At 45.5% G+C, this 68819-nt stretch overlaps 3 protein-coding genes across 9 annotated transcripts; 2 read left to right on the forward strand and 1 right to left on the reverse strand.

The window, feature by feature from the left end:
* The first annotated feature begins 916 nt into the window (after positions 1–916).
* KHNYN (KH and NYN domain containing) lies at positions 917–24409 on the forward strand. 2 transcript variants are annotated; one of them, XM_072976959.2, is made up of 8 exons: positions 917–1216; positions 3864–4156; positions 6561–8380; positions 10930–11060; positions 12350–12446; positions 18775–18882; positions 19879–19980; positions 22927–24409. In XM_072976959.2, the coding sequence occupies exons 2-8, from the start codon at positions 3938–3940 to the stop codon at positions 23240–23242; spliced, it is 2793 nt and encodes a 930-aa protein (XP_072833060.2). In that variant the 5' UTR covers positions 917–1216; positions 3864–3937; the 3' UTR covers positions 23243–24409. The 2 variants fall into 2 exon arrangements, with proteins under 2 accessions (XP_072833060.2, XP_078234560.1); XM_078378434.1 differs by lacking the exons at positions 917–1216; positions 3864–4156 and adding an exon at positions 4203–4364.
* Positions 24410–27169: 2760 nt separating this feature from the next.
* Positions 27170–37117, reverse strand: LOC110091392 (uncharacterized). 6 transcript variants are annotated; one of them, XM_072976961.2, is made up of 3 exons: positions 33954–34462; positions 30615–30792; positions 27170–28280 (listed from the first exon to the last, which is right to left on the reverse strand). In XM_072976961.2, exon 3 carries the CDS (start codon positions 28272–28274, stop codon positions 27258–27260), a length of 1017 nt encoding a protein of 338 aa, XP_072833062.2. In that variant the 5' UTR covers positions 28275–28280; positions 30615–30792; positions 33954–34462; the 3' UTR covers positions 27170–27257. The 6 variants fall into 6 exon arrangements, 5 of the variants coding, with proteins under 5 accessions (XP_072833062.2, XP_072833063.2, XP_072833061.2 ...); XM_072976962.2 differs by having other exon boundaries at positions 30602–30792; XR_013537695.1 differs by lacking the exon at positions 33954–34462 and adding an exon at positions 35187–37117 and having other exon boundaries at positions 28137–28280.
* An 11732-nt stretch (positions 37118–48849) lies between these two features.
* Positions 48850–63354, forward strand: LOC144583852 (vomeronasal type-2 receptor 26-like). Its single transcript, XM_078378777.1, has 6 exons — positions 48850–48923; positions 50555–50846; positions 51363–51779; positions 53047–53274; positions 61877–62003; positions 62450–63354. Exons 1-6 carry the CDS (start codon positions 48850–48852, stop codon positions 63352–63354), a joined length of 2043 nt encoding a protein of 680 aa, XP_078234903.1.
* Positions 63355–68819: the final 5465 nt, after the last annotated feature.

Below are 68819 nucleotides of genomic sequence, written 5' to 3' on the forward strand. Positions count from 1 at the left end.
TTAGTGGATAGAAACAGGAGACCCGAGTTCAAATCCTTGCATAATTGTGGAAACATGTCTGTGTGTCGGTGCCCATGTTAAAACCACTCCTTAAAATCGCTCTCATACTTTAAAAATCCCATTGTGGTCACCACAAACTGGGTGTTACCTGATGACACATAACAACAAAAGTCCAGAACACAAATCTGCACGCTGGTAGCAAAAATGAGCCAGTGTGGTGTAGAGTGGGCTGTGTATAACAACTATAATATTAGACCAGACTAGAATAACAATACAGTAATAGTCTTAGAACTGCAGAGCAGGAAGGGACCTGGTGGATCAGTGAATCCAGGCCCTGTCATGGAGGCATAGTGGGAAATCCAGTGCCCAACCTCCACTGACTAGAGACCTGGGTTCGAATTCTTACTCGGCCATGGAAACCCACTGTGGTGGCAGCTGTGGTAAACCACATAAAACTTGACATCCCTCATAGGGTCACCATAAAGGTTTTATGATGGCACACAACATGCTCGAAATAGAAATGTGGTGCCAATTTTGCCCCCCCAGGCCTATTTTGTCTGTTATAAACAAAACTCTCTGGTGAAATACTGGGGAATCCTAGACAACCATTCCCATTGGACAGGCCTCGTTTAGTGTGGATTTGGCCCCCAAATGAGGGAGGAGGTGGTGAGGAGAAAAGCAAGTCCTCCTTTGGGACATGGAAGTGAAGGCACACCAGGATGCTTCCCTCCCCCCGCCTTTTAAGGCTGCTTTTTGCAGGCCCAGGGCGCGCCGCACTCTGCCCATGCTCAGGCGCCCCCGCGCCTAGTGGAAACCAAAAGCAGACCCTAACAGAATTGAGCCTGAAAGGGGTCCTCCTCTCTCTCTCCCCCCCCCCCCCAATATCCCCACTCTGCCTCTCGGGCTGGTGGGGGGGAAAGGGGGTGGGGAGGAAATTCAACCGGTAGAGGAAGCAGCAAAGCGAAAGCCGCCGGGCCTGGCTCGCCCTCCCCCTCAGCGCCGCCCAAGCTGGGAAACTCCGCGAGGGAGGGCGCGTCGGGCGCGGGAGGGGCCCGCCATGGAAGAAGAAGAAGCGGCGGCGGCGGGGCTGGAGGGCCAGGGCTCGCGGCCGGTGGCGGGGCGAGGGTGACGCCGGAGCCCCGCCGGGAGCGCAGCCCGGCAGCAGGAAGGAAGGGCCCCCCCTTTTCTCGGGGCGCCGGCGGGAGGACACCCCGAGGTAGGAGGGAGGGAGGGAGAGAGGGGCCGGGGTGGCAGGAGATTTTGGGGAAGGAGGGGGGGAGTTGCTTCCGGGAAAGTCCTTCCTTTCCCCCCCCCCCAAATCCGTGGGTGCTTTTATGGGGGGGAAGGACGGCGAGGGGGGGGAAGCTGGTGGGGGAGGCTCCCTCAGAGCGTGGCCGTGGCCCTCGCTCTTTGTGGACTACAATGCCCAGAACGGTGGCTGGGGGATTATGGGCGTTGTAGTCCTGTGTGCGTGTGTGTGTCTGTCCGCGGACGCGTCCCATGCCATCCCGTCTCTCTCTCTCTCTCTCTCTCTCTCTCTCTCTCTCTCTCTCTCTCTCTCTCTCTCTCTCTCTCTCTCTCTCTGTGGGTCTGTATAGCTAATTTTCCAACGTCTTTTTAATGGAGAGAGGTTGTTTTTATTTTAAGTCGTGTGTGTGTTTGTGTGTGGGGGTGGAGGATGGTTCTCTCTCTTTTGTACTACAACTCCCAGAATCCCCCAGCCAGCTCTCTCTCTCTCTCTCTCTCTCTCTCTCTCTCTCTCTCTCTGTGTGTGTGTGTGTGTGTATGTATGTATGTATGTATGTATGTATGTATGTATGTATGTATGTATGTATGGCTCTCTGTCGTCTATAATCCCATCACCCCATGTGTGTGTGTGTGTGTGTGTGTGTGTGAGAGAGAGAGAGAGAGAGAGAGAGAGAGAGAGAGAGAGAGAGAGAGAGGCAAATTTTCCAATTTCTTCTTTAGGGGGCTATTTTTGCCTAATTCTTTTTTTTGGGGGGGGTGGAGAGGGCAGATGGTGGTGATTTCAAAATTTATTGGGATTATGTGGCGGGAGAGAGTTTCATGGGCAGCTGGGCGGATGGGGGAAAAGAGAGAGATGGGACACACACACACGGGACACGGACCCACATACATAGAATGACAACTCCTAGCATCCCCCAGTCTGTATTCTGGGAGTTGGAAGTCCAAAAAGAGAAACAGCCATTTCCACGCAAGCGCCCTATCTACCTTCCCAGGCTGCCCTCTTCCTCCCCATAAGCTTATCTTTATACTTCAAGGGTGAGCCTTTGACAGACACGTACGCAAACACAATTTTACAAGGGCCAAACAGTCAGATGAGATTGTCCGGCGTCTTTAGGGCAGCAGGCAATTCCCCGTCCTGTGCAATTCTGACTTCCCGGAAGCCCTGCTTGTGACTTGTCTTAGGTGATGCTTTTTTTTTTCTTTTTTCTTTTCCTGGTTTCATCTGCTTTCGGCAACCTCTTAAGATCAAAGTGTTCAAGATGACCGTGAGGTCTTCTGCCACCCACCTCAAACTTCCCTGTTGCTTCTCCTGTTTCCCGATCCTGGAAGTTAATTTTCCCAACAACGTTTGTGATGTGTTGAGCCCTTCCAGCAGCTTTCCAAGTTCTCTTCTGTGGGTTGGCATTATGGTGCTCGGGGAGAGGTAGCATTTCCAAATGCACTGCTGGTATCATTCCTTCCAAGGATCCATGCATTTTCCAATTGGTTTTACGTTAATATAAGATTTGGTTACCCCCCCTTTTTTTAAAGCTTAACAAAAAGGAGATAAGAGGAAAAGAAAGTCTTACAAGGTTTTGAGACTAGCAGCTTTCATTTCTTTCTTTTTTTAACTAATTTGTATGCTGTGCCATTTAATGACAGCCACTACTCAGGGTGGTTTACAAAACACCAGCAAAACCCCACTGGCGCCACTCCCAGATACCACCCACATATAACCCCAAACAATATGGCAATGACCAATTATTTTTTAAAAATCTGAAAACTGAACATTCACAGCAGCAGGAGATATATTCTTCAAGGCTGCTTTACACAGTTCGGTGGTTATCAGTTTCCTAAAAGTCAGGAGGAACTGAGCCTAGTGTACCTCAGATGGAGTTTTATTCCACAGAGTAGGGGCCACCACCGAGAAGGCCTGATTTATTTCAAGATCAGCATCTGTGCATTGCAGTTTACATCTTTAGAATGAATGGGGCACCCTGTTGAAGTCCTAGTTATATCTGCACAGTGCTCTTAACTGTGTCAGTGGGATCAGAGTAAAATGGGACATAAAAAATGACAGCTCTGTTTTAATATTGGCATGAAGTATTAGGTTTGTTGTTTAGTTGTTTAGTCATGTCTGATTCTTCGTGACCCCATGGACCAGAGCACGACAGGCCCTCCTGTCTTCCACTGCCTCCCGGAGTTGAGTCAAATTCATGTTGGTCGCTTCAGTGACACCATCCAACCATCTCGTCCTCTGTCGTCCCCTTCTCCTCTTGCCTTCACACTTTCCTAACATCAGGGGCTTTTCCAGGGAGTCTCCTCTTCTCATGAGATGGCCAAAGGATTGGAGCCTCAGCTTCAGGATCTGTCCTTCCAGTGAGCACTTGGGGTTGATTTCCTTCAGAACAGATAGGGGTTTGTTCTCCTTGCAGTCCAGGGGACTCTCAAGAGTCTCCTCCAGCACCACAATTCAAAAGCACCACAATTTGGCAGTCAGCCTTCTTTATGGTCCAGCTCTCACTTCCATACATCGCTACTGGAAAAACCATAGCTTTGACTATTAGGTAGTATTAGGTAGCTTGATGTAAATCTCCAGACAAGAAGTTTTAATAATAACTTATTTTCTTGCACAGGTTGTTCACTGTTTAACAATCTACGCTGACCACGGGAACAAAGAATGACACCATAACAGCCGGCCGTCGCAATCATGCCGAACAGCAGCAGGACCCTGGATGATTTTACTGTTCCGGAGGAAGTGCGGGAGATGGTGACGCAGCACCGTCCGCGCATTGAGCACCTCTTTGGAGTAGAGCTGAACATCCTGGGGGTGCCGGGGTCAGTACAGAGCCCCAACAGAGACCCCCAGGGGGCAAGGAAGATCTGGTTGCAGCTTCAGGGACACAGAGACAGCCTGCAGAGGGCAAAGGTAGCCGAATCTACAAAGGGCAAGACTGGGAGGGAGGGGGAAATAATGCCGGTCTCTACGGACAATATTCTGCAACTTGGGTTAAATGTATTTATCAATGATTTTTTCTGTTCCATCTGATTCACTTGGAGAGATGTCTGTGGCTCTTCCTCCTGCAATACTACACTTTATCCTCCCAGTCACCCTGGTCACCCATTGAGTCTCGTGGGTAAGTGGAAGCTTGAACCCACATCTCCTGGGACGTCGCAAGCCCCGGGAGAGCACCCTAACCGCTAGACCACACTGGCTGAATTTCACATAGCAGCTGCCATCACCTCGGCTTCTTACTTTCATTTCTTAGGATTTTGCATCAATAGCATGATGCGTATTTATGGAAAGTGTTCATAACTGGAGGATAACATGGTTGCGAGTTACTAATTTTTAGCATGTCCACAGAGTTATATGTTCATTTGTGTGTGTGTTTGTGTGTAGCCAGGGTGGTTTTGATTTATATCAAATTGATTTAAATGGTCATTTAAATTCTAATTTCAGTTTTTCAAAAGACTTTTTTTTAATGTTTTAAAGAAAGAAATTATTTTTAAAAAAGTGCTATTTAAATTTTAAAAAAATTAATCATTGATTTTTATCCATCCTGGGTGTAGCTTTGATTGCACAACAGGAGTAATGTCAATCACAGTGACAGATTGTGGCTAGAGATGGACACAAACTGCCAATTGGATGTTTTTTCCTGGTTCAGCCAATAGCTGACAGGTGTTCCACAGTTCCCGCCCCATCCGGCAGGCATCCACTCAGAAGCTGCTCCCCATCGTCCCTGCCCCGCCTCCTCTGAGTGCTGCTTCTGAATGGCCACCCACCTGAGGGGGCGGGACACAGAACCAAAGAAGAACACCTGTTCAGGCTTTCTCTAATTGGGAAAGAGCTAAGGGGATATGCAACTTTCCGGCATTATGTATGAGTTGCATGTAAACCCCCTCCTCTTTTTTAATGGAACTTCTTAATTATCAGTCCTATTGCACAGGCAGAGCTACACAACAGGATCTTGGATATTGCATTCTAGTCACCTGGGGAACAATACGTTAACTGCAACTTTGAAGTGGCGCTGTTTAGTTTTTATTATATCATTATATTCCTGTGCTTAGTTTCAGGACAGAAGCAGAGTATCTACGGGATTTTTTGGTAGCCGGCTCTTTTTGCCTATGAGGGCGACAAGAATGCTCCGAGGGCTGGAAACCAAGCCCTAGGATGAAAGACTGAAAGAACTGGGTCTCTTTAGCCTTGAGAAAAGAAGACTGAGATAGGATAGCACTTTTCAGATACAGTGGTGCCTCGCTTAACGAGCGCCCCATTTAACAATGAATCCGCATAGCGATGGAGTTTTTGCGATTGTTTTTACGATCACATTGTGATGTTTTAATAGGGTAAACATCACATTGCGATGATCGTGGGGAAGCACTTCCTCACGATCATCCCAAAGGCCCCGCCGATCAGCTGTGTTGTGAGGGGTGGAGAGAGAGAGCCAGCTCGAAGCACAGCTGATGGGCGGGGGTTTGTGAAGATCGCGGGGAAGCCAGCTTTGCAAACCCCCACCGACTTCGGCTCTCTCTCTCTCTCTCTCTCTCTCTCTCTCTCTCTCTCTCTCTCTCCCCTCGCAACTCCAGCCTGGGCAGGGAGACTGAGGCACCGCGCCACCACCCTGGCCCTGGTGGTGCGGTGCCTCAGTCTCCCTGCCCAGGCTGGACCTGCAAGGGGTGGAGAGAGAGAGAGCGCACCGAAGCACAGCTGATCGGCGGTTCCAAAATGGCCACCCGCTGTGTTGCCTCGCTTTAGAGGCACCGAAAATGGCGGCCAGATGGAGGATTTTCACTTAAAGGTGAGTTTTTCCCCATAGGAATGCATTAAACGTGTTTTAATGCGTTCCTATGGGGTTTTTAGTCCCACATAGCGGCGAATCCATATAGTGACGATTTTTTCGGAACGGATTATCGTCGCTATGCGGGGCACCACTGTACTTGAAAAGGAGTGCTATGGGGGTGGAGGGATGGAATCTGTTCTCAATCCTCCCGGAGTGCAGGACTCATAATAAAGGGCTCAAGCTACAGGAAGTCAGATTTAGACTGAATATCGGAAAGAATGTCCTTATGTGTTAGAGCAGTACGACAACAGAACCAATGACCTCAAGAGGTGGTCAGCACGCCCGTGCTGGAGGCATTCAAGAGAAAATTGGACCACCCTATGTCAAAACTGCTTTGACTTGGATTCCTGCATTGAGCAAGGAGTTGGACTGCGATGGCCTTTTAGGCCTCTTCCGACTCAATTATTCTGTGATTCTCTGAAAAATATTCTGCTCTTTATTTCTATGAAAGATGTTCTACAACATCACATCTTGCTTTGCTGTATTTTCCAGGAATATATCAAAGGTCTCTGTGCCCCAGAGCTGAGTGAAGAGGTCCATTACTCCAAAGACATGCAGTGCATATTTTCAGGAGCCCAAGGCTTGTTCCTGGACTGTCTCACCCAAGGGACTTCTGCTCACCTTACCGAGGTTCGCCCGGGGGCCCTGTTGATCTCAGGCTTGGCTGAAGCTTTCGTCATGGCCCAGAGCCGGATCCAGGAATTCGTGGAAAAACACCAAAAGAACCCCAAGCTGCCCGAGGAGCGCGAAGTGCAGGTCAAGCGAACCTTCCGGGATTTGGTGGAGAACTACGACGACAAGCACGCGATGGACCTCTTGATCTTGCCCACTGCAGTCAAGGAAGAGTTGCTTAACTTGGTGAAGGAGATTCAAGAAGCGTCCCCTAGCTTTGGAGAAAACTCTTCACGGGAGTCGGAAACGGGGATTCTGGCTACTGGGGGCAGTGGGCTTGAGCCACAAAAAAGGCTTCAGAATACTCTTGGTACACCCGCGGGACTCTGCAGAATCCAAGATCCGATCAGAACGAACAGTTCAGGCGTTGATATGCCTGCGGGCTTTCCTAGCCCTCCAGAATCTCCTCAGAAATCCCAAGGTCAAACACAACCACACGGCTCTGCTAGGTTTCGAGATGTTAGGACTAGCTTGCCCCCCATGGCGGATAGGCCTCAAGAACAATCTTTTCCTCAGGCGTCGAGGATTGGCTTCCCCCAAGGCTTGGCTGAGTCCGAATGGCACGCTAGGCCTCAGGACTTCATGTCCAGTTTAAACGGCCCTCAGGCTTGGCCCGAGACCACGGCCGCGCTGAGACCAGCGCTTCCTAGGAGTTCTCCTAAACCCATCCTAGGTGCAAAGACTCCTCCTAAGGCTCCGTTTTTTCCAGGTCTAGTAGAGTCTCGGGAAGAGAACCTAAACCAAAGGAGAGATAGTCTCTCTAGGAGGGAGTCGAGCCCAGCTAGCTTGCCAGAGAGGAGTGAGGAGGAGCCATCGTTGAATGTCCAGCTGTCATCCTGGACTGAGAAGGAGTTCAGAATGAGGCTCAACTTCTTCAAAACCATGGGCTACGAAGAGCAGGTGGTCAGGAAGGTCTTGTTGGAAGGTGGGGTCCGGGAAGCTCCTTCGACCATCCTGGACAGGGTCCAGATGGCCGAAGCAAGCCTATCCCAGCAAGAAAACATGGGCCTCCCTCGGCTGGAGCTGGGAGGAAAAGGGCCTTCTCCCTCTCCCCCAGAACAAAAACAGGACGAGAACGAATACGTCCGGGAACTCATCAAGGCCGCCGTGGCCAACTGTGGCCACTCGCCGAGTGAGATCCCCACAGAGATCCAGACCGGAGCCCCACTGGCCGATCTGCTGAGGCGGCTGCACGAGAAGGGGGAGCAAGAGAATGAAACGGAGGGTGCCGCGGAGACTTCAGCTGCAAAACTGGAACCAGAAGAGCCGTTTGGAATCCGGAGCGCCTCCACCTCGGATCAAAGGGAGTCTCATCAGCAGAGACCTGGCTGGGAAGGAAGCCGTGGGTCCCCTTTCCGTGAGGGTACCTGGGTATCCCCAGTTCACCCAGAGGTGGCCGCTTCCCCTCCGGGCTCTTCCCCCGCTGCTCACCCCACGTTTGCCCCATCAGAGGCTATGGGGAATTTCCCCACCCAGAGCCCCAGCTTAGGGCCTTCCCTGAAAAGTTCTGTTCCCACGGTAACTGGAGCTCAGCGCTTCGAGGAGGCTCTCCAGACTGAGTTCCAGCTCAGGCTGCTCGATGTCCCAGGCAAGAAGAACCTACGGGGGGTCATCATTGATGGCAGCAACGTCGCCATGATGTGAGTACAGGCTGGAGGGAGGCTGGCTAGGTCTTCCAACTCTTTCTACTCATACGGTCCTCAGGATATGAGGTTGTTTTATCCAAAATATTATCCCAAAGCAAGTGCCCTGTCATTGCACGTATTGTACTTGAACGTCGTTTTGTGTGTGTGCCTAGAAAAAATAATGTTTTCCAGACAAGAGTGCCACATGAGTCCCAACTTTATACCGTTGTTGTCACTGTAAATCTGTGTTTGGCAAGTGCCATTGGACATCCTTTCCGGAGTGGTTCCCAAACCTTGGATCTCCGGATGTTCTTGGACTTCAACTCCCAGAAATTCTGGCCAGCTCAGCGAGCGCTGAAGGCTTCTGGGAGTTTTAGTCCAAGAACATCTGGGGACCCAAGGTTGGGAACCACGTTCTTTATGGCATTCTTGTATTACCTTGGCTACTCTCCCCCTTACTTCAAAGTAGACCTTTCTTCTCAGCTCCCACGTGTCTTCTGTGGAAAAGCTCTTCCCTACGCTCTAACATTTTCAAACTTTTCAAAGAAAGGTCCCCCTCTCCAGAATGGAGGAGTTGTGAGGGTGGCAGAACCGGTGCAGACATAATTCTAGTTCTGTGCCATCCATTCTTTGGAGGTGGAGAACCAGCTTCATCAGGTGTGTATGACTTGTCACTGTGCTTCTCCTTCCATCAAAATTTCCCTTTCCCTCCCTTTGTTTACTGATACTAATACAGTGGGGTCTTGACTTGAGAACTTAATCCGTATTGGAAGGCGGTTCTCAAGTCAAAAAGTTCTCAGGTCAAATCTGCATTTCCCATAGGAATGCATTGAAAACCATTTGATCCGTATCTGCTCTTTTCCGTCCATAGAAACTAATGGGAAGCTGCTATTCTGCCTTCGACCACTAGAGGGGGATATTTTGTTTCTTTTTTTCTTAGGTCAAGAAAGGTTCAGGGAAGGCAGGGAAAATACAGTCCGGGCAGTCCAGTACCAGGCAGTCCGAAGACTGTCTCCCAATCCACTCTCTAAACGCTGGGAGGAGTGAGGAAGCAGACAGGCACCCTTTTCACTGGCCAACAGTTAACTGAACGTTCACATTTTGCACTTTCCCTGCCTCCCATGTGGTTTTTTTTCAGTTCTTAACTCAAATCTAAGTATGTAAGTCAAGTCAATATTTTCCTATGAGAGTGGTTCTTAAGTCAAAATGTTCTTAACTCAAGCCGTTCTTAAGTCAAGACCCCACTGTAGCAGTTTAGAATTAGAGGTGCATAGTGTTAACTGTGGTTAACACTACCCATTTGCCCCTCACAATCTTGGTTTAATAGATGGCTTCATTGTTACCTTAAATAAGGGATATTGTGGTTAACACTGACCACGGTTAGCACAGTTAATTCTAAGCCACAATTAATGTCAGTGAGAAGAAATGGCCAATTTACTTTGAAGGTTGGAGGGAAATGAAACATGCATACTTGAAAGAAGCTTCTAATTGGGAAACCAAGACAACGTTACATCAAACCTGGACATAAATTTCAAATCAGGCTTTCCAAGAACACAGTTGGGGTGCGTGTCATTTGGAGGATGCCAGTAGCTCAAACCATTCACTAAAGGCCAGAGAATCTATTCCAAACCTAACAAGAGTGGGCAAAGTATGGCCTTCTCTATATTGTTGGACTACAACTCCCATGAGCCTTATTAGTCAGTGTAGCCAACAGGGCGAAATGCTGGGAGTTGCAAACCAGCAGCATCTGGAAGGCTGTGCGTTTCCCATGCCTGTTGTAAATCATAGTATGGCTGAAATCCTCTTGCATAGCTACACAAATGGTGTAACGTATGGAAGCAAATTGCCAGAAGTTAAGAAGTCTCCCTAAACATTATCAGTTGCATGCAGAGTCATATAACTCACTATGCAATTGATAATATTTATGGTGATTTATTAACTTGGTGCAATTCACCTCCAAACATTACACTGTTTATATCAGACCAGTATAATAAGATAAGAGGATTTAGGCTTCTGGGTAATCTGGAAATTCTGCTAAATGATAGGTCATGGGGTTGTCGGCTCCCTACAAACTCATGGGAGCACTGACCTCCTTAACAAGTACTTCCTGTTGTGTGTCCTATTTTCCAGTAATCTTCTTTGTGTATGGTCCATAGCATGCAATGTATGTTTAAAAAGCCCACCTTTCTTCCAGCGAACTCAGACTGGTGTACATGATTCTTACCCTTCCAACTTTCTCCTCTCAGTAACAATAATTTTAGAACTGCAGAGTTTGAAGGAACCCCCTATGGATCATTGAGTCTAGCCACTTTTATCGCACCCCCACCGGCTGCGGATCCATTTCCGGCCACAATTCAAAGTGCTGTTTTTAACCTATAAAGCCCTAAACATCTTTAGTCCAAGCCATCTCAAGGACCGTGTCTCCCGTTACAAACCTGCTCAGGTGTTAAGATCACTGGGAGAGGCCTTGCTCTCAATCCCACGACCCTTGCAAGTGATTGTTCCTAGACTTGAGCGGGCATGGCTCATCTCAATATTTAAGTGCCCCTTTCTTTTCCCTACAGGCATGGGCTCAAGCAGTTCTTCTCTTGCCGGGGGATTGCGCTAGCGGTACAATATTTTTGGGATCGTGGGCATCGCGAAGTGAGCGTGTTGGTACCTGAGCATCGAATGGAAGAATGTCCCAACGTGAGAGGTGAGAAAGATGGATGATTCCCACCGAGATGAAAGAGATTGTGGCCACACAGCTTTGATTGGCTAAATCTGGACTACTTGTGGACAATACCAAGGAAATGATCTTTTTAGATGACAAATAAATAGGGAGAATCGTAGAGGAAGCATTTCTTCCTATGTAAGAGGCAGGGACAAATACCGTATTTTTCGCACCATAAGACGCACTTTTTTTCAAAAAAAAAATTGGGGAAAAAGTGTATGCGTCTTATGGAGCGAAATTCCCAGATTATTTTTTCCTGTTTTCTTCGCCTAAAAATTTGCTGCGTCTTATGGAGAGGTGTGTCTTATGGAGCAAAAAATACGGTACCTTTTCTAAGAAGTTGTCACATTCTGTCTTCTGGAGTGCTTTTTGGGGGTGGGTGGTGGGAGGTGGAGGGAGGGTAGGTGAATGTGTAAGTATTTGTAGAACTCCCGATTTCTGCCACCAGATAACCCCAGTTGCTGAATTGTCCAGCCAACTGATTAGACAAAAACCCTTGGTTATTTCTATATTTTATTGCTGCTATAATTCGCCTTCTCTCTGTAAAGCGCAAGGTGGTATTGTTATACCAGAGGTTTCTGATGTTAACCTCATGTAAAGGTAAAGGTTCCACTTGACATTTATTCCAGTCGTGTCCGGCTCTAGGACGCAGTGCTCATCCCCGTTTCCAAGCCTTAGAGCCGGCGTTTGTCCATAGACAGTTTTCGTGGTCACATGGCCAGCGCGACTAGACACGGAACATAGTTACCTTCCCATTGTGGTGGTACCTATTTATCTACTCACATTTTTGCATGCTTTCGAATGGCTAGGTTGGCAGGAGCTTGGACAAGTGATGGGAGCTCACTCCGTCGCGTGGATTCAATCTTACGACTGCTGGTCTTCTGACTTTGCAGCACAGAGGCTTTTGCGGTCTAACCTGCAGCACCACCACTGTACGAATGTAGTCCCTTACAGTTAGCCGTTTTGGCTGGAAATGTTGGGAGTCGTCGTTCAAGATCTCCAAACGGCAGAAACATGCCTAGCTGGGCTATGACCACTGTGCTGGAACCATCTAAATGTGCAATTCTCCATGCAGTTACTTAGGAAAATCTTAAGAGCTCATTGGGATTCGCTGCCGTGTTAAAAGCAGTGCAGTTGGGCAGCATCTGGTCCCATTTGATAAGAGATGGGGGATCCACGAGTGTGACCTTGATCTCTTGGCTTTGACAACCCAACTTTAATGATGCTTCTCCATTCTTTTCTTCTTTTCCTGCCCACTTCCCCGTCTGCAGAGAAACACTATATGGACGAGCTAATAAAACTGAACATCCTCTCTCTCACACCATCACGTAAAATAGATGGGAAAGGTGTTGTGCCGTACGATGACAGGTCAGTCCAGCTCTCTGTCCGCCATGTGTAAAAGCGACGAATGTCTCCCATGTTTGTCAATACCTGCTCTTGCCTGCTTTTGAACCACTTTTCCTCTTCGTTTCCTGTCAGTTCTTTATTCCCTGTCCCTGGCTTGGCTTTTGTGAGGCCACAGAATGTTCACAGGGAGGGTTGGTCGTGGAACGCTGAAGCTCAGCATAGGCACTGTAGAGAAAATGGTGAAAAATAAGAAACTGAGACAAGGTCTTATCTTAGGAAGATTTTTGTGCCAGGGAAAAACTATTTGAACTACAAATACAGTGGTGCCTCGCATAGCGATGTTAATCGTCGCTATCCGGAAACATCGCAAAACGGAACTAAAACTTCGTTTAATGCGTTCCTATGGGGCCCAAACTCACCGTTATGTGAAGATCCTCCATAGCGCTGCCATTTTCGCGCCCTTGGAAAGCGAGGAAACCGCGCGAAAATGGTTGCGCAGGCCATTTTGGAACCGCCGATCAGCTGTTTTAGAAACATCGCAATGCGAAGATCGGTAAGCGAAACGCTTACTGATCATCGCAATGTGATGTTTTGCCCATTAAAACATTGCAATGCGATCGCATTAGCGATCTAAAAAAATAGATCGCTATGCAGATTTGTCGTTAAACGGTGCGCTCGTTATGCGAGGTACCACTGTAATATTCAAAATGTATCTTATTAAGGAGTTTGATTGGGGAGTTTCGTGGTCAAGTGGGAGGCCCCTAAAAATTTTGTTTTTGTTTTCTAATAATTTAAAAAAATAAAATTAGTTTCTGTTTATAATGATAGATTAGTGGACTTTCAGCAGCCTTTAAGATAGACAAAACAGATAGGAAGATAGGAATGGTACTCATAGACAAATGGAAGAAAGCTGGAAGATGATGGGGATTATGGACAGAAGAGTACACTTAAGTGGTGGTGGCCTATAAAGTTTGTGCAACGTTTGTGGATTCCTGCCTTGAGCAGTGGGTTGGACTCTGTGGCCTTATAAGCCCCCCTCCGAATCCATTGTTCGAGGCTTCTAAAAATTGTTCCGAATTAGGCACCAGAAAAAGATGGATTCTGTTGGCGTATATGCAGCAGGCTTCGGGGAAGAGAGGCAGAAGCAGTCATGAAGTATCCATAAATTTCATGTGAGATTTCCGGTAGAGCTTTTTATTTTATTTTTTATTTGTTTGGGCCGCCTGGTGAGAGGACCCAAGGGGGTCGGTGGTTCTCAGGGTTAAAACAAGTCATACTAAAAACACAATGCACGGCAGATTCAAAAGCAATTAAGCGACAAGTCGGGATTAAAAGTTTAAAGAATGGAAAACATTTAAAACTTTAAAAGCAAACTTAGAAAGCAAACAAAGAAGCCAAAGAAAAACGACATAAAACGCAACAACACCCAATATCCGGGGATGCAAAGGTAGCTGTTCAAAGCCTGCCTGAAGAAGTGGGTTTTCAGCTGCTGGCAGGAGGATAAAAGGGTGGGGTTGATCTAACCTCCCGGGGGAGGACTTTCCACCATCTGGGAGCAGCCGCAGAGAAGGCCCTGCCTGGCTCAGTCGGTGGCTTAAGAAACTGGCTGTGGTGCCAGAGGTTGGGAGTTCAGTTCCGTACTGTACCCCCATGACCGGGGCAGGAGTTGATGATCGATAGAGTCCCTTCCTGCTCTGCAGTTCTGAGATGATGATGATGATGATGATAGATATGTTAATCTGCTGCATCAAAAGTGACAAGAGTTTTGAGGCACTTTTAATTTGGCCTAAACTTTTGAGGACTGTAATTCGTCCCATGCATTTGAGGAACTGGAGGGCTAGAGTCCATGAAGGCTTCTGTCAAATAAAAAGATGTGCAATTCTGTACCATCAAGTCAGAACCAACTTACAGCGACCTTAACAGGGCTTTCAAGGTGAGTGAGATATTTAAGGAGTGGTTTTTCCCAGTTCCCCTCCCCCAGACTGTTTCCATGGCCAAGTCAGAATTCGAACCCAGGCCTCCTGAATCCTAGTCTATCAGTCTATCCACTACGCCACACTAGTGGATCTGCCAAATAAAATTATTAGTCTTTTAACATTTGGCAAGATTCTTTGATGTATTTTGTTATACCACTGCTCCCATTCAAATTTATCTTCTTGGTCCTTTAGAACAAAGCTTGAGGACTCCAGTTTTTTCCTCTTTTTTGGTGCAGAATTTGGAGTCCCTGGGTGTGTAGTGTAACATGTTAGTGCTGTAAAATCCTGTGATTCTCTGAATGTTAGGATTTCCATGCTTCTGAAGTGTGTGTGTTCAATGTCATGGACAAACCACCTTAAGATATATTTGAAACCAAGTCTTCATTTGCTAACAGAAATAAATAGGGCCAGGAACGATTCCCAATTTACAAAACCCCACTCTTTGCTTAAAAGAAAGATCCATTTCATCAAAATCTCTTTTCATCCGGACTTTCGTGTGACACCTTCCCAATTTTTTCGGCAACGAAGAGAGCAAACATGTATTTGTTCACTCAAGTACAAGCCCCATTACTGCTAGGTAAATATGTATAGGAATCATAGTTCAAGATACCAGAGTGGCTAAGATTTTTTAAAAATGCAATGCATGTTTGCTCAAAAGTAGATTGCATTGAGTCAGTCGGCCTTAGTATGTTTGCATAGATTCTTACCTGTTTATCATATGAGCTGTACTGAAGTTGCAGTAATACAATAATGCCTATTTAGCACTGTTTCATTATAGGGTACTTTTCATCACCCTCAAAGTGAGCAAGTCAGTCATTCTTTGGCTGGGGCAAAGCATCCCTCTTTCCTCCTCCCTCCCCTCTTGCCCTCCCCTCTCTCTTTTCTTTCCTTTCTTCCCCCCCTCTTTCCCCCCCCCACATAACACAGAAGACAAAGGGGAGATATGATCACATTTTGCAAATACAGTTGTGGCCCTGCATTACGATGAATCCGCTTTACGACAGTGTTTTTGCGATAGCAAAACGATGTTTTTGCTTAACAGCGATTTTCTTGGAACGGATTATCGTTGTTAAGCAAGGCACCACTGTATTTGAATGATAGTCAGAGAGTGGAAGAGCAGGATCTGTTCTCGATCATCCCAGAGCGCAGGACTGTAACAGTGGGCTCAAGCTACAGGAAGCCAGACTTTGGCTGAATATCAGGAAAAAAATTAGCAACTGTTAGAGCAGCAGGACAACGGAACCAATTACTACAGGAGGTGGTACTAAAGGCATTCAAGAGAAAACTAGACAACCACCTGTGAGATATACTTTGATTTGGATCCCTGCACTGAACCAGGATGTTGGATTCAGAGGCCTTTTGGCTCCCTTCCAAATCCACTGTTCTACGATTCTGTACCTGTTATAGTTACCTTATTTTTCTGTTTAGAAAATGACACATTTTCCCTAAAATAATTAGAGGAAATGGTTGTTGTGGGTTTTTGAGGCTCTTTGGCTGTGTTCTGAAGTTTGTTCTTCCTAACGTTTTACCAATCTCTGTGGCCAGCATCTTCATAGGACAGGAATAGCACTCTGTGCTCTGGTACAGTTTGTTTGCAAGCTGAATATTTATAGCTGTGGGATCAGCTTTTGTCCTTCTCAGGAGATGGGTGATTATGGTGATCAGTGTGTTTTTGTTGTGGATGTATACAATACCATAATCACCCATCTCCTGAAAAGGACAAAAGCTGATCCCATAGCTATAAATACTCAACTATCCAAGCAAACTGCACCAGAGTACAGAGTTCTGACTCCTGTCCTCTGATGAGGCCAGCCACAGAGAGACTGGCGAAACGTTAGGAAGAACAACCTTCAGAACATGGCCAAAGAGCCCGAAAAACCCACAACAACCATTAGATCTCAGCCGTGAAAGCCTTTGCGAAATTAGAGGAAAAATTGAGGATCATTTTATACATGGTAATGAGGAGGCGAGGAGGAATCAAAGCACTTTTCCCCTCCATGTTTTGCAAAGAAAGTGGAGGGGGAAAGTGATTCCTGCTTTCCCCCTCTACTTTCTTGTGAGAAAGTGCTTTCCCCCTCCACTTTCTTTGCAAAAAGCACTTTTCCCCACAAGAAAGTGGAGGGGGAAAGCAGGAATCAAATGGCTTTGATCCCTGCCTTCCTCCTCCACTTTCTTGCAAAGAAAGAAATTTGGGGTTAGAAAAGTGCGGCGTCTTATACCTGGAAAAATACCGTAACAGCCTAATTATTTATGGCCAGATTCCAAGTGAATAGCTATTCCTTGGAGCAGTGAATAGCTGCTAATTATTGAGTTCCCAAATGATTTTCTAGCTGCGTACCAGCAGTGCAACTCAGAACGTGGCTAAGTATTCAAGCGGGAACTCATTAATTAGCGGCTGTTCGTCAAAGCAAAGTAAAAGCAAGGTGCTCTGTTTTTATCTCACCCCATAGTGCTTAAAGCATTCTCTGGCTGTGGTTTACAATTTAATTACGCAGGTTACACATTGCTTATGCCAGTGTATACTTACTCCAGTGTAAATATATGCTGGTTTTCTGGTTGCTATTACTATCTTTGCAGGGTGCGGCATGCATGTTGGAAGGGAGAGTTTAAGAATTAATATTCAGTTGTCAAGTGACTGACAGTCAGTTTTAGCTTTATTTTGTAGAAGCTGATTGCACTCACGGTGGGCTCTTGTAGAAATAATTCTGTAATTTTGATATTACTTTCTGCCTGAACTTGGACATTCCCTAGGTTTTTCCCCAGGTCGGGTTTTCCAGATTGCAAGGTACCAGATACCCTGGTGTTTTGACGTGAAGTCACCTTAGCCACAGCTCGACAGCCGAGCAGGAAATGAGTCTGCCGGCAGATGGGGACCAGTGGAGGTGGGGAGGGCTACATGCAAACCTTTTGAGTCACAGTGTCTTATGGGTAAAAAAAAAAAAGCAAGTCTTGTATAAAAGAGCAGAAGTCCATCATGGCTCAGGAGGGACAGAAGGAGAAAACATCCTTTCCATTTAAATAGCCAGATACTTATGTACATGTGGCTTTTACCCTGCTGTTACTCAGCTAGGAGATTCTGTTCACAGCAGTGTTTCCCAACCTGGGGGATCATGACCCCCTAGAGGGTTGCAAGTCGCCTTGTACGTGTTGTAGCCCTTGTTCAATAATTTCTCGCTTGACTTTTCAAGCAGAATATTCAAGTGAGCGTGTCTGTATGTATGAGAAATAGACTCTTTAGGGGAGAAAGAAGCCTTTGCTTCATGAGAACGGATGGCTTTGCCCCATTAAAAAGGATTCCCCCCCCCCTGCAAACATGGTGGAGATCGTGGTTATTTGGCTGTTATAAAAGGGAGTCCAAGAGTTTGGGAACTACTGGTGTAAAGACGAAAATCCCAGATCCCAGATTTCCAGACATTTGAAGTTTCCACAAATTACAAATGTCTAGTAAAACACAGTTTAAAAACCCATATACTTATGCTTTGGGAAACCCATAAAGTGCTATTTATTTCCCGCAGAATCATAGAAATAAATACGCTTTTAACTGCTTTCTGGTGGCAAAGTGGTTAAACTGCAGCACTGCAGCCAAAACTCTAGTCATGACCCAGGTTCAGTCCAAGGTGTTGTTGTTGATTAGTTGTGTCCGACTCCTTGTGACTCTTCAGTCCCAGGTAGCTGGCTCAAAGTTCACTCAATTGTCTGGCCATTAAACCCAGAGCCTGAGATCTTGTGAGTGTGTATAGGAGTCCTCCAAAGGCTGTTAGACTACAGCTATCATCAACCTTCACCGACAAAGCGAGGAGGATCATGGGTGTTGTAGTCCAAACAGAGTCTGGAAGGCTGCACGTTCCCTGTGCTTGATTGAGCTGCTGTTCCACACTGGCGTGGAAGAGATAATATTGTCACAGGGACAGGAATCATCCAGTGTGTGTGGACTTTGTTCAAGTTCGTGGAAAATTAGTAGGTAATTATTAATGGGAGTTTCGGCCCTTCTTTGCAAATGTCTCGTGGCTTTTTCTGTGCGGAAGAGGGTCCCTCGTGGGAAACGAGTTTCCCTGAAACTCATGAGCACCTCTGTTTGCTTTATGACTTCTTGCGAGATACAACTGCAGGGGGGAGAACTGGATATGTCCCAAAGAGCACGCTCAGTTCAATCAGGGGTCCACAAGTGAGACCCAGGGGAAATTATGGACGTCACCCGACCCAGAATCCTTTGCAGCACGACAGGGATCTATGGCTTGACATGCGGAGTGTGTCTCCACGTGGAGCATTTGGGAAATGTCTAAGCCAGAGAAGGTATAATATTCCCCTTGAAGGTCTTAACGGGTTCTTTTCTTTCTATGTTTCTTCCACTCCCCGCTCCTGCTCCCACCCAGGTTGATGCTCAGGCTTGCGGAACAAACTAACGGTGTCATCGTCACCAACGACCAATTCAGGGATCTTGCGAAAGAGTCCAAGAAGTGGGCCAGGATCATCAAGGAAAGGTGAAGCGGGGACCGCCGAGCCCTTTTCTTGGCCTCAGGAGGGGGCAAGGGAAAAAGTGGAATGGAATATAATAGGAGCCAACAGTGTGATGTGGCTGCAAAAGAAGCAAATGCTATTTTAGGCTGCATTGTCTCTAAATCCAGCGAGGTACTAGCCTCCCTGTATTCAGCCCTCGTTAGGCCTCCTCTATAGAGTACTGTGTCCAGTTCTGGGCACCACACTTTGAGAAGAATGCCAATAAACTGGAGCAAGTCCAGAGCAGGGCAACAAGGAGGATCAGGGGACTGGAAGCCAAGCCCGATGAGAACGGAGTGGGCCTGTTTAGCCTTGAGGGGGAACAAAAGATTAAGGGGAGGTGTGATCTCACTCTTCAAATACTTGAAAAGTAGAGTCATACAGAGCAGGGGCAGGATCTGTTCTCAGTCATCCCAGAGTGCAGGACACGTAATCATGGGCTCAAGCTACAGGAAGCCAGATCTAGACTCAATATCAAGAAAATATGTCGTTGGACCAGTAAAACTATGGAGCCAATGACCGTGGGAGGTGTTGAGTGCTCCAATACTGGTAGCATTCAAGAGAAAATTGGACAACCATCCGTCAGATCTGCTTTGATCTGGATTCCTGCCTTGAACAGTAGGTTTGGAGTCAATGGCCTTATAAGCCCCGTCCAACTCCATGATTCAATGATTCTATGGTATGATTCTACAAACCTTGTATTTGGGAAGAACAGAGATGGCCACAGTGCATTTTTCGACCACTGCTTCCAGAATGCCCCAGCCAACAGAATTACCACAAAGCATGTGCTTTGAAAGTGAAGAGCTGCAGGCTTGGTGGGGGTTTTTGTTTTGTATCATCCGGTGAGGACCCCGGTGGGCTTTGAGGGGGGGCCTGCAACAGCGCCCACTCCCTGATGTTTAGAAATACCTCACCCTTTGTGGCCAGACCTGTGCGACCCCCCCCCCCCTTGCTGACTCTCTTGTTATTCTCTGACCCAGCCTTCTCCAGTACATCTTCGTGGGGAACATCTTCATGGTTCCAGATGATCCCTTGGGCCGTGAGGGACCCACCTTAGCAGAATTCCTGAAGAAAAGCCCCGGGTATGTATCCACGCTTGGAACCCGAGAGTGAAACATGTACCTTCTTGCCTTTGTCTTCAAGTGAGCTTGAGGCTGTGCACGTTGCTGTCCCACATGTTTTTATCTCCAAAAAAAGAGTAACTTGAGACACTGATGGGCCCAAGGTCAACCTTCTGAGGTTCATAGGTTGAGATGGGATAGGCTGGGGAAGGAGGAACTAGAACCCAGATCTCCTAAGTTGAGGTCCCAAGAGTGTTGACCTTGGGCTCTACCAGAGACCATTGTGCTGCAAATCTTATCAGTTCTAGCCAGGATACCTAACAGTGAATAGATGGGTTCCCAGTTATACACTCTTGGCTGGGTTTCGGAGGCCGCATTTAAGTTTAAAAGAGCTCAATCTTCATGGTTTGGTGGAAGTATCCTGAAAGATAGGGCTGGAAACAAGAGCAGGTGGGTTGGGGAGGAAATCCCTTTAAATCTGAGGACCTTTCAACTTTTGGAGCTGGCTGGATAGCTCTGTGGTTTACGTTTCTGATTGCGGAGCCAGAGGTTGGGAGTTCAGTTCCCAGCTCTGACTCCTAGCCAGCCTGTGTAGCCATGGGCAAGCTGCACCGTTCCGGAGCTTCTCCCAGAAGAAGGGACTGGTAAATCACTTCTGAGTATTCCTTACCTAGTTGAGCTGGATAAACACATTGGCAAAACAGCTACCATGGTTCTCAAGGCTCACAAAGAGAGTATACTGTGGTTCATTAAGAAGCTGACGACATATACAAGATCCAGGTCCATAGAGCCTATGTCCTGAGCACACTCCTGTATTGCAGTGAGTCCTGTACCCCTTGTGCATGGCAGGAGAGGAAGCTGAACACGTTCCATATGCGTTGTCTCTAATGCATTTTTGGTATCACCTGGCAGGACACTAGAATGAGCTGGAATTTTTAACATATATACATTACTGAAAGAGCAACGTCTACGTCGGCTTGGGCATGTCGTGAGAATGTCAGATTCCAAAAGATCTCCTGTATGGTGAATTAGTGCAGGGAAATCACCCCAGAGGGAGGCCACAGCTGCGATACAAGGATATCTGCACGCGGGATCTGAAGGCCTTAGGAATGGACCTCAGCAGATGAGAAACCCTGACATCTGAGTGCTCAGCCTGGACGCAGGCGGTGCATCACGGCCTCTCCCAATTTGAAGAGTCCCTTGTCCAGCAGGCCGAGGCAAAGTCCCGAAAGCAACAAAATCAGGGAGCTGGACAGGGGACAGATTGCATTTGTCTTCAGTATGGAAGGGATGGTCACTCTCGAATTGGCCTTCTCAGCCACACGAGACACTGTTCCAAGTCCTCCATACAGAGCACGACACCATAGTCTCTTGAGACTGAAGGATGCCTAATCAAAGTCAGAATTGACTTGATGGCACACAACTATTATGTCAGCTTTTCATGCGGCACCCCCTGGTGGCCAGAGCTGCAAAGTGCATGGACGTTATTGCTATAATGGAACCATGGCACTGGAAACAAACTTGTCGTAGTTCAATGTGCTTTCATTGACCTTAATGGCAGAAGGACAAAGGATTCCACAAAAGATCTTAACTAGCCTCCCTGAAACATATCTATATTGATCATTTCTAGCTATGTAGTAGTTTGTGGAAAGTGGGAAAACATATCTTCCAGTTGACCAGGTCAGCCGCAGGAAGAGCAGCTATTTTGAAGCTAATGGATCTCAGCCTAACTCAGTTATAGCTGGCTTGCGTTTAGTGCAGGTATGGCCAATGTCTGGCCCTCCAGATTTAAACCCTTCCCGTGAGTCCTAGCCAGTAGTTAGAGATGATGGGAGCTGTCATTTAAAAATATGTGGAAGCTCAACGTGGCCCACCTCAATTTTTCTTATTTTTTTAAAAAGAGAATTCTGAACAAGGAACTACAAATAAAAATTATGGAATCTGCTTTTTAAAAGGTAGCAACGCATGTGAGGGATTTTGTTTTTCCTTGGAAACTGCTTTTTGAGAGGGAAGAGAAAGATTTAAAACAAAATTTAAGGTTCAAATTTTGAAGGTTCACTGTGTTCCCTTTTAATCTGGATGCTGCTGGAGTTTTGCCCTAACGGCTTAAAAGATGCGTCTTGTAAGCCATTAGGATGAACTTTTACATACCTCAAGATACGTAAAAGAAGAAGCTGGAAGTTCGAGAGAGAGAGGGAGGGAAACAGACAGAGATGCAAAAGTGCATTTAATATTGCATTTAATATTGTGGCATCATGTCCAGCTTGGATGGTTCCTCTGATTGAGGAAGATCTGGGGTGACAGCCTCTAGATGGCAGTGGACTTCAGCCAGGCTGATGTCATGAGGTCTCCGGTCTCACCTCCCCCTCTGAGACATACAGGAGGAAGGGCCAGTATTTGGGAGGGAAGGAGGTCATTCTGCTTTGGCAGGGGTTGGACTTGATGACCTTGGTGTTTCCCCTTCCAATTTTCCGATTCGAAGATCCAAGCTGCCGTTGGTGTCATGTTCTTCAACCAAAAGAGCAATCAGAACTGTGTTGCCTCATCGTTAGAGATGGGGGTATTCGTATACGAATACGAATTTCCCTGTGCAGCTGGAATCAATGAAGATCCCCCTGAATCCGAACTGTCCACTAATGGGTCTGGCAGCGGTGGCCTCGCTCATCCTTCCAATCCCTCCCAAAGCCCCCCTCTCTTCCCACTCCAGGCAAGGGGAGGGAGGACCCTGGTTAACTCCAGCTGCACAGGGAAATTCGTATTCATATATGAATACGAAATTTGTATTCATATACTAATACGAAATTCGTATTCATATACGAATACCCCAATCTCTACTCATCATCAAGCCTCACTAAGTTCCTTATATTCACTTAAGTATTTCCTCTGTCTCAACAACTTACTCATTCTTGAGCCTTACAGAGTCTGAGACTGAATTTCCCTTTTTTTAACCCCCTCACCTCCCCGCAGGACCAAGGCTATGAACTGTCACTCCTTCAGCGGCCGTTCGGTGCCCACCCCTGTGCCGATGCGGCCTGCCTCGCAGACGGAAGTCCTTCAGCTGAGAGACAGGAGGCCACCGGGTGGGTTGTCCGGCAGTCCAAAGAGAGGCGCCACCCCAGAGAAGGAGAGGCTTCGGCCTAAAGCAGAGACCGAACGGCTGAGGAAGGAGCTTCTGGAGATCTTTGTGGATCAGGACAAGAAAGTGGATTTTGTTCTTATGCGGGAGCCTTCCTGCCAAGACCTCAACAAGCTTTCAGAAGCAATTCTCAACCTGACGTTTTGAACTAACAAATTTCTAATACCCTAACCTGGACACGCACATGGGGGGGGGGAGCCTTCATGGCAGCTCTAAACAAGATGGTTTTGGACTATCCGTGCGAGTCCTTTGGGACCCCACCTGCTGATGAGAGAACTGTGGAAGATATCTTTGCCGTCTTAACACTGTGATAAGATGACGTTGCCCTTTTTTGTACCAAAATTATGGAGTCCTTGGCTGACAGATCACTTCCCTTTTACTAGCTGGGAGCAAAATCTCTTAGTTTCAGAAAGAAGTGGTCTTTAGAGTCACACCGAAGTAACTCAGGGTTAAGTTACTCTACACAATATGGCCATTGTATGGCTCGCCAAAAGTATGCAGAGCAATAGCGAACCCTGTAGCACAGCTTCCTTCTTTCATAGAAGGAAGTTCTACTGTGAATACTTAACATTCCATGGATCATTCCCGCCCTAAAATAACATCAGGAATTGCTCTACGAGAGGCGTTCGAAGTAGGATTCCAGATGGTACATGAGGGTTGGGCAGCTGGTAGCTGTCTTAGGTGCCGGACCCTTAACTCCCATCAGTTGTAGGCATTTATGAAGGATTATGGGAGTGATAGTCCAGTCATCTTGGAGGGCCACGTGTTGTCCATCTTTGGTCTACGCAGCAATACAGTGGGTACAGTTTCTGGGATTAAAGCCATGACTCCCAGTACAGTTTTAAATAAGGCAGGTAGGTATTGTGGTAGCTTACTTTAGGTCAGCTCAGTTCCTTAAAAAGTTGTTGTTGACTATTCGAATTTCAAAATATGGTCCTCTAAACATAACTGAGCATATTCTCCAGATTTGAAAGATATGTGACAGTTATTTTTACCGCGGAGATTTTATAAAAGTCCCTTCTGAAATTAAGGTCATAATGATTTTTAAGTGCCAAATTATTCAAAACAGATACCCATCCCACAAAAAAACATTGAAAGGAACCTTCAATATCCTGTTTATTTTAGAGAGAGGGGAAAAAGGAAATTGTGCATTGTTTTTCACATTCTCAATCAAAGGCAGTGAGAGAGAAAGAGCTTTTGCTTTCTTCATAGAAACTTGAATAATTTTTGAAAGCTAGCTAGGAATTTGTGATTTCTGACCAAATAATATTTCTCGTGATCAATTATAATGAATTTTGAAATTGTACAGCAAAAGGTGTATAATACCATTCGGGAGGAATGATTCCCAGCTTGGAAAATTTGCTTTTCTGGACAGTGATTTCTAGACTCTTTGCAGCCTCTGTTCTGGAGTTGATAGTCAAGCAAGATAACATTTCCAAATTCTTGGGGGAGGGGACCAGCACTGAAACGTTAGTGCTGTGTTTCTCAATGCAGACCCTGATGTTCTTGAATGACAGCACCCAGAAGTCCGACCCAGTACAGAAAATGGTCAGCATTTTTGAGGACTCTTGTTCACCCAGTGGCCACCATGGCATTCCACCAGGCACAGCGAAGTGGGCAGAGGCGCAGGGTTTCCCAAAGACACAGGAAGTGATATGGGCCCCACAGAATGCTAAGCAAAAGTTCTAGAGGTTGTTTTGGGTTTTTTGGGCTCTTTGGCCATGTTCTGAAGTTCTAGAACTACAAAAGGTTCTAGATTTCTTCAGGGCCCAAATGGTGAACTATTTAGCCCTACATCTGTAGCCTCTCACCAGTGGGGTTGGGTGGATGGAGGAAGTAAAAGTTATTTGTTCTACAAAATCCTTCATTTCTTTTTTTTAAATCATTACTTTGTAGAATTCACCAGTAACGACGAATAGAAGCAAATGCATTTATTAAGTGCTGTGAGCAGGTTTGAAGAATAGTCGAAAATTATTCTTGTATCCTTAAACAGGACTTAGGCCAGCACCCAAATTAGTTGTTACTCTCGCTGTTATGAAAGCTGCATTCTTTTAGGTGACGATCTCTAGTTCTAGCAATTTGTAAAGGGGTATGTGTAAAAGAAAACCCCCAAACCTACTAAGGCCAAACCAATATCATGTTATAAAATTCGTATTTTAACAGTTCAGGTGATATCAAAACCAAAATATGCGATGTACTGCTGGTTCCAAGCAGAGTGGATTCACTGATGTAGCAGGATTTATTATTTAGCAAATGATCCAGTGTGGGTCTACTGTTAACTGGAATTACCGATAGGATGCTTTTACTGTGACTGTCTTAACCCACTGTTTCCATCTGTCAGATCTGCTTTGACTTGGATTCCTGCATTGAGCAGGGGGTTGGACTCAATGGCATTAATAGGCACCTTTGAACTCCATTACAGTGGTACCTTGCTAGACGATTGCCTAGCAGGACGAGGAAATCGCTAGATGATGGTTTTTTGTGAGTGCTATAGTGTTTTGCAAAACGGTGTTTCCTATGGGTGATTTACGCTGGACGATGATTCAGTCCGTGCTTCACAAGACACTTTTTGGGGGACTGATTTTCTCTAGACGATGGTTTTGACAGCTTTGCTAAACGGGTGTTTTCGGGACCGTTTTTCGCTAGATGACGATTTCAACAGATGATCGGCAGTTCACAAAACGGCTTTCCTATGGGCGATCTTTGCTGAACGATGACCCTTCCCCATTGGAATGCATTAAACGGATTTCAATGCTTTCCAATGGGGAATCGTGCTTCGCTAAATGATGTTTTCACAAGACAACAATTTTGACAGGACGGATTAACATTGTTTAGCGAGGCACCACTGTATTCTATTATTCTCTACTACATGGACTCTCCAGTTAAGACGCAGAGTGCCCATTGATGTGTTTCAAATTTACAAGACAATAATGTAGGAAGATATACTGAGGGTATGTCTAAAGAAGGTGCGGAGATACAAGGGTGGCTGCCTGAATATACTACAAGCTCTGTAGCCAAGCAGGATAAGAAGAATCTAGGTTCCCATTGTTTATTGTCTGCCATTCTAAAAACAAACAAAAACCTCCACAGGTATTTCTGCTTATTAAGATATTCAGAAGTTTTGTTGAATATATATGCCAAATGAATTTGGTAAATCAAAATTAAACTTTTTTTAGGCCCTGAAATTCCAGGCCCTGAATTTTTTTTCAAATTGGCTTATTTTCCCAGAAAATCAACTTACTGATTTTCTTCATAAAAGGGCCAGAATGTGGGTACTAAGCCATATCTGCTGTAAGGGATTCTGAGTTGCTTTTTCTTCAGTCCTTCATTGCTTCTATTCTCCAGCCGGTTCTTTCCAAGCTGGGTCGCAATCTAACCCTTTATTTCCATTCACCTTTGAGCCACTGGTTTTAGACAAATTAACACTGCCTTTCCAAACACTAGGGTTGCTATATTGCCCTCTCTGGGAGGTGTAATATAAGGTCTGTTCTACCCACCCACCCAGTCGGTTTTTCACACGGTTAAACAAGTGCCAACTGGTTTCAATCTCTGAACTAGCCTTCTTAAATTTTACAAACCCTGGAGTTCAAAGACCTATAATCAATCAGCATAAGACATGGTAACAAACTTGATGACTGAATACAAGATCTGATCTACGGGAGTGGGTAACAAAAAGTATGGAAGGGCATTTTGAACTTTCTAGGAGGCCTTAATAAACCTAGAAAGTTTCCTGCAGTTTTTTTTAAAAAAAGGCTTGTCGTCTTCTCATTTGGTATAAATATTATACAAAATGGCGGTTGGGGGCATCAGAGTGTCAAAATGGATGATGAGTGCTTTCTGATCTAAAGAGAGACAAGAGGAACAGAACTCCTGGGACAGGATTTTCCTGATCTCCCCCATGAATTGCCCTGTTCTTCCCACAAAATGTTGCTCCGAAAGACCGAGGGTGTGTAATGGGGCAGGTAGGTAAAATGTCTTCCTACATGGAGAGAATCCCAGCTACTGTCATTACTCTGGGAAGAACCTCAGAACCAACAGGAACTGGGAAGAACCCCAAACCAACAGGAGGCTGAGTAAGGTAAGTTAATGCCTTTTATTTACAATCCTTATTCATTTTCCCAATCCCAAACAGCAAGACCTCTCTCGTCGCTTAGTCCCGGCATCAGGAATCGGCCCGCGGCAGAGGTATGTGGGTCGGTGGCGAGGGGCTGCGGGTGATTTTGAGCGACCGGCAAAACAGGAGGGGCTCTTTCCCTAACCCAAGCTGGTAATGCCACCAGTACAGCTTCTGTCTGGGCTGCAAGATCACCCTCAAAGGTTCTCCCTCTTCGGCGACCTCCTCCCACTCTTCCTGCTCCGTCCGGACCCCCATCCCGCCGTAAGCGACACAGAGAGAGAACTGGGATTGGAGAAGTGAGATGGCCAAAGAGTCGGGATCGACAGATCCACAGACGTGGTAGTTCCGGACGAATGGTTGCTTGGAGTAGCCAACTTTGCGGGTGATCTCATGGCTGCTGGGCATCGGCAGGCTCGTGGCGTTGGAGATCAGCTTGAGGCACTCCCATGCGCCGAAGGCAGCCCCATAGGTAACAGCCAGGCCACCAGGAAGGAAAGAGACCACATCGGGGTGGACAGAGAAGGACTCCTTCTGTCCCACAGGGATAACAAAGAGATGGCCGTGTAGGTGATTTTCTTCATCCATCCTTAAACAGGCCACGTGTTTGGCGTCGGCACCGTAATAATACAGTCCATCAAGAAACGCAGGCTCCAGGGAGACCTCTTTGGGGGCAGCCCCAGTGGCCAGGTCAGCCACGGAGAGGACCACGCCGCGCTTCAGGAAGAAGATGAAGAAACGGCCTTCACAGGAAGCGTAATGGTCACCTCCTTGGCAGCTGGAGTGTAACGGCAGGACGCTTGAAGGAGGCTCTGAGTTCAAGTCCAGGGCTTTGCAGAAGGAGTCCCCATGAATCAGGTAGATGTCTGAACCGGTGGGGTCTCCCACGTAGTGGTCCTTGCCTCGGCAGGCCGGGTGGAGGTCCGACACCTTGATGTCCTCTCCCAAGGAGAAATCAAGAGTTTGAAGGTAGTAACCCAAATCTGAACGAACAATGAAGGATCCGTGGCGCGTGGTGAATATATCCGTGCCGGGAGACACCGTCCGGGGGACAACAGAAGCCATGAAGATCTAGGAAAAAGAAGGATGGGCGAGACACGCAGCTTAGCATTCTTATCAGTAGGTATCGGCCACTGTAGATTAATAGAGCTTCCAAGTTCAGAGGCTCAATAGTATAAAGCAGGTTCCAGTCTGAGTAACTGCCTGTGTGATTGTATAATAACAGGGTTACTATTATTAATTAAAAGGAGCTAATGTGTTCCTAAATATGTGCTTCCTATACGTAACTGGTTGCCCACTGTGGGAAGCAGGGTGCTAGCCAAAACAGACTTCTAGCTTGATTTGGTGGTGCACTGCTAATCTTCAAAACGAAACTTGCTGTCCTCAACAAGAAGATTTTAATACTTCATTAGAGCAGAAGGGAGGGTGGGAACGCCGGTTTTTCTATTTCCCAGAGTGGACATCACTGAGTAAACAGATGTGATGGTTAGCACTGAACGTACTGCAGCTTAAAAGCTCTGACACGGCCATGATGCCATCCGAATTTTGCACGACACCGGTAGTTACACAACCTGCATTCAATTCTGTAACTTCAGCTGACTTTTCACATCTTCAGGTTCTCCACATTCCATTTAGATTAAATCATCCTAAGTTTCCTGGTAATGCAGAATTTAGGAAACCAAAATCGTATCTTTTCAGTTAGGGCTTCAGGGCTGCTAGCAGCTAGCACACAAACAACCCAGACTTAAAATGGGTGGGATTTCAAGTTTTTTTAAAATCTCAGCTTTAGTGTTATGGGTAGCTCGGTGGCTTGGAGCGCCTGGGCCTGGGAGTTTGAATCACCACAGTGCCACCTAGTAGAGGGGCCAGCCGAGATGACCCTGAATGTGTGTGGATGATGGGGGGGGGTTATGTGCCTTGCCACATTTGGGTGGCCTTGGGCAAACTGCACAGTGGTTCCAAAACGCCCCCAAATCAGACAGAGATACCGGAAAACCATCTCTAAGCACTTTTTTTTTAAAACTGAGAAAACCCTGGGAGGGGTGCCATAAATTGAAACCACAGGACATAACATTAATTACTCATGGACCAAAAATGGGGAGAGGGAAGATAGTCTGCCATTTATAAGGCACAGGTGTGCTTCTTAAGAAGAACGAAATTTCCTGTACCTGGATTTGGCCTGAGAATTTATTTACTTACTTAAGTAAATAAATTCTCAAGAGCTACTATTCAGGGCGATTGACGAAAGGAAACAGAAACTCAGAACAGAAATAAAACGGCAACAGATCAAAACACTCTCATCTAATAAGAATTAAAACAGCACCTGAGGCAATTTCCCCATAAACGGCCGGACAAGAGGTGTCCAGTCAACTAGGCCTGGTGTGGAAGTTCCTCCCTGAAAAGCTATATTTTAAGATGCCTCTTAAATGGCCGCAGGGAGGGAGCCGGGGATTAGCTCCTCGGGGAAACTGGCTCCACAACAGCCACTCCGAAGGCCATGACTCTTGTGTACGAAATTTGACAGGATTGTGCATGCCTGCTTCATTCTGTTGAGCCTTGGCACTTTGCATACCCATTTGGCCATGATGATGATGAGGATGCATCCACCTTGATAGGGCCCAGTGTTTTTTCCATAGGTGACAATGGAGATCCCTGAACCCCATGGAGCCTTTGTTTCTTTATTATTTTTATGTACACAAACGCAGCGTCTGTGTGGTTTGTTATCATGGAGCATCACGTGCCATGAAGGATGTCAATGCGCCACTATGCAGCCTCCATACCCCACCCACCACCGGAAAATTCCCACTGGCACTCTGAATTAAAGCTTCCGTGCGCTTTCTTACTGGATCATACTGGTAACTCTGCGGTCTTCCCAGCTCATGGGGTCCGGTCCAAGCTTTGAGAAGGGGGTAGGGAGGTGGACATCAAGAACCATCTCTAACGGGGATTTAGTTGAGGCATGAACCCAACTGCACAGATGGGGTGCCATCATAAGCTTTTGAGGACTCTTGGTGCCTAAGATCTCTCCAGAGAGCACCTCTGAGGACGTGCAGAGTGCTAACTCGCATTATAGATTAACAGCCATGCTCCCTGCTCCCAGTGCCAGTTAGAAAGGATCCCACCCCCATAGAGAGAGAGAGAGAGAGATCGAAGCTCACCCGTTATTTCCTATACAAAGGAGAGGTTAGCTCCATGCACGGGGGACACAAGCATTTTCCCCCCGCCCCCCCTGTTTACTTAGGGGAGGGGGTAAATGTATTGGGGAGCCCCAGAAAGGAGGAGGAGGAGGAGGCCAAAAAAGGAATAGGCAGAGGAAGCCTGTAAGCAAAGGCGCAGCCCCCGATCTCGAGATTAAAAGGGGGGGGGAGGAGAAGGATGACAGAAGCGCCAACCTGCGGATCTCACCGAATTCCGTCGGCGCGGCCTCTCTTTGCACGGCGGGAGCGCCCAGGCGGGCCGTGGCGGCGGCGGCGGCGCCTTCCGGGAAGAGGCCGCCGGAGGAGGAGGCTGCTGCGGCTCGGCTCCGCCTTACCGAGGGGGAGGAAGAGGAGGAGGAGATCTGGGGGCGGGGGTGGATCCGTTGCTAAATAAATAAATAAATAAATAAATAAATAAATAAATAAATAAATAAATAAATAAATAAATAAATAACTGCAACAGAAAGAAAGAAAAAACCAGTCGCGAGCTTGGACGTTGCTTGCCTTTATTATTTTTATTTTGCAAACGTGTGTGTGTGTATGTCAGGATGTGAATTCAGGGTCTGCAAAAGCAAAGCCACGTGTGTGTGGGGGGGTCAGTTTTGCATCACTTTTGGCCTCTCGCGGTCTTGCACCGGATCAATAGGGTTTGCAGAAGACACTGGTCATGAACGGCCCTCCTTGGGTCTTGCAGACTCGAGCCTGTGGTTTCCTTCAATAAGTGAATCCATCTCATGAAAGGGCTGCCTCTTTTCCTCACTCCCTTCTTCTCCCCCCCCCCTTGCGTTAATTGCCTTTTCCTGCGAGCCTTGCTTGCTTATTTTTTTTCCCGCCCAAAGTCTGAGATGCGCCTTCTCTCTTTTGGGACAATTCTATTTCTCCCCTTTTCCTTGGCCTGGAGCACACCTAAGGATTTACACGGCGAAAGGCTGCAGGTGTAAAATGAGCATTCACGGGTCACACGGCAGTTAAAAAGCATTTTTATTCCGTTACGGTTGAACACACCCCCAGAACCTGTCATAAAAACATCTGCATTCTATTTTGTTTTAAGGTCAATTTTTTTCCAGAGACCGGGACCCAGGGCAACGTACAGGGCAATTTAAAGCAGCCGTACCATAAAAACAGCAAACTTGAGAATACAATTCAGTCCAACAAGAGGATTAAAATACAATGAACATTCAAACTCTTGACGTGCCGCAGAAAGCAAAAGGAGATAGTGGCAGAGAACTGGCTCCGCCATTTTAGGATGATGGAGGCAGGGGGATCTCAGAAGGTGGGTCACTGCTATGAGTGACCTTAAGCTCCCTACAGAACAAGACCGTCTCTTTCCCAAGGCCCAGCTGGTATTGCCACACATAAGCTGCTTCTTGGCTCTGCAGAGTGAATTGTAGGGTTTTCTCTTTATAAAACAGTTCTTCCCACTCCTGCTCTGTGTTGAGGCCTAAGCCGCCATATTGGACCGGTAATGCAAACTGGGCCTTCGCTATTGCCACGGCAACAGAGCCAGGCTTGGGAGCATCCGACAATGATACGGTCCAGGCATCTCCAATGTCAGCCAACGTCTCTGTGGCGCAGCCCACTCTCTGGGTTATATCCAGCGCCCTGGTGACAGGGCTGTCCGAGTCGTTGCGAATGGTGTCCAGCAACGCCCAAAGCCCAAATGCAGACCCTTTAAGGAGGCCAAGACCCCCCGGCAAGAAGCTGAGGATTTTGGGGTGGAAAGAAAAGAATTCCCCATTGAAGGGGTCCCACAGTTGCCAGTAGAGGTAGCTACGGCTGCTCCCCATTTTCTCTTTGAACCACTGGCGTGGCCCGAGAGGAGCTGCTTCTGGATCCGGTTCTCCCGTGGACAAGTCCTTCACGGCCGTCACCGTGCCGGGGCCCATGAGGATGCCAATGGAGCCACCGGCGATGATAAAGTAACGCTGCCCACCAAAGCAACTAGCGTGCAGGAGACGGGCCGGCTTCGTAGCCCCAGCGGTCAGGTCTTCGGCTTCCAGGAGCTTGTTGCCCCTGATGACGTAGATGGAGTCACACCATCGGGAGCTGAAATAATGTTCTCCACTTCGCAAGGAAGGATGGAGGGGGCGTAGATCGGCGCAGGGCGAGGTTGGCAAAGGAGGGAGGAGGAGGTAACAATCTAAGTCTGGACGCACAATCACATCACCAGCCCTGGTGCTGAAAATGTGGACGTTGGGCACTTCCTGACGTGGAACCATTGTGACCGAGCCCTTTACGGAGATATGGTGAGGGAACACAAGAGATGAGCAATGAGAAAGAAAGGGGCCTCATTTTCACAAATATCCACACACACACACACACACACACCCATATCCCACTATCAATTTGATTCCCCTAATCAGAAGTCAGAAAAGGCACATTTTTAGACTTTTGAATATCCAGAAACATCTCAGCATGCTGACTGCGGGATTTATAAGAGTTATCGCTGGAAGAAGTGGAGTTGTCCACGAAAATTCACATTAAAATATACTAGTTAGTCTTTAAAAGGTCACAACACTTTTGTCTTCTGATTTTTTTATTTTGCTTTTGCCCTGATATGCTATCACAGACTAACATGACCACCTCTTCTAAAACAGTCAAGAAAAGCATTTTTTCCTTGTCTCCTGAGTCGCATATTCTCCCTCTCCTTTTTTTTTTTGCAAATAAAGCTCTACAACGTTTTGAAAAGATACAACCCAACCTACCCACTTTGTGAACTGCAGTAAACCCAAACTTTAAATTACATTTTTTTTTTGAGACAAGTTACTTGCACATATGCTATGTCTGTACCCACGTGTGTATAAGAGAGGGGAAACTGAATGATGAAATAGTTTTAGTGCACATTCTGGTACCTTGCAAGCCCAACTTGCTCAGGGTGTCCTTGAAATAATTATACCCTTCACATGGTGCATGAAAAAAAGTCATGTGAAATCAGAAAACATGCCTACCCCTACCTTGTGTTAAACAGTCTGATAAAGCAATACAATTTTATCTGCCTACATTCCTTGGTGGGCTTCAGAATGGTGGGCCATTCATTGGTCACTTTCTGTTTAAATTTATATATTTTAAAATGTTTACCGACTGTTTAACCGGCAAAGCATCCAGTACGATTTACAAATAAACCCACTTCTTCCTGTTCCATTTTGCCTCTTGCTCCTTAACAGACTCCAATCTGGCATGAAATAAGCACCATCTATCTTTTAGAACAGGCACCATCTCGCACATTTTCTAATTAAGTGCTATGTATTCTCCTCCAAATTCAGCCACATTTCTTTCCGGTTCTGCTGCTCTAGCCATGCAGGCAGAAATAAAACAGGGGCAGCATTTTGTCTACCGCCAAAAAAAAGAGAGGTGCAAATCAGATCCTTTGAATTTCTACCTGACATGTGGCTTTCAATACCAGAGAAGCCCTACTGTAAAAAAGAAAAAGAAAAAAAAGGTGTCATCTTGCTATCCTTGTTCCACTCTGGTTTGGCATTGCCAATAATTGGCAGTGTTTTGGTTTCCCTCCATTCCTCGTGTTGTCCCTTCCCTTTCTGATACTCACAGTTCTTACACATGGAAGATACACATCCGTTGTAAAAATGTGAAGTCCGCGCAGGTCCAAAAATCTTTGTGTTCTCCTTAGTATCTTTGGTTCTTCCTTGGACACCTCCTCTATATATCTCAGCATGAACTTTCTAGCATGGCCCTTGGTCTCCCCTAAGCAACGCCATCGGCTCTTTTCTCTCCCTGCTCTGGGATGTGGCAAATATCCTCGGGTGTTAAAAGGGTGTCTACAACCCCTCCTCCCTCCTGTGCTCCCAATGTCTTGTGAGTGAGGTGAGCCATCTTATCGGCTTGCTCCATACGGCATAAGGTTGCTATCAGTGTTTTGCACGGTACTCTGCTGTCATGTTTTGCACGGGGCTGTGCTGGAGGAGACTCTTGAGAGTCCCCTGGACTGCAAAGAGAACAAACCTCTCCATCCTGAAGGAAATCAACCCTGAGTGCTCACTGGAAGGACAGATCCTGAAGCTGAGGCTCCAATACTTTGGCCATCTCATGAGAAGATAAGACTCCCTGGGAAAGCCCCTGATGTTGGGAAAGTGTGAAGGCAAGAGGAGAAGGGGACGACAGAGGACGAGATGGATGGACAGCGCCATCGAAGCGACCACCATGAATTTGACCCAACTCCAGGAGGCAGTGGAAGACAGGAGGGCTCTGGTCCATGGGGTCACAAAGAGTCGGACACGACTTAATGACTAAACAACAAGAAGTGCTGTCATGACATCACTGAGTGGTCCTCACATTTCTGAAAGCCGAGGCACACACTTCTTATTCTGCATTAAAAAGACCCTGGAATTGCAGAGTTCTGTGTGAGACTGCTAGTCTGTGGCCCATCAAGAGAGCTGGTCCGAATCTTTCTGGCTGTCCTGGTGGCCCACTTTTGAATCTCCACTTTCATTCTGAAGCATGCAAGAGAGCATTGCACTCAAACCATGCCTCCACAAGGACTTTTAGAATTCATCTTCGTTGCTCAGTTGTAGTGACTTGATATCAGTTTAACCACCAGGGTTCCATTTTGGGGAGTCCTGAGGTTCATAGTTTGGTAAAGGACTTGGAGTTCCCCGCTGGTTTATTTTTCTGATAGCAAACAGTTCTTAGTTCCTCACCAAACTACAAAAGGCAAGGATTTTATAGGATAGAAGTATGGCTGTTAAACTGGCACCAAACTGTTATAACAATATTTTCTTAGAAATGCATGTCTCAGCCGTTAAAAATATAAGGTAAAACTCACCTTCCAATGACTGGTTCCGGAACAAACGAAGCATGCTAAATACTATGATAAAAGGATGCCTTTTTCCACATGAGGGAGCACCTCCTTTAAATATATGCTAGGCGTATCATCTAGTTTCTCACTCAGAGGCAGGTCGAAAGATTTGGCCAGACCAATTCCTTGTGAAGGGGGAGCCCTCCTTTTCAAAAATTTGTTTAATCGTTAACTTTGAGTCTAACTAGACCAGACTTGTCCAGCATATATGGTTAAGCATGATCAAACTTTCCCCAACCTTGTTTCTTACGGATGTGTTCAACTCGGACTTCCATAATCTCCTGCCCAGCAGTGCCAGTTTGGGGAAAGCCTAGTGAATCTTGTCTTTGTTTCAGTTATACAATTAGAAGTTTGAAAGAGCCCCTCAAAGGTCATCTTGACCAACCCCAACTCCGTTGTAAACTAAGGATCAGTTTCTCTTCTCCATTATAAATCCTCTTCAGGAGGTGGCATAATTTCTTCGTCCTTTGGTGTAAAAGCCCTTTCCAGTTTGATCCCAAATTGTTTTTCCAGTATTATGGGAATCTCTGAGCTCTTAAGGAGGGTCTGTGTACGCTCTTCTCCCTTGCTGGAAATGAGACGCCGACCCATGTAGGTCAGGCGCCCACCACCCTCTGTGTGCAAAGAGCAGAAGGATTTGCAGGTGAAGATGGACATGGGTGAGGTCTGGTGATAGAGGCACATGCCTGCAAAATCGCCCAATTTCTTTTCCTCGAGGGTGAACTGATACAGGGCTCTCCCTTGCTTTCCAGATTCTTCTCGCCTCTCGAGTACCCAGATGCCCTCACTCTGGCCCAGCCAAAAAATACCACCTTCCTGGATTTGTTCCACATCCGACTTCAACTCTAAAGGCTCCGTGAAAGATTCTCCGAAGCCTACGTCGCAAAGGTACCGGCGCTGGTCCAGCTGCACCAAAATCACCATGTGGTCCAAGGGGGGACCGTAACGGCCAGTGAAGCGGTTCCGGACCCTCCCGGACAGGCCTTTGGCATCGAATCCCAACGCTTGCAGTAGCCAAAGGAAAAGGCCGTTGAGCTCAAAACAGAAGCCACCGCGGTGGCGCTGGACGATCTTGTCATAGAGAAGTGGCAGGTGTAGGATGATGGGTTCCCCACAGTGGATACTGAGGCTCTCAAAGGGCACAGACAAGAGATGGCGTCGGTGGAGGTGGCGCAAAACATCCAGAGAAGCCTCAATGGGACCTTGATATCCGATACGTAAAAGGTAAAGGCCGACGTCCATTTTCAAAAGGATCTAGAAGATGAAGAGCAAACAGGTGGACTTCTTTCTTCTTTGGTTTCTTTCTTCTTCTTTCCCTTCAAGCACCTCACTTCCCAAGAAAAAAAAAAAGGAAAATTCTTCACAGGAAATGCAGGAAAGCCTGCTCCAAGCTCCGAGAATCCAGCTTCTGGCTGATTCAATTGCCGACAGAAAATGCCTAAGGGGATGGCTTCAGTGTCACACAATCAGTCGTCCTCTTACCGGAAGAGGAGAGCAAAGGAAAGGTCATGTCACGTGACAGCCCGGCATGCTTTAAAAACAAACAAAAACAATCTCCTCCCTCTAGTTCCAACTTTCTCAGCTCTGCCCATACGGATTTTAACCCTTCCTAGCAACTTTGATCAACTGATTTCAGAAGGGAATTGAATGAATGGCATAATAGAAACCAGAAAAGCTGGGAGTCTATGGCTGTGAGAGGCCCTGTGGTCCGACTGACTGCCGACTTGTTTAACTCTCTTAAACATGGACTGTAGCTCTGCAAGAGATTAGAGGATAAACTGCAAAGGACGTAATAATTACTGAGTGTGTGTGTAAACCATTTTAAAAAGAGGTTCAAGCCAGTGTGCACAGTCCCAATAAAGATTTTTGTCAACGTCAAGGGAATCTCCTCCTCCAACCCACCCCAAATTTTCCTTGGCTCCCATGATCTGAGGGGGTGGGTGAATTTGGGGGGGGGGGGAGTGGTGAGGGTTATGATTTAAATTTCCCTCACCTGTACAGGTTCATCCCAATGCCATTGACCTCTCACACTCTAAAATGGGGAGGTCAACCCACAGAAGTCTGGGATGTATGTGGACACATATGCATCTACTGATTCCTGCCCCCCATGTCAAATATTTTTCTTACATAAATGGAGGAGTGCTAAACCATCATGGGACTCACATACATTTTGTGGGGGAAATTGAATAAAATTGAGACGTAGGCACATATGTACAGTGGGGTCTCGACTTACGAACGGCTTGACATACGAACGTTTCGACTTACGAACTGCTCTCATAGGAATATATGGACTCGACTTACGAACTTAGATTCGAGTTACGAACTCTTTTCCCCCCCTTTTTTAAAAGCTAAGTCATCTTAGGTTAAAAGGAAAAAAGAAAAAAATATCCCCCTCTAGTGGCAGAAGGCAGAATAGCAGCTTCCCATTAGTTTCTATGGACGAAAAGAGCAGATACGGATTAAATGGTTTTCAATGCATTCCTATGGGAAATGCAGATTCGACTTAAGAACTTTTCGACCTGAGAACTGCCTTCCAATACGGATTAAGTTCGTAAGTCGAGACCCCACTGTAGTGAGCCCCCTCCAAAAGATGCTAAGAGAGAGAGGCTCGGAAGGAAAAAACTAGAAACCGGGCCTTCTCGGCGGTGGCCCCTCGGCTATGGAACGCCCTTCCTACAGAAATTTGGCTGGCACCGTCACTGGGTGTTTTTAAAAGACAGTTAAAAACTTGGTTATTTAAGCAGGCCTTCCCTCGAGTCAGCTAAGTCTTTTATTTTTATTTTTCCCATCTTATCCTATTGGCAATTCTTTCCTAAATTAATTGTATTAACTAATATACCAATTGTATTTTTATGATTATCTATATTTTCTATTGTCTTATTTTATGCTGTAAGCCGCCCCGAGTAGACCTGGTCTAGAGGGGCGGGATACAAACAAACAAACAAACAAACAAACAAACAAACAAACAAACAAATAAATAAATAAACCCCTAGAGCAGGGGTCCCCAACCTTTTCCGAACCATGGACCAGTTGGGGGATGGGATCCGTGCATGGGGGAAGAGGCACCCCCCCACGCTCACAGGTGGGCGGGGTGTGCTCCTGGACGGGCAGGGCACGCTCGCTGGTGGAAGGGTGCAGACCAGCCACAGACTAGGGGTTGGGGACCCCTGCCCTAGAGGACCAAACAGACTTTTGGAGCCAAAATCCTTTCTCAGTATTTTTTTTAAAAATTGAAATTTGGGGGTTGGTGATGCTGGGAAGGTTCCAGTGATCCTTGAAGCTGAACATCAACCTTTGCTCCCGGCCACGGTTCCGTCTCTGAAGCCACTGTCATCAAGGAAAGTTCTGTGTATTTACCACATATTGGGATTTTTTTTTTTTAAAAAAAAGTTAATTTTTAAATTATTTTTTAAAAAGTTTTTTTTTCTAGAGTTGGGAGGGGTCTTTAAGGCCAAGTCCGACCCACTGCTCAGTGCAGGAATACAAATCAAAGCTGATCTGACAGTTGTCTAATTTTCTCTTGAATCCTCCAGCACTGGAGCACTCACCATCTCCCGAGGTCATTGGTTCAATTGTCAGACATTTTACCTGTGTTATATCTTAGCCTTGTTTCTGAGTGTCATATCCCCAAGCAGAGTTGGGGAAGTCAATGCTAAGACTATGAACAAGTGAGAGGGCCAAGTGTTTGGCTTGTAGTCAAGATGCTTACTATGGGTGGGCAATTTCAAGGACTCCATCTTTGCCATAGCAGAAGACATCTTCTGACAGAAGATTATTTTTCTTAAGGTGGGACACAGAGATCTTAATACATTGGAAATTGGTTTCATGTGTTGTGTCTTTCAGATGTACATAGCATGCTGAGGGATTGTTGCTGGGGGCCATGGCCTATGACTGGTAACTTGCCATCTGTTGTCCTCTGGTCTATAGGGTAGCCATGAGTAGGGGATGCTGCCTGCTTCTGGCTGCCATCTCATGGGTCGGAGCCTTCTTTCCCTCTGGCTTGATCACAGCCTTGATTGTACGCCTCCCTTTCTGTGGCCCCAACTACATCAACCACGTCAGCTGTGAGCTTCTGATGGTGATTAAGCTAGGATGCACTGACACTATCTTAGTTAAAGCCATCATCATGTGGGTAGGACTCATTGTCTTGCTAGCCCCATTGGCCGCCATCTTGATCTCATATAGACTCATGATGATGACTGTGGTGCACATGATCTCAGGTGCAGGTCAGAACAAGGCCTTCTCCACGTCTGCTTCCCATCTCCTGGTGGCCACCATGTTTTATGGTTGCCTCATTTCGCTATACACGAGGCCTCGGTCAGACACAGACCCCAGCCATGACAAATATGTGTCCATCTTTTTTTAAAATTGTGATCACCCCTCTCCTCAACCCAATCGTCTACACTTTACGGATGTCCATGCCGCGGTTGCAAAGCTGCTCAGAACCGAGCTGATGATTACAAAGGTGGCATGGTCCTGCCCAGTTTGGTAAAGAGGTCAAGGCTTGTAGGGTCAAATTGTCAGGTCTTTTTGATTGGCAGGGGCACCCCTCTGATTGGGGTCCAGTACCACACTCCTCAGTCTTCTTTGGCCTTCCTGAGCATAGTTACAATCCTCGTGGTGGTTTAAATTACAGGAAATACATTGATGTGGGTTTGGGTGGTTGTCTGTGTACGGAGAGATACAGAAACTAGTATCCTAGTTCGATTGTGTTAAGAATTTCTTTATTCCGTCTGGTCCTCCGTTGTGTGACTAATCATACAACTGGTTGACTGGTTGCACAACCAGTCTTGAAAGCAGTGCAAAACAGGAGCCTCGTGGTGCAGTGGTTAAACCGCTGTACTGCAGCTAAAACTGTGCTCACGACCTGGGGTTCAAATCCCAGGTAGCCAGCTCAAGGTTGACTCATTCTTCTATACTTCCGAGGTCGGTAAAATGAGTACCCAGCTCGCTTGGGGGGGGGGCAATGTGTAGCCTGCATAATTAACTTGTAAACTGCCCAGAGAGTGCTTGAAGCGCTATGGGGCGGTATATAAGCAGCATGCTTTGCATGCTTTGCACAAGTGGAGCCTGCCAGAGTGGGAGGCATCCTTAAGCCATCACTCATCTGTGATTCTGCAAAGCAACAGGATACGGGGCCAGAAAGAGAGATTGACATAGCTCATCTGAGTGTATGATCTGTCCTTGGAATACAGCTGGTGAGATCACTAGAGCTTCAATATGTTCCATGACATCATTGCCTCTATTAGCCCATGTTTTCTATTAATGGTTCTCATCCTGGCCATTATGAATCACATTTTTTGTGGGGGAAGAAACCCATCTGAGGACATAAATTGTGGGATAAGGAAAACGGATCTGAAGCCATAGAGGGTAGAGGTTTTCAGCCAGGCTGAAAAAGGCTGGCCTCCTCAGAACTTCTGGACTGTGTACTGCAAGTCTTTGATGCTTTTGGATCTTAGTATCTCAAGAAACACCTATTTGCAGATCAGATTCTCCTGGAAGACAGCTTAGGATTCTCCTAGGGCTTTACTCACTACCCAAGATGGAACAAGTGCCATTGAAATAATTTAAAAAAACTTTTTCAGCTATGCTTCCTTGTATACAGTTTGTTTCCCCTTGGAGCTCAGTGCAAGATGTATGTTGGCGTGTTAGGTAATAGGCAAGAAAACGTTTCAAATTCACTGGAACACATACAAATGTCTGTATCTAATGAGTTTGCCCTGATATTAGTGCCTATAATTAGCCTATCGTAACAGCTTTACCAGCTGCCATTATTTTTTGGTGTGATCTGGAATTCTCTTGGATTATTCTGATTTCTGCTTTTATACACTACCCTGAAAATGAAGCATGGCACGAATAAATAAAGTGAATTCATACTAGTAAACATAGTATAAAAGTGCCATTGTTTATACTTGTGTTTCTAATATAGTTTTCTCCTTAACATACACAGGTTGTTATAGCTTTATTTATTTTAATCCAAACACAGAAGGTGAAATATTCAGGAAGGTTTCTGCACAGGCCAAAGAAATTTTGACAGTAAAATGAAATTAAATATCCCAGTTCTAAGCTGCTCTTAGAACATTCCATGAGGTTTTGCTAAATTACTGGGGAGGGGGTCTGTCTTATCCCAATTTTGGGTGAGGAGACCTCCCTGTTTTACTTCTAGGACTGGGCTGCAAGGAGGAGGCCTTTAATTGTAGTAGGTTCTGAAAGGAAAACGAAGGTTCATAATCTCAGTTACTCAGATGGTTCAGGTTATCATCCTCCTATTGTGGCAGGTAGTTAGGACTTTTTTTTTGAGGGGGACCCATAGAAAAAGAAGAACACTAGGAAAAAGTTTTCCTGCAACCCCAGGTGCATCGTAACAACTGTAAGACTGGATGCAAAGCAGGAAGTTTCTAACTGAAAAGTTGAAACAACATGTTATTCCCTTTTGCTAAATTGATCCTTTGAGACCCAAGGCACTGAAGTTAACAAGCAATAGCCTGAGGAAACCGCCACTGGTGTCAGAGCGTTCCCTACGGAGGACAGCAAGATTCCTCATTATCACTCTGAATCTAGAGGATTCGGCAAGCTCTAAGAAAGAAAAACAAGGATATGTCATTCATCTTCTTACATACATAGGCTGTAGCTGAACAAGCCATTTTGTGTTGTTGTTTCTCAAAGTTTGGAATATTGTTTTGCACGGAATTGGTTCTCTTACTCACTACTTTGGCTTACTATTTCATGCTTTTAGTGCTACCGATGAAGACAGCCACAGGATAACACAAAGCTATTAACATATGCACAAGGCCTTCTCCCATCTTTGGGCAGTCACTTTGTTCCACAGCATGGCCATTTCTGAGTACCAGCTTCCTTAAGTAGTTTCAGCTCTAGATGATGGCAAGTCGATGGTAGCCCCTCATGTTATGGTCATCCAACTGCTCAAGCCCATCATTTATTTGGAATAAAGATATCCATGGTATATCAGGCAAGATGCTGCAATAATGGAACACCAGCCAGTCAATCAACCAAAAGCCAATATTCCCTAGTAGAAGCAGCTTGTTAGAGTATTTCAAGAGCTAGCTTTCATTTGTCAAAATCCTGAATGGATGATGAAAGCAATTTCAGAGCAGACAGAAATGAAACAATATGGAGTGTATGAATGTGTAAATGCAGCAAATATATTTTTAACTGAGCCAGGTTCTAGAATTCCCCCCATTTCAGTCTCGCTCATTTGCGTGTTTTTTAGGTGTCTTCTTAAATTAATTAGTTTTGTTTTGTTCTACCTGATTTTAAACATTAGTTTCCATTCCAGGGTAAGCAAGAAAAACCTAAGTCAACACATGGACAAACAAACAACATATGTTCAGGTTCACATTTGAATTGCCATATTTTTCTGTGTATATGATGACCCCCTAATGTATAAGATGACCCCTTAATTTTTATCCTTGCCAGAGGCGGAGGAGCAGTCAATGGGCAACCGCGAGGGGCGGCCCAGCGCGGCTGCTCCTCTGCCTCTGCCTCCTTCTGCTGCTGCCTCTGCTGCCTGATCACCTCCTTCAGTGCGACTGCTGGGGCTCACCTCCAGCTCTCGTTGCAGCCTTGTCCCCTGCCCAAAGAAGACCATCGCTGGAGGAGGCAATCCAGCAGCGGCGGCAGCAGTCAATGGGCAGCAGTGAGAGGCGACCGAGTGCGGCTGCTCCTTTGTCTCCATCTCCACCTCCTGCTGCTGCTGAATTGCCTCCTCCAGCACCACTCAAGGGCTCAGCAGCAGGAGTCAGAGATGGAGGCAAAGGAGCAGCCATGCTCAGCCGCCTCTCGCTGCTGCCTATTGACTGCTGCGGCTGCCACCAGATCACCTCCTCCAGCAGTTGTCTCCTTCGGGCAGGGGACAAGGTGGTGACATGAGCTGGAGGTAAGCCCCAGCAGTGGTGCTGGAGGAGGTGATCGCACGGCGGAGGCAGCAGTCAATGGGCAGCTGCGAGAGGTGGCTGAGTGCAGCTGCTCCTCTGCCTACATCTCCTAATGCTGCCTTCCATGTATAAAATGACCCTCAATTTTTCCCTCTAACTATTTTAGGAAAAAGTGTTGTTTTATTCACAGAAAAATATGGTAAAACTCATATTGGCAATGCTCTAATTACTGGAGACAAAAATGCTGAAACTCAGGTAATCTTACTTTGAACACATGAAGATTCTCTGAAAAAGACAATAATGTTGGGAAAGGTTGAAGGCAACAGGAAAGGAAGATGACCAAATACCGTAAAGGAAGCCACAGGCTTGATTTTGCAAGAGTTAAGCAGGGCAGTTGAGGACAGGACATTCTGGAGAGCACTCATTCATGGTGTCACCATAAGTCAGAGGTAGCATGGCAGCACATAACAGTAACAGTTAAGGATCGTAATCAGTTCTCCAGATTGACTTCAGTTCTATTTCTTATAACATATTGTTATAACATATCCTCTGCTGAAGAAAGCTTACGTGATTCTAGATTCTTTAATTTCTTATTAAGTGACTCTTATGGTTCAACTCAGGATGCAATAAAATTATAAAGTATTTGGGGGAAAAGATGCAGCTCAATAAACCAGTACTGGAGGTCAAGATGGAGAAGATCTCCACAGCCACCATGTATTTCCCTTTGGGGTTGAGATAGGTTGGAACAAAGGACAACCAAACACTGCAAAAGGCCAAGATACTGAAGGTGATAAACTTGGCTTCATTAAAACTGTTAGGCAGCTTTCTAGCTAGGTAAGCCACAGAGAAAGTGACTATGACAAGGAAGCCCAGAAAACGCAAGGCACTGTAGAACATGACAGTTGAGCCTTCGTGACATTGCAGTATAATTTCTTTAGCCAGGGGGTGCCTATCGAAATCTGGGAATGGGGGAGATGTGAACAGCCACACAACACAAATACAGTGGTGCCTCGCTTAGCGAGCACTCCGTTGAGCGATGAAATCGCTTAGCGATGGGGTTTTGGCCATCGCCAGAGCGATCGCTTAGCGATGGCCCCTATTGGGAAAAATTGCTTTGCGATGATCGCGGGGAAGCGATCATCGCAAAGCCCCCATTTTCGGCCAGCTGATCGATAGTTCCAAAATGGCCACCGGAAAAACAAAATGGCCACCCGCTGTTTTGCCTCGCTTTAGAGGCACCGAAAATGGCCACCCCTATGGAGGATATTCGCATAAGGTCAGTTTCTAAGCCCATAGGAATGCATTAAACACATTTTAATGCGTTTCTATGGGCTTTTTTATTCCGTTTAGCGATGAAATCGCTTAGCAACGTTTTTCCTGGAACGGATTAATGCCGCTAAGCGAGGCACAACTGTAGTACTTTGAACAGGAATGCAAGAAATGGCAATGGGGTGCGCCAGCGTTTTCCCCACCCACCTCCTCATCCTAGAGCCTGGTTTTGTAGCCATGAAAGCCACAGCCACTATGACTGTTTTAGACATTATGCATGAAACTGCCACGGTGAATATGGTGCCAAAGGCAATTTGTCAAAAAAGGCATGTCAACTTTGCAGGGCGGCCAATGAACAATAAAGCAGAAAGAAAGGAGAACAGAAGAGCAATGAGGAGAGTTTAGGTAATGTTCCAATTGTCGGCTTTGACTATAGGGGTGTCTCTGTATTTAATGAAGATGGCCAGCACCAAAGCTGTGATGAAAGAAAAGGAGAGAGAAGCAGCAGCCAGACACATCCCTAATGGTTCCTCATATGACAAGAAGGTTATATCTTTGTGGATGCACACATCTTGATCATTGTTTGGATACTGATCCTGTGGACAGTGAAAACAGTCATCCATATCTGGAAAGGAAAGAAATATAACATAAAGATGTGCATATAATCTATTGTGCTATTTAAGAAATAATATTATAGTACGACCTCTGTATCTGAAGGATCGGTATCCACAGTTTTACTTATTTACAACCTGAAAATATTAAATATATTAAAAAGAAAAAAAACAGCTAGAAACATATTTTTGTGATTGATTGATTGATTGATTGATTGATTGATTGATTGATTGATTGATTGATTGATTTGATTTGATTTGATTTATACACCACCCATCTGGTCTAAAAGACCACTCTAGTGTTGGAGGAGAGCCTTACAGATACCACAGACAGCCAGAAAAACAGAAAAGTGGGTGCTCAATCAAGTCAAGCCTGAATGCTCACTAGAGCAAACATGAGTAAATTGAGGCTCTCCTACCGTGCACATAAGATGAAAATTCAGATGTGACCAGAAAATACAATATTGCTAGGAAGGAAAGGGCAGTTGGAAGAGAGAATGTGAGATCCTGTTGGTCTGCAAGATCTGAACAGATATGCTAATGATACAACATTTTGGAGGTCATTAACTCACATATTCACATCACATCAGAAGTGACTTGATGGCACATAACATATTTGGAGGGTTTGTTTGTTTGGTTTTGTCTTACCAGACACTTGTATCGTAACAAGATGGTTTAAACTATGACAGGATATAGGCATCAAAGCTCTGCTAACATTGTGTAATACCACAAAGCAAAAACAATAATATCACAGCTCAAACAAGTGAGCTTCTGAATATTTGTTCTCTATTCTTTTGAAAATGTATTTTGAAATATTTTTACAACCAGACCCAGAATCCTATTCCCAGCACTAATGCCTGTTTGGCCAGGAAGGAGTTAAAGGGTTCTCCTCCTGAGAGTCAGCTAATTTGGTCCTGACATGACAGGGTTAGAAAATTCAGATTGCCCCAAACCTGGAGCTGATTTCCCCTTTGAAGACTTGTCTTTGGAAGTCTGGTCTGACAAATCATGAGCGAATCTTTACTGAAAGCTTTCAGGGCTGGGACAAACATAACAGCTTTTGTAATGCAGAAATGCTTTGACAATGCTTTACAAAATAGTGTGTGCTAATTCTCTGAACATACATGGTAAAATGTGCCTTTTTGGAAGACAGCCACTCCATTACTTTCTTCAAAGCCAGCCTTTTTTAATGCTCTTTGAAGAAAACCTGTCTTTTGACTCTCATTCTGTGACTATAATAATTGCCATATGCTATCCAAGTAGAGAAGGACTACAGTATTCATGGAGGATTGGTTCCAGCCCCTCCGCATGGATGCCAAAAATTCTGCATATAGCAACCCCTATCTATGGCATAGTCTCTGATTTCCTTTAGTGGCAGGGTCTGGTAATCCACATTGGAAACACTTATTTCTGGTGGTTTTTAATTTAATATTTTTAGACCACAGATAACTGAAACTTCAGGTACCGATCCACTGCATGTCATTTCCCTGGCCACAAAGCTGTATCCACTTTACAAAGCTCTTACTGGCAAGACTATTCCACTTATTGCTTGGTGTGATAAGAAATCACTTTTTCTCCCATTCAAAAGCCTTTTTTTTTTTTTTTGAGGACCAATATTTCACCCCCTGCAGCCTGGATATTACTTTGCCATTGCCAAAGTTTGGGATGATTAGAAATAAAAAAATATATGATGCTGGTCATGACCTATAAAGCCCTCAATGTTTTAGGACCTCAATACTTATTGGAATATCTATCCCTCAAAATAGCAAGCTGCTCTTTGCATTTCTTGATGTTTAAAATTGTGATACCTAAAGAGGCCAAAAGATCTAACACCAGGTGCTGTGCTTTCTCCACAATGGCCCCTTCCCTCTGGAATAAGCTTCCAGTAGTTCATCAAGCGCCTTCCCTCTTAGTTTTAGGAAGCTCTGATGTACTGTATATGGAATATATAAAGCTACCATTTGCTAGTGTTTCATCCATTGACCCGAGAAGCTCAAGTTTGTTTTAAATGTGTTTAATTCTATCTAAATGCAGGTATGATAATTTCAGCTAGTGACTGGGTTTTTATTATATTGTGGTTTTCATACTGTATAGTTTAAAACTGTGCCTTGATGGGTTGTGAACTGCCCAGAGAGTGTTCACTAATGGGGCGATATTGAAGTTGGAACGAACGAACGAACGAACGAACGAACGAACGAACGAACGAACGAACGAACTAACTAACTAACTAACTAACTAACTAACTAACTAACTAACTAACTAACTAACTAATAATTAAAATGTAATTTCTGTCTCCGTGTTGAAATCAATTTATCCTCAAGAGAAGGGAAAGGGGGAATGTGCAGCATAAGTAAGAAGGAATAAATTAATCCTTGATTGGTCTGTGTCAGCTTTGCATGTGCACAGGCAGTAATTCAAGAAACAAAGATGGATGGTTCCATTCAACGAGGCCCAAATATTTCCTTAAGATCTTTGGGAGAACAGACTGTACGAGGTCCTTTTGCCAGGTCAGCAACTGGAACCAGCAACAGCAACAGAGCACGGACAGTCCTCTGAAGATGCCGGCCACAGAGATTGGTGAAACATCAGGAAGAACAACCTTCAGAACACAGCCAGAAAACCTGAAAAACCCACAACAACTATCAGATCCCGGCCGTGAAAGCCTTCAAGAATACTCCATACCCTTCTTTGGATTTGGCCTTGAAAGAACTAACCTAATTACAAGTGCTCAGAAAGTGACTTTGTAACCCAATATCTTTTGTGTCTTTCCACAAACACCATTGTTCCCAATCGAGAAGAACCCCTGTTACACCATGAATCTTAGCTTCCAACTTCCTTGCTTTGCGGAGTTTGCTCCAGCAGGAGATAACATCTGACTCTTGATTGAAAGCTAGGACTTTCCCTTTAGTAAATGTTACGTGGTCTGATGGTGAATTTGAGAAGTCAACTCTAGCGATGAATTTAGGCTGATCGTCCATGCCCTCCTTATTTATTTCTCCCCTTTTTCCTCTTGCATGATGATCCCAAGGCAACACATTGCTGTTGTCCCATCTGAAGAACCAACTTTCTCTATACTGCAATCACAGAAACATGTTTTTCCCACTTTTCCTCCTTTGCACAGGGACTTGCTTTGCAGGAAAGCACATTATCTGTAATTAGTGAATGCACTATGATTAACATTTGTTTCTTTTGCGAGCTTCACAGCTACCCACAGCCCACTTAACAGAAGTCAGCATAAGTCATGCTCAGTTTATAAAGCAATTGTATGCACCTTCACAGAGGAGCAAGCCAATGGAACTCTGCGGGTTGATTCCTACAGTTCCAGTCCAAGCCAACATCTTAGCTAATCAACAGAGAATGTGTAGTTGATGCAGGGAGATTTATGTGAGCTGCTGGATGGTTCAGTGGTTTAGATATCTGCCTGTGGAGCCGAAGGTTGGGAGTTCAATTCCCCACTGTACCTCCTTGACAGGGGCTGGACTCAATGATCCACAGAGTCGATGATTTTATAAAGCTTGATAATAAAATATAAATTAAGCAGGTGCTTCATTTATAGTCCTTAGGCTGAAAGCTGAGCTCAGATTCTCTTTTTCCTATTGAGCACAATTTCTTATGACTTAGCTCTCGCACATACTAAACATCGGTTAGGTTAAAATGCAAGCCTTCCGTGGGGAGAGGGACCAACTTTTGCCCCAATTCAGGGTGTTCCTTTTACTGCTTCTTCACCTCCTTCTCCTCCTCTTCGTCATTCTGCCCCACAATTTCAACAAGCATTTGTACAACGCTGGGTACAGACTACAAAACAATGTTCAGTATAACCTCCATGCTCCCAGAGACCATGTTCTCATTGGAAAAATGACCTCCTCTGCATTTATGGAGATGCCTTCGTACAACTTTAAGGGGCACCCAAACCCCTTCACAAAAGCCGTGTAAGTAGCTCTTTATTATTCTGCAACAGATTCTTATTGTATTTTGGGGGTGGAGTGTAGATCATCCTGGTGGAAATCCATAAAGATTCAGTCTGTTTGAGTGTTCCTCAAAATATGTTTACTTATTAACTGGTGGTTCAACGGGTGATTTGCATGTGTGAATGACCTAACACCAGAGCTAGACCTTGTACATGCTTGTTCACACTTTCCAAATTTCCAAATGCACCCTTGCCACATATCTGAGGGAGATAGTGAATGAAGCATACCTTCACTTGAACAATAACTATTTTCTTTGGCCTCTGCAATATAAAATTGGGGGGTCTGAGGGAGTGTTTGCCATCTAGACTACAGCCTATTCCAGCAAAAAGGAAAGCAGAAAGTCAACCCAACAGATGACGGTCTAGCCTCCTTCCCATGTTTTAACAAAAGCAGGACAAAAGGATGTCAGCTTTTTAATCTCATCTTCCTCGGTTACTACGAGGGGGTGCTGACAAGTATTGAGCCTTTCCCAGGAAAAAAATTGAGCTAGGAAGCTGTAACTACCACACTATTTCTACATATTCCCCCAGGGAGTCAATGCACTTGTGACATCTGTCCTGCAGCTTCTTAAGTCCCTGCAAATAAAATTCTTCCGACTGTTGGTGTAACCACTCACTTGCAGCATTAGTTGCCTCCAGAACACTCCCAAATCACTGTCCCTTTAGGTGTTTTTTGAGTTTGGGGAACAGATAATAGTCAGAAGGAACCAGGTCGGGAGAATAGGGTGGATGGGCATCACTTGAAAGCCTAAGGATGTCAGTTTTGCCATTGTTTCACCTGCAATGTGTGACGAGGCATTGTCATGCAACAGGATGACATCTTTGGGGATCTTTCCTTGATGTTTTTCTCGTATTTCTGTTTTTTTACGCCTTTGCGTGTAGACGCAAGATATTGTTGTGACCCACATGCTTCCATACTGAACATGCACATGGCAATGTGTTGAGTGCTCCCCATGAATTAATTCCTGTACCAATACATTGCTCTCTTCTTCTACCAGGGTTGAACAGTTCAGTTGTGTAAGGTGTGGTTCAGTGATAATGGGTGTTGCTCATTGTTCAGCAGAACTTTTGGGGCCAAAACTCTTGGCTTTTGGTGATGATAAATAATATATAACCTCTAATTTTGCAGAGTCTACAGCTTGACATGTATAGATTTTAAAAAAAAACACTTTGTTTAGTAAAACTTGATGTTCTCCTATATGTGAGTTTGTGCCAGCAATATGATAGTAAATAAATAATCCCTTGTGCTTTTGGTTCAAACATTAAATAACTCTTACTGTTTATAAATGTCGGTAAAATATAACATAACTCATAGTGCTTGTCATACAAGTTCTTGACTTATTGACAGACGTATATTTTTTTTTCTAATAAATTACCTCTCACCATAACCCTATTACATTTGCAAATCCTATCTGGCCCTATCAAATTCTGTCCGTTTCATCTTTATTCCCAGTCAGCCCTGTCAGTCACTGTCACATATTGGATCCTGCCATTGTCTGTGTCTGACACATGTTTGTACATCCCTGCCTTAGTTACGTATTGTCTGGGTCTTTCTCTCTCTCTTTTTGGCTTTCTATGAAACTCTCGTTGCAGTATAGTTCCAAAATACTACCAGTATATCCTGGCCTTTGTGTTTGCCTTCCATGAAATCAACAAGGACGACAAGCTGTTACCCAACATCACCCTGGGAGCCATGGTTGATGAGATTTTTTTCAATGCAAGGAAAGCCAGTGAGGCCACCCTTCTGCAGCTTTTCATAGGAAGGGGGAACCCGCTCAATTACTACTGTGAAAGGGAGGAGAGGCTCATGGCGATCATTGGTGGTCTCACCTCCCCCAATTCCATCCAGATGGCCAACCTCTTAAGCACCTACAAGATTCCACAGGTAGGTGATTTTATCGGGTAGCACAGCCATAACCTTTAGGGAAGAAGGAATTGCATATGGCACTCTGAGATGTACAGTAATTGGGTCTTGACCAGAGAAGGGGAGGCACTTCCCTCCAAAATAGTAGAAAGAGGTCCCCTCAACGCTGCTGTGATTGGGAGATGCCTAAGTGTCCCAGACAGAATCTTGAAGTATGAAGGAGTCTTCTCCACAGTCAAGGAAGGAGGTGATTGCAGGTTGTATTCAGAGACCCGGTTGGGCCAGGACTGGAGCAGGATAGGTGCCACATTTGAAAACGGTACAGAAGGAGAGATGTCCCTGCATTTGGACCAATCACAAACACCTCAGTTATACACATATTGCACTGCATCACTCCTAGAGAATCCTTGGAATCAACCACCCATAGTTGAAGGTCTCCAGAGATGCGGTTCCCCACAGATCTACAATTCTTTAACTCAACATTTTTGACAATTAGTAATGTCATTATTTTTGACCATTATTCTTCTCTTGCTCTAGCTTTCTTATGGCTCTTTTGATCCTGTCTTGAGTGACAAAACCCAGTTCCCTTTTTTCTTCCGGATGATTCCAAATGAAGAACCTCAGTACGATGGGATTGTTGAGCTGCTCAAATATTTTGGGTGGAACTGGATTGGCCTCCTCCTATCCAGTGATGGCACTGGGGAAGCATTTCTCCGAACCCTGAGGCCAAGGCTCTTGCAGAACAACATCTGTGTCGCTGTGACCGAATTCGTTCCGATGGTGACAACTCACGCTTCGAACGAGACTCTTACAACTCTCCTGGGCAGCCTGCTCTCTACACTCAGTTTGTACGAACTCAACATATGGCTCATCCATGGAGACGGCCAATCAATGGAGGGCTTACAAATAATTCTAGAGAATTATGAGATATTCGAAAATAACCCAATGGAGAAGGTGTGGATCATAACAGCCCAGTGGGATTTCACAACGGTTTTCCCTTGGAACACATTCACAGCAAAGTCCTTCAATGGCACCTTGTCCTTCTCCCTTCACTCCAATGCGGTGCCAGGATTTCAGGATTTTCTTGATGCCTTAAATCCATTCCAGTCACAGAGTCCTTTTATCTGGCTATTCTGGCACACTGTATTTCTGTGTTCGGTGCCCATTGCTCACTTATATGTACCCAGTAAAGGCGACTGTACAGGAGAAGAGAAGCTGAGGGGTCTCTCTGAAACTGTGTTTGAAATGAGTGTGTTCGGCCAGAGCTACGGTGTCTACAATGCGGTCTATGCTGTTGCACATGCTCTCCATGACCTGTACTTATCAGCAGCGAAATGGAAAACAATGAGGGCTGTAGGCAGAAGGGATGCTTGGGAAATTCAACCTTGGCAAGTAAGTCACAGCTTCTCCTGTCTGCAGAGCGAATGTAAGAATCCAGTGAGTAAAGAAATGTTATTGATTGGTGGGACTGAATTTTAGTCTCTCATATGGATTTGGAGCCACTGGGCTTTTTCTGTACCTTTTAAACACCAAGTCAGTGTTTGCCTTCTAAGGAATATCCATTTAAAGAGCAGTGAAAGAAGATTTCCTTTACATGGCATCACTGACATTTGCACAAAGATTGAATTTATTTATTTCAAATATTTTTACTCCGCCTTTTTCTTTAAAAAGGTCCCAAGGGAGCTTACATCATTAAAAGGCAATATTTAGAGCTAAAAACAATGAGTATACAAAGGTGGCTTTTATCATTTAAATAATGAGTTTCTGCATTTTTGTACCATGTCTACTCGCCCCTTGACTATTGATGAACATTGAGACCAGCCTTTTTATGGTTTTTAATCATGAACTTCACGATCTCTTCTTTCATTATCAGCTAGGATGCCTTCTCCATAGCCCACTTTCATCTTCTAAGGAGCAATGTGAATGCTTCCAGTTGTTCAGATGACATTTTGGCTGTAGAAACTGGAATTCCCACTCAAGAATTCCATCTTTTGCACTTCTTACTCTGGAGAAAAATTTAGATTTTCCTCAAGAAGTTTCACATGTCAGCATTCTATTTATTTTGAAAATATATGTTATTTTCTACATTCCTTGGGCGATCCTAGTAGAATCACAGAAACCTATTTGGTTATGCAAACATTGCCTCTAAAGAAATTCCAGAGGAAAAACACTAACCCCTATCTTACTTTTCCCACTAACTATATAACGTTTTCTAATCTAGCTCCACTCTTTTCTGAGAAATGTTCGCTTCAACAACAGTGCTGGAGATGAAATCTTTTTCAACGAAAATGGGGACCTGGAATTTGGGTATGACATCAACAACTTAGTGACTTTCCCCAATCAGTCCTTCCGGAGAGTGCGAATTGGGAAGATAGATCCTCACGGTCCTGATGGAAAGAAGTTCACCATCAATGGAAGTGCCATTGTGTGGAATCATAAGTTTAATCAGGTGTGAATCCATTGGGAAGAAGCTTCCAACCCCCAGGTCCTCTTAGGAGTTCAAGAATCTACTGCATGATTGGTGCTTTCAAGCCTGGGATTTGAGATGCAACCAGAACGTTCAAAGTATCTATGAAGGCATGAATATCCAGAATTCTTGATGAACATGGTGGCTTGTCTACAATGTTAGCTTAAAATTCTCTGCCTAACATTTCTGCGTGGGTGGGGTGAATCACTGTTTGTTGCCAATTCAAACCAATGGGCAAATGTTTACACATCCAGACTGAAGCAAATCAATCTAATTTAGTTTCCAGAGTGAATTGGTAGGCTGTAAAGCACTTGAAAGCAAATCAGATATTTGGATGACTAAAATAACCAAGTTTGAGTGCCTGTCCAGATTGGCCTTTTTGGGTGTCAGATGCATTGGGCTATAAGGGGTCTGTTCAGTTTAGGAGGGAGGACAGATGTGCCATTCGGTACGGTATCCCCATCCAAGTGGCAAATGACCCTTAGCAGCCCAATCAGCGGTCAATTAAGTGCTTCCCCTGATCATCCGTGGAGGGTCAAGAGAAGTGAAATTATTTTTATGTCACCCCTCTCTACTTCTGTGGGTGGATTTCCATTTTCTCCCTCCCCCCTGTGACAAACCCAGACCTACTGGGATCTATCACACAGTTACTAAGCTGCCACCAACCATTCCCTATAATAAGTCACACAGACCAGGGATGGATTTTTAAACAATAAAAGAATAAGGTTTATTTTAAATACAAACAGGGTAAATAAAACAATCAGGTGAATAAAATAAAGTAACGTGGCTTATTCTCACACACACAAGCATACAGTTTGGTTCACCTAGAACCTTTAACTTAAAGCACAGACCCTGAACCCATCAGTTCTGGCTAACCAACAGACCCCTGAACCTTTCAGGCTGGTACTCTGACACACAGTAGTACCCTGTCAGACACCCAGACTCCCACAACAGCTTCTTCTTCCCCAGCTGCTGCTTCGTCCCAACCCAGTGTCTCACAGTCTGTCTCAGCATCTACTCTTCACCACACAGGCATCACATATTTATACAGTACAGCCCCTCCTCCTGATGTCCCGCCTTCCACTCCCCATAGGATGGAACTTTCCCTCCAAACCCATGACAGACAGGTAACATCAGTGCTGTTATGTAACACCTCCCCTCTTTAAAAGTTGTTTTGTAGGGGGAAAGCTAAAAGTGCTTTTCACCAAAAAACAACCTGCATAAAATACACAACAACATTTATACATACCATATAATACTTACATATACTTACACTCCAAGTTAACCATAGCAAATATGCATTTAAACATTTTACCATATACATTACATTAATTTACCTTTATTCATACAAACCCAAATTCAAAACACAGGTACATTTTAACTTTTTGTTCACCATTATATACATATAGTCCATGTTCTTTCGCCGTCTTCAGTCTTTAGGTCTTCTTGATAAGGCGTCAGCAACACAGTTCACTGACCCTCTGACCACCTTCACTTCAAAGTCATAGTCCTGTAGGTTTAAAGCCCACCTCATAAGTTTGCTATTGTGGGTTTTCATTGTCTTTAACCATTGCAATGGTGAATGGTCAGTACACAGAACAAAATGTCTTCCCCAGATGTAAGGCTTGGCCTTCTGGATCGCGTAGACTATGGCCAAACACTCCTTCTCCACGGTTGCCAAATGTCTCTCACCTTTTTGAAGTTTCCTACTCAGGTAGGACACTGGATGCTGGTCACCATTCTCATCCTCTTGGCACAGAACTGCTCCTACCCCGCTGTTAGACGCGTCGGTGTAGATGATAAACTCCCGGTCGAAGTCTGGAGCACGCAGGACAGGATAGTTGATTAACGCCTCCTTCAACCTCTGGAACGCCGCCTCACAGTCGCCGGTCCACGGGATGCGGTCATCAGCCTTCTTCCTCGTTAGATCGGTCAGCGGAGCCGCAATCTCGCTAAACCTCGGGATGAACTTTCTGTAGTAGCCCACCAACCCAAGAAATGATTTGACCTTTTTCTTGGTGTTGGGTCTAGGCCAATCACGAACTGCTTCTATTTTGGCCTCCAGGGGTTTTATCATTCCTCCCCCTACCATGTGACCCAAGTATTTTATTTCTGGGCTACCCAGCTGACACTTGCTGGCCTTTACTGTTAGCCCTGCTGCACTTAACCTCTGCAGCACTAACTCCAGGTGTATCAGGTGATCTTCCCAGGTATTACTGAAGATCCCTATGTCGTCAATGTAGGCCACTGTAAAGTCACTGAGCCCTGCCAAGGTCTGGTCCATCAGCCTTTGGAATGTGGCTGGTGCATTTCTGAGACCAAAGCTCAGGACTCGAAACTCATAGAGACCAAAAGGGCTGCAAAAGGCAGTCTTTTCTTGATCCCTGGGATCAATTCTTAATTGCCAATATCCCTTTACCAGGTCCAATGATGAGATGAACCGACAACCCCCTATGGTTTCAATCAGGTTGTCTAGCCTGGGCATTGGGTAGGCATCAGGAGTGGTTACACGGTTTAATTTCCTGTAATCGACACAAAACCTAATGCTCCCATCAGGCTTGTCCACAAGGACTATCGGAGAGGACCAAGGACTAGAAGAGGGGACGATTATGTTCTCCCTCAGCATTTCGTCCAGCTCCTTCCGCACCTTGTCCCTATAGGGTCCCGTTACTCGGTATGGGGATACTGCCTGCGGGGGTGCATCCCCTGTATGGATCCGATGCATCACTCCCTTCACTATCCCCGGCTTGTTGGAAAACACCTGTTGATATTTACTAAGCAGCATTTTTAATTCTTGCTGCTGGTCTTGGGTGAGTGCAGGACTGATCTTTACCTCCTCTGGGTTGTATTTTACTTCCCCTCTACCCTCCCAGAAGGGTAATTCAGCTTCCTCACTCTCAGCTGCTTTTATCGCGAATAAAACCCTCTGTTCCCCTCTGTAGTAGGGTTTTAGGGCATTCACGTGAACCACCCTCCTTGCTTGGTTCTCCTCTTGCTCTATTAGGTAGTTCAGGTCTGACATCTTGGAAATGACCCTATATGGTCCTGCCCATTTGAGCTGCAGCTTATTCTCTCTGCAGGGCCTAAGCCAAAGCACCTCCTCCCCTGGGTCAAAGTGCCTCTCTCTAGCTTTGCGGTCATACCATGTTTTCTGTCTGACCTTCTGAGCTTGCAGGTTTTCTGCTGCCAGCTCTAGATTTCTCCTTAGGTCATTCATCAAGGTGTCTATGTAAGTCACAACGTCTTGTGGGTCATCCTGGGTGATCTGCTCCCAATTTTGTTTGATCAAATCAAGGGGCCCTTTCACCCGTCTCCCAAATAGAAGTTCAAATGGACTAAACCCGGTACTGGCTTGTGGCACTGATCGATAAGCAAACAAAAGGGGTTGCAGCTTCTGGTCCCAATTGTTTGGATTCTCTGCCAAGTAAGCCCTAATCATGCGCATTAGAGTCCCATTGAACTTCTCAGTTAACCCATTACTTTCAGGATGATAGGCAGTGGTTTCCTTGTGCTTAATTCCACAGATCTGCCATAAGCGTTTCATGAGCTTTGATGTGAACGATGCTCCCAAATCTGTGATTATCTCTGAGGCAAATCCCATCCTGGACATATACCCCACCAAAGCATCGGCCACTGTGTTAGTTTCAATGTTAGTCAGGGGTATGGCTTCAGGATACCTTGTGGCATGGTCCACAATTGTTAGGATGAACCTGTTCCCCCTCTTTGTGGCCTTGGGCAAAGGTCCCACTATATCCACCCCTATGCATTTGAACGGAGTGTCAATCACAGGCAAAGGGCACAACTTTGCTTTGGTCCTGTCGCGGTTATTCCCCTGCCTTTGACACACATCACATTGTTTACAGAACTCCCTGATCTGCTTCCCTATGTCAGGCCAGTAGAAATTCTGTGTTATTCTCTGCTGTGTTTTGTTCACTCCTAAGTGTGCAGCAAACATGTCAGAGTGCCCCCTTTGTAAGATCATGGGGCGATACTTTTCAGGTACCACCAGCTGACTTCTGATCCCATCTCCCCCTTTTGAGATATTCCTCAGGGTTTCTCTATATAAAATCCCCTTTTTCTCCAGAAATCTCACTGGGGTTTCAGGTGTCAGCTGGGCGTCAGTCACCTGTTCAAAACACTTTTGGAGAGTGGCGTCTGCCTTTTGCTCCTGTCCAAATCTGCTGTCTGTGGTTAAGGTTTCCACCACAGCTTCTGAACTCCCCCCACCTGCTTCCGTCTCTGGCTCATCATTACCCCCCTGAACTGTCCCTGTGGTGGCTTGTGAGCGTGTAATCACTAGCACCCGTTTCACATGTTCAGCCAGGTCATTTCCCACGAGCACGGCTGCTGGCAGAGTCGATGAAATCGCTATCCGCCAATCTCCCCTCCAGCCTTGAAAGTTGACAGGTACCTCTGCTACTGGCAGAGAGATTATCTGCCCCTCAATCCCTGCCACCTTCATGCTCTCATTTGGGATTATAAACTCCCTAGGGATGATATCTGGATGGCATAGGGTTACTTGGGAACAAGTGTCCCGCAGCCCCCTATACTGACGGTCAAGTATTCCTACGTCCACCCCTGCTGTCTCAAACAACTGAGAATCTGTTTTTATCAGCAAGCAGCGCTTTACCTCCAGAAGAGGACCATTTTCCTCAGCCTGATCAGCAGAGGCAGCTGTCCCAGACTGAGTAGCCATGGCAACAGGCTCCCTCTGTGACACTGAGCCTTGCTCTTTCTGGACACAGAACACAGCTTTTGGCTTGGTCCCACTAGAATTCTGAGGCACCATTCCTTTTAGCTGCTTTAATTTTTCACACTCTGAGATTAGATGACCCTTTCCCTGACAGAAATAACATTTTCTAGTGTATTTGGATTCTCTCTCCTCTTGTTTCGGTTTTCCCTCCAAATTCTAAGGGCTTGGTTTCATGCCTGAGGGCTTCCCTTCACCATGGGCCCCTCCCCCTTGCTGGCTTTTCCCTGGTCCCTGAGAGTACTTGCTGTAGGTTTCTTTGGGTTTACCTACAGATTTCCCCTCACCCAAGGGCTTTCTTATTTGGGAGATAAAATCCGCGATTTCTGCGGCTGCTGCCACAGATTTCGGTTTCCTTTCCCTCACCTGGAATTTCAATTCCCCCTGCAGGACTGAATAGAACTGTTCCAGGGCTATCAAGTCTTTAAGCTGCTCATAGGTCTCTATTCCCTCCTGCGATAGCCATTTCTCAAGCAGCCTCACCAATTGGGCCCCCACTTGGGTAAAAGTCTGTTCTGGTTTCTTGGTGAGGGACCTGAATCTTTGTCTCAGCTGCTCTGCATTTATCCCATGTCTGGCAAACACCAGTTTTTTAAACTCTGCAAAATCTTTCATCAATTCCTCAGGCATCTCGGCATAAACCTCAGCCAGGCTACCACTGATTAAAGACCGCATGATGGTCATCTTCTCAGTTTCCCTTACTGAGAAGTCCACAAACGCTCTTTCCACTAAGGAAAAGAACACCTCAGGACAATCTCCCTTGTGGTACACAGGGAATTTCTTCAGGTCAGCCTTAGACAATTGGCCTCCCTCAGAATCCCTATTATTATTATTGTTCTGGTTCATCAGTTCCAGTTTTCTTAATTCAAACGCCATTTTCTCTCTCTCTCTAATCTTTCCTCCATTTCCCTCACCCTCAGCTCATGCTGTTGGGCTAGGAGTATTTTTCTGAGTTCTGGGTCCTGCTCTCCCGTGCTGTCACCCTGCACTGAGCCAAATTCATCCTCAGAACCTTGGTCAATCTGGGGGTCTTTCACTTCACTCATGTCTGCTACTTGGCTTCGAGTCAAGGGCATACCCCCCCTCAGAACAGGCTGCTTTAAAAAGTCAAGCCTCAAAATAAAACGACCACTTTTTTTCCTTTTTGCCTCAGAACCAGCTCTCCCTAGAGATTGCTGCTGTTCTTCAGCACTACTTGCAACAGTATCAAGTCAGAGCCTACCCCCCTCTGCTGGGCCTCTCAGCTGGCAAGCTAGCTCGCTGTTGCTACGCAGTTTTGCCTCAGCGTTTTCCCGCCAAAACTAGGCTGCCTCAGAGCACCTAAATCTAAGTCTCCCCAGTTGGCACGTTCTTCTACTAGTGCACCTCCCCGTGAGGTACACCTAGAAGATTACCTACGCGCCTCAGACTGTCCCTGACTAGACCCCCCTTGCTCTGGGCACACTTGCCAAGGCTTTGCTGGACCGCTGGACAACTGGACCAGTCGTATCCCACACGCTGGACACCAATCAATGTGACAAACCCAGACCTACTGGGATCTATCACACAGTTACTAAGCTGCCACCAACCATTCCCTATAATAAGTCACACAGACCAGGGATGGATTTTTAAACAATAAAAGAATAAGGTTTATTTTAAATACAAACAGGGTAAATAAAACAATCAGGTGAATAAAATAAAGTAACGTGGCTTATTCTCACACACACAAGCATACAGTTTGGTTCACCTAGAACCTTTAACTTAAAGCACAGACCCTGAACCCATCAGTTCTGGCTAACCAACAGACCCCTGAACCTTTCAGGCTGGTACTCTGACACACAGTAGTACCCTGTCAGACACCCAGACTCCCACAACAGCTTCTTCTTCCCCAGCTGCTGCTTCGTCCCAACCCAGTGTCTCACAGTCTGTCTCAGCATCTACTCTTCACCACACAGGCATCACATATTTATACAGTACAGCCCCTCCTCCTGATGTCCCGCCTTCCACTCCCCATAGGATGGAACTTTCCCTCCAAACCCATGACAGACAGGTAACATCAGTGCTGTTATGTAACACCCCCATCCCTGCTTTCTTTCCTTCATTGTTCCCCACTTCCTTTCTCCCTCTCCCTGGGAATCTCCTGCTACAATGGTAGTTGGAAGCTGAGGCTGCTGCAGGCTGCTATCTCTTGGCTAAACAGGCTAAGCAATGACCATGCCAAAAAGAATGCATGCCCTACTGCTAGGCCAGAAGGGTGCATGGCAGCTCTTAAAGGGGAAGGATGGCTCATTCTAAGTAGAAACACTTGTGGACTAGGTATTTTTTTCCCCAATCCAAACAATGCTGTCCATATATACAGTGGTGCCCTGCATAGCGACGATAATCTATTCCAAAAAAATCATCACTATACGGATTTGTCGCTATGCGGGGCAAAAAAAAAGCCCATGGGAACACATTAAAACACGTTTAATGTGTTCCTGTGGGCAAAAAACTCACTGTTCTGTGAAAATCCTCCATGCGGCCGCCATTTTTGCTGCCTGGTAAGTGAGGAAAGGGCGCGAAAACACTGTGGGTGGCCATTTTCTTTACCTGGCGGACATTTTGGAACCGCCAATCAGCTGTTTAAAAAAACATCATTATGCAAAAATCGGTAAGTGAAACACTTACCGATCATCACAAAGCGATGTTTTCCTATTTAAAACATTGTTATGTGATCGCTTTTGAGATAGCAAAAAAGAATCGCTATGCGGATTCGTCGTTAAACGGATTGCTCGTTATGCGGGGCACCACTGTATCTGCATGTATGCCAGCGTGGACAGGCCCTTGGTCTTCTATTTGCCTTTGTTTCTAAATTGTGTGTCTTGTGTTTGTGTGCATGTGTGTGTTTCTGTGTGAATCTCAGAATCATCGATGTGATCTATGTGTTTTAGGTAATGAAGCTTACTTTTTCCATGCCTCCTGGCCCTAGGTATTATGAAATGTCCAATCTGTTTTTGGTGTGATTGGGAAGCAAGCTCCGGCTGTATGGTAGAGGAAGCAGGACAGCTTCCACCTCTGGAGGGATCAGTTTGAGGGAATGGATGGTCACTCTCGAATTGGCCTCCTCAGCCACACTAGGCGCTGTTCCAGGTCCTCTATTCAGAGCATGTTACCATAGTCTCTCAAGACTGAAGGATGCCTAATCTAATAGCAGCTTCAGGGGAGCCTGGATGGGTGGCAAAAGAACTTCCAGGAGTTCTAAGGACTTGGACCTTCTTTTTTTCTTCTTAGGTCTTAATTGGAGAGGGACGTGAACTGGGAAAATGGTGGTTTGTGATGGTTCATGGTTCAGTACTATTTACGAATCATGAACCATGAATTTTCCTGGACTTTCTGACATCTGAGTTATAGCCCCACAAAGCAGGTCCCCCCCTAGGAAAGTGCTATTTAGCAGCTAGCTGTTCTACTGCTCCTGGGAGTCCCAAGTTTTATAAATCACAAAATGTACAAATTGCCAACACCAATAATAGGTTGTCATTTTGCTTTGTCCTGAGCAGGCTTATCTCCCTGAGGTGTCCCAAACGAACCACGAACTGGCCCGATTTGTGTTTTGTTTTGCTTCATAGTTCATTTTGTGCCCATCTCTCGTCTTGATGAAAATGGCACCTGGCAGACATTTCCAAGAGAAGAGAAACATCCAGTCACGCTGCTCTGCTGATATTTCCGTTTTGTTATAAAGATGGGTATGAACTGCGTGAAAGACGCAATTCATGTTACACGTAGTTTAGGGATGGATTCATGCGCACAAGGTTGATATAAAAATCTGCATCTGGGTGTAACCAGCATCATGACCTCCCTTGTTCTGGATATCTTTAGACTGCTCCTCGTGCCACCTGTGTGGAGAGCTGCCACGCCGGTCACAACAAGATTGCCCTGCAGGGGAAGCCAGTTTGTTGCTATGAATGCGCCCGATGCCCTGAAGGGAAGATTTCAACTCATGCCGGTAACCAAGAGAACAGTTTCTTTAGGAATAACTGGGCAGGAGGAGAGGGTGGTGGTTCTGGGTTTCTCTCCGATCACCTTGATCCGATATTTCTCCTTTTCACTCCAGTGGCTAACATTTTCCCCATACAGGCTATTGTGAAACAGTCAAGACATTATGGAAAGAGGCTTGTCTTTAGGATCGGGGACAACTGGTGCTAAATTAGAATTGGAAGCAGGGAGTCTTTCGCACTAGATTTGCACTGGGAAAGCCTCTTCCTCTAGTGCAAATCTATTGAAAAGGCTCCTTCCTGCAAATTTTCACTTACATACAGCAGGCATCCTATTTGTCACTGATGCTAAAGAGAGATTCTTATTCAAGACATAGTATCAGGTGTGATAAATGAATCTTCATTAAATCTGCTAAATGTATATCAGAATTATTGCCAATTTGTTTCTGAATTTTAGATGCAGATGAATGTGAGAAGTGCTCTGAAGATCAGTACCCAAACCAGCATCACAATTTATGCATCTCAAAACAGGTTGTTTACCTATCTTACGGCGAACCAGTGGGGGCAGCTTTGGCATTGTGTGCCTGCATGTGTGCCTCTGTCACAGTTCTGGTGATGGGGGTCTTCCTTCACTGCCGACACACTCCCCTTGTCAAGGCCAACAACTGGAAGCTCACCTGTGTCCTGCTCTGCTCTCTCTTCCTGGGCTTCCTCTGCCCCTTCCTCTTCATCGGCTGGCCTGGGAAGATCTCCTGCCTTTTGAGGCAAACCACCTTTGGCATCATCTTCACTGTGGCTGTTTCTTGCATTTTGGCTAAAACTGTCACAGTGGTTCTGGCCTTCATGGCCACCAAACCGGGAAGCAGGGCCAGGATGTGGGTGGGAAATAGGTTGGGAATGTCCCTGGTGGTTCTCGGTTCACTTTTTCAAACTGGCATCTGCATCGTGTGGCTGGCAACCTCACCCCCTTTTCCAGAGTATGACATGAACTCTCAATTGGACCAGATTATAGCACAATGCAATGAAGGCTCAGGCATGATGTTCTACCTTGTGTTGGGTTACATGGTCCTTCTGGCCATCACCAGCTTCATCGTGGCTTTCTTTGCCAGAAGATTGCCCGATAGTTTCAATGAAGCCAAGCTGCTCACCTTAAGCATGTTGGTGTTTTGCAGTGTGTGGGCATCCTTTGTGCCCACCTACTTGAGCACCAAAGGGAAATACATGGTGGCCGTGGAGATTTTCTCCATCTTGGCTTCTAATCTGGGCTTACTGGGCTGTATCTTCTTCCCAAAATGCTACATTATAATTCTGAGACCAGAACTCAACACCAGAGATCAATTAGTAAGAAAAAGACAACATTGACACTGGTTTATTTGGGTGCTTTAGTTATTTGCCAATTTCTTTTCATCAGATATTAAAGAAAAGATACAAAGGTTTAGATTGTGTTGTACATGTCCTTCATTCTCCAGAATTTGGCAAGTATAATATGTTTAGACAGCTGGCATGTAGTCTATTTTAAGCCATGACCTAGAGGTCTACATTGGAGATGGCTGCTGTCTTTCCTTAGTGCCTTGGTAATGAAAGAGAGCCAGGAGAAGACAATTCTGTTTACTAATCAGTCTATGCTAGTTCAGCTACTATCTTTTCTTTCCTTGGACAAGAGCAGCTTCCAGTCAATCCTCTGACTTTATATTCCTTCCCACAAACACACTGTCAAACATTTCACCAAAGGAATGCTAATTAGGAGTTTACACATCCTCAGGTTCCAAGAATGAGGTGTGAAGGCTAAATGTATTTGGCTAGTGACATACTGTAGAGAAATTAATTTGTAACCTGACACAGTGTCCTGGAATGGGATCGCTCCATTCCCAGGCTCAGTCATTGTCAACATTCTCATATTTTGCAATCTCTAAACTCCTGAATGCTTGTGCTTTCTCCAATAAATACACCTATCTATTGTATCCTGTGCATTTTGTGGGCCTTGTGGTATTTCATCATAGCTCTGACCACTCCATGGTTAGCTGCTGAAGTGAGAATTTCAAACGAATTTAACAGGAATGAGACGTGGGTCTTCGACCCATCTTGTCTTGAAATAAGGTGACACCAAAAGATGCCAATCTGCCTCTGTAACTTTTTGATGATACTCTAAACCAGGCATTCTCAACCTTTTTTTTTGCCTCTGGCCCCTGGGATTGACAAAATACATTCCACAGTCCTTTGATCATTAACCATGCCAAACTGAGGGAAACATGTTTGACTGCTGGAGACTGTTATTTGCATTGCTTCAATTTAAATAGGATGGGTGTACACCAGAGATTTTTTTCTTCTTTTCTTTTAGGCAGCTGCAGATCTTATTCTCCATTACACTTTAGAATTCAATGAACTGAATGCCTGTGTGTGTGAATGTGCCATGGATTTCTTTGTGTCTCTAGCCAGAATTTGAGTGATCATATTACAATTAGGAAAAGTCCTAAACTGTTTCCTCTCTCCAGTTTGTACTTCACTTCCTTTTTATGTCTACTGATGACTTTGTATTTGTAGCCTTTGCACTTTTCCCCCCTTTGTGTTTTCCTGTGTGCTTGCCTGAATGAGTGGCAAAACATAGCCCATGAGGCAGTGAGTAGGTACCGTGTCTAATGGAGCAGCAAATCTACTAACTAAAAATCTTTCTTCTCCCTGCAACAAATGCTCTTCTTGAGTAGATTTAAGGAAATTGTACACTTCCTGACAGGGCAGAGCAAAGGGAAGCAGAGGAATCAGAGGAGCTAAGCAGCATCCCATTCTTTTATGGCCAAACTGTGAAACCACAGAGTGAGGACTTGTGATGCCATTACACTGTGAAGTTATGTGACAAAGCCTTGTGATCCCACAATTGGGAGGTGCATCAGGTTTTTATGCTGTCTCACATTAAACAAACTTTATCCTTCATCGGTACCACTGATTGTTGTAGTTTAGTTGTTAAGTTGTGTCCGACTCTTCATGACCCCATGGACCAGAGCATGCCAGGCCCTCCTGTCTTCCACAGCCTCCCGGAGTTTAGTCAAATTCATGTTGGTCGCTTCGATGACACTGTCCAACCATCTCGTCCTCTGCCGTCCCCTTTTCCTCTTGCCTTCACAATTTCCCAACATCAGGGTCTTTTCCAGGGAGTCTTCTCTTCTCATGAGATGGCCAAAGTATTGAAGCCTCAGCTTCAGGATCTGTCCTTCCAGTGAGCACTCGGGGTTGATTTCCTTCAAAATGGATAGGTTTGTTCTCTGTGTAGCCCAGGGGACTTGAGGGTCCAGGTATTGAGAGTCACCTCCAGCACCACTTTTAGCATTTTGTTTCTGTCCATGGAGTTTTCTCGGCAAGGATACTGGAGTGGCTTGCCAGTTCCTGCTCCAGGTGGATCGCGTTGAGTCAGAACTCTCCTCTATGACCGCTCCGTCTTGGGTGTCCCTGCACGGCATAGCCCATAGCTTCTCTGAATTACTCAAGCCCCTTTGCCACGACAAGGCAGCAATCCATGATGGGGGGTACCACTGATACAGGGATGCGACTCCATCCATCAGACTAGGCACAACCAGCAGTCTCCAGAATTTCGGTCTGGCACTTTGATGACTTGACAACCTGAACGGGATCTGTTTTCTAATGCTGGGGACACTTTTCCCTCCTCTTGACTGGGTTCTGAAATATCAAACAAAGGTTTTAAAGCATGGAAGGTATGGTATCGTTTGTGACATTACACAGACATAATCAGTCACAAGCACAAGAAACATCTATTATGTCATTGGCCTTCACTTCCAATATCTTTGCTCTGTAGTATTTCCCACAGCATGAGACAACAGATAAATCTGGACTTTGTCTGGACTCAGTAAATGTTATTGAATCTTATGCTCAACAAGTTGAGTCATTCAAGTTATGGAACTTGGTTGGTTGTCCAAGACCCCCCTTGCCGACCCCCCAGTTTCTTTTCATTTGTAAAGGGAGACCCATGAACCAGCAGGCACAAAATCTCAAGAGGTTGCATCCCCTATTTCTTCTATTGTCTCATTTCATTCTGTTTGTGGCAGAAGCTACAGTGAAATCATGGATCAGAGAAACATATTTCCTCTGGCTATACCTGGTTAAAGAGGGACATGGGGAAAAGGGCATCATCTGCCCTATAATTAGCAAAATCAGTATGATTGACACCTGCTGCCTGTGCAAATTTCACGGGTCCCATGGGCCACTTGGCAAAATCCGGCACAACAACTCCGTCTCTTTACACAGCTAAACATATAAAGCAAACCTATCTTTCCTTTCTTGTGAGTAAGCCCCATGGAATGTGAGGAGAGGCAAGCTGTGGGCTCCACTTCAAGGCAATGTTCGTTGTGCAGAAATAGAGAATCTGTAGTTGATGCAGGGTGAATGCTTGGAAGTGAAGATTGACTGAGGAAGCTTGAGGCAGCTCTTTGGTGGAAAGCTATACTTACAATCTCTCTTTTGTCTTTGATGAGTTGTTTCTTGTGCTGTCTAAGGAAGGGCATTGAACTCACCAGCTTAGAAATTGTCAGTTAGGGGACAATGTGGGTCTGCCTTTTCAACTGGGGCCATTTTTTGTTGGCTTTCAGGTTAGTCTTATTTCTGCTCCTCCACTTCCTCCTCCTCCTCGTACTTGTCTTTCCTCATACGTCCAGCAAGATTTTGGACACCCTCAGATGCAGCGGAGAGCCAGCTGTTCCATACGCTCTCCCTCCTTCCAGAGAAGATGTTCTCATTGGAGAAACTGTGTCTGTTCTGTTTGCTGAAATGCCTTCACTCCACTTCAGGGTGCGTCCAGAGACCTCATCAGCAGGAGTGTAAGTAGATCTTTATTGATTGAAAGGACTGTACTAGATCTGTAGGGTTGAAGAAGCACTCAGTCTTAACCATCTGGCTTTAGACTGAGTGCTTTCTCACCAACGCATGGGCTTTCAAAAAGTTGCTACTGAAAAGGATCAAAAGAATTGCACAGACTGGCAGGTTGATTCAATCTGGACCAAGAAAGAACGTCACTCCAGCAAGCGGCTAAGGGCTGCAAGCCCAAAGAGAACTTTCCCTCTTTTCCTCCCATTGTGCACACCCCATGGTCTTCTCCATATAGGACCCCCAACATGCTATCCTTTGAAGGATCCCACCTCTACTCTGCAACCCCAACTCTCTGTTTTTATTCTAATACTTTCTTAAACAGCCCAGCTTTGTCCCACCACCCTACTCTACCCACAAAAAGGAGTGGAGTATTAGGGGTACTTCTCCTTCGATGAAGAAGGAGGGGAAAAATACACAGCCTTAGACCAGCAGATCCAAGAAAGAGACATGTCTCTTCAGAATGGCAGGAAAAGGTTAACTAACTGTGAACAAACTCTGCCGCAATATTCATTCCTAAAGTCAGTGCAGCGTCTTCCCTAGTTGAACAAACATGCTCAAAGGCAACAACTCATTTGTTCATCAGGTTCAAAAATACGTTCCCATATTTTGCCTGCTATGTGGGTGAAAACTGCCTGAAAGGGTGTTGCTCGTCACTTAGGAGAATGTTTCTGATCAACCACGAGAGTGATCAAAGGAGAGTGAATGGGTTTGTGATCAGTGAGGTGACCTAAGGGTTCCTCATGTTTGTTGTCACAAAACAAGTATCCTGTCTAGTTCCACGAGAGGGACAAATGAAACATTCGCCCAATAATTCAGATGGAGAAAGATGCCCAAATCAGGTTTGCTTGGAAGATCATCAATCAGAATGGTATAGCAGTTCCTTTCCTTTCTTTCTCTGATGTCACGATGTAAGACCCTGTGAAACTCTCATTCCAGCATCATCCCTAAAAACTACCAGCACGTCCTGGCCTTTCTGTTTGCCATTCATGAGATCAACAAGGACAAGAAGCTGTTGCCAAATATCACACTGGGATCTGTCGTCGCTGGTGATTTTTTCAGTGCACGGAAAGCCTGCGAGGCCACCCTCGATCTGCTTTTCAAATCACAGGGGAATTCGTTGAACTACTTCTGCGGGAAGGGGTCAAGGCTTCTGGCCGTCATCGGTGCCTTAACCTCCCCCAGCTCCATCCAGATGGCCAACGTCTTGAGCACCTACAAAGTGCCACAGGTATGTGGGTTTCATGTGCTGGCAGAGAGAAAGCCTTCAAGAAGGAGATGATGGGAGATTGTACTTGGAGAGGGGGTTGGTTATGCTTGGATCAGAAAGGGTGCCCCATTTACAAACGGGAGAGAGAGAAAGAGAGAGCTGCTCTTGCCTTGATACTGATCATCAGTTCTCTGTGTGTTTTGACTACAGATTGCACACAGAAAGGGATCTACTAATGACATGGCTATTTAGGCAGGCTTTCCCTCCTGCTGTTCTCGAGATGTCCTTCACATGAGCACTAGAATTCCAGAGTTTAGCTTTTTTTGAAGTAAACTAAAGACATGGCTGTTTAGGCAGGCTTTCCCTCCTGCTGTATTTTTAATATCTGTATTTTTATATCTTGGATTTTTGTATGTTATTGGTTTTATTGTTTTCAAACTGTTATGCCGCCCAGAGTAGACTGTCTAGATGGGTGGGGTATAAGTCTAATAAAATAAATAAAAATAAAAATAAAAAATAGAAAATCAATCATGTGGTTTTCCCACCATCTTCTTTTCAAGCTTCTCTGCAAAAGCCTTTCACATGACCAATCATTCTTTCTGAAATCATACATTTGGTTTTTCATATGTTGTCATACAGGAAAGTGATGTATTCAAAGTCAGAGCCTAGGTCAACCCAGTTATACAGAATAGCACTGGCCCTCTCTGAGCTTCAGACAAGGAGATGTGGGTGTTTAAAAATCATATGG

This window comes from Pogona vitticeps, chromosome 6, assembly GCF_051106095.1.
Source record: "Pogona vitticeps strain Pit_001003342236 chromosome 6, PviZW2.1, whole genome shotgun sequence".
Taxonomy (NCBI): domain Eukaryota; kingdom Metazoa; phylum Chordata; class Lepidosauria; order Squamata; family Agamidae; genus Pogona; species Pogona vitticeps.

Excerpts from the sequence above, each read along its gene's own strand:
- LOC144583852 (XM_078378777.1), top strand. The coding sequence starts at position 48,850 with ATGACCTCCTCTGCATTTATGGAGATGCCTTCGTACAACTTTAAGGGG. Across the intron at positions 50,847-51,362 it reads GCACCTACAAGATTCCACAG|CTTTCTTATGGCTCTTTTGA; the intron begins GTAGGTGATTTT and ends CTCTTGCTCTAG. Across the intron at positions 53,275-61,876 it reads GGAATCATAAGTTTAATCAG|ACTGCTCCTCGTGCCACCTG; the intron begins GTGTGAATCCAT and ends GGATATCTTTAG.
- KHNYN (XM_072976959.2), top strand. The coding sequence starts at position 3,938 with ATGCCGAACAGCAGCAGGACCCTGGATGATTTTACTGTTCCGGAGGAA. Across the intron at positions 11,061-12,349 it reads AGAATGTCCCAACGTGAGAG|AGAAACACTATATGGACGAG; the intron begins GTGAGAAAGATG and ends CCCCGTCTGCAG. Across the intron at positions 12,447-18,774 it reads GTTGTGCCGTACGATGACAG|GTTGATGCTCAGGCTTGCGG; the intron begins GTCAGTCCAGCT and ends GCTCCCACCCAG.
- LOC110091392 (XM_072976960.2), bottom strand. The coding sequence starts at position 34,079 with ATGCTGAGATATATAGAGGAGGTGTCCAAGGAAGAACCAAAGATACTA. Across the intron at positions 28,281-33,953 it reads ATCTTCCATGTGTAAGAACT|ATCTTCATGGCTTCTGTTGT; the intron begins GTGAGTATCAGA and ends TCTTTTTCCTAG.